The sequence below is a fragment of the Daucus carota genome, chromosome 3 (genome assembly GCF_001625215.2).
Source record: "Daucus carota subsp. sativus chromosome 3, DH1 v3.0, whole genome shotgun sequence".
NCBI classification, from domain to species: Eukaryota; Viridiplantae; Streptophyta; class Magnoliopsida; order Apiales; family Apiaceae; genus Daucus; species Daucus carota.
The window spans coordinates 12,790,280-12,862,215 of NC_030383.2; the positions used below are offsets into that span (position 1 = coordinate 12,790,280).

The 71,936-nt window shown below is 34.7% G+C and overlaps 6 protein-coding genes across 9 annotated transcripts in view; 5 read left to right on the plus strand and 1 right to left on the minus strand.

Annotated features, from left to right (window-relative positions):
- LOC108214337 (jacalin-related lectin 3) overlaps positions 1–2,023 on the plus strand; it is a 3,058-nt gene extending 1,035 nt beyond the window's left edge. Inside the window, exons 2-6 of one of the 2 annotated variants that reach the window (XM_064089291.1) lie at positions 1–123; positions 232–477; positions 579–1,121; positions 1,243–1,467; positions 1,550–2,023. The exon at positions 1–123 is cut by the window's left edge and continues 447 nt beyond it. In XM_064089291.1, coding sequence (XP_063945361.1) covers positions 1–123; positions 232–477; positions 579–1,121; positions 1,243–1,467; positions 1,550–1,849 — 1,437 coding nt within the window. In that variant the 3' untranslated portion in view covers positions 1,850–2,023. Of the gene's footprint in view, positions 124–231; positions 478–578; positions 1,122–1,227; positions 1,468–1,549 lie in introns of both variants that reach the window. The other variant, XM_017386284.2, reaches the window with a different exon arrangement.
- Positions 2,024–25,428: 23,405 nt separating this feature from the next.
- On the plus strand, positions 25,429–29,783 carry LOC108211529 (cytokinin dehydrogenase 5). 2 transcript variants are annotated; one of them, XR_010289553.1, is made up of 6 exons: positions 25,429–26,409; positions 26,499–26,626; positions 26,920–27,198; positions 28,035–28,297; positions 28,905–29,158; positions 29,381–29,496. XR_010289553.1 is itself a non-coding variant. In XM_017383156.2 (5 exons), the coding sequence occupies exons 1-5, from the start codon at positions 25,845–25,847 to the stop codon at positions 29,712–29,714; spliced, it is 1,569 nt and encodes a 522-aa protein (XP_017238645.1). In that variant the 5' UTR covers positions 25,433–25,844; the 3' UTR covers positions 29,715–29,783. The 2 variants fall into 2 exon arrangements, 1 of the variants encoding a protein (XP_017238645.1); XM_017383156.2 differs by lacking the exon at positions 28,905–29,158 and having other exon boundaries at positions 25,433–26,409; positions 29,381–29,783.
- Positions 29,784–32,259: 2,476 nt separating this feature from the next.
- LOC108211081 (probable ubiquitin-conjugating enzyme E2 18) lies at positions 32,260–37,387 on the plus strand. Its single transcript, XM_017382578.2, has 6 exons — positions 32,260–32,417; positions 32,509–32,612; positions 32,725–32,827; positions 33,553–33,616; positions 36,829–36,917; positions 37,045–37,387. The coding sequence occupies exons 1-6, from the start codon at positions 32,388–32,390 to the stop codon at positions 37,138–37,140; spliced, it is 486 nt and encodes a 161-aa protein (XP_017238067.1). The 5' UTR covers positions 32,260–32,387; the 3' UTR covers positions 37,141–37,387.
- A 1,999-nt stretch (positions 37,388–39,386) lies between these two features.
- LOC108215278 (uncharacterized) lies at positions 39,387–48,394 on the plus strand. 2 transcript variants are annotated; one of them, XM_017387703.2, is made up of 11 exons: positions 39,387–39,512; positions 45,124–45,332; positions 45,425–45,492; positions 45,773–45,869; positions 45,962–46,090; positions 46,502–46,610; positions 46,693–46,837; positions 46,989–47,031; positions 47,120–47,293; positions 47,753–47,867; positions 48,003–48,394. In XM_017387703.2, coding segments are annotated over exons 1-11 (1,098 nt in total). In that variant the 5' UTR covers positions 39,387–39,505; the 3' UTR covers positions 48,005–48,394. The 2 variants fall into 2 exon arrangements, with proteins under 2 accessions (XP_017243192.2, XP_017243193.2); XM_017387704.2 differs by lacking the exons at positions 47,753–47,867; positions 48,003–48,394 and having other exon boundaries at positions 47,139–47,287.
- Positions 48,395–49,373: 979 nt separating this feature from the next.
- LOC108211648 (uncharacterized) lies at positions 49,374–56,568 on the plus strand. Its single transcript, XM_017383303.2, has 9 exons — positions 49,374–49,552; positions 50,166–51,111; positions 51,193–51,563; positions 51,647–51,707; positions 52,228–52,668; positions 54,637–55,485; positions 55,590–55,951; positions 56,057–56,117; positions 56,216–56,568. The coding sequence occupies exons 1-9, from the start codon at positions 49,389–49,391 to the stop codon at positions 56,375–56,377; spliced, it is 3,417 nt and encodes a 1,138-aa protein (XP_017238792.2). The 5' UTR covers positions 49,374–49,388; the 3' UTR covers positions 56,378–56,568.
- Positions 56,569–58,220: 1,652 nt separating this feature from the next.
- Positions 58,221–59,517, minus strand: LOC108211740 (bZIP transcription factor 11). The gene has a single exon (XM_017383418.2). It carries the CDS (start codon positions 59,118–59,120, stop codon positions 58,626–58,628), a length of 495 nt encoding a protein of 164 aa, XP_017238907.1. The 5' UTR covers positions 59,121–59,517; the 3' UTR covers positions 58,221–58,625.
- Between the last annotated feature and the right edge of the window lie 12,419 nt (positions 59,518–71,936).

Consider the following 71,936-nt stretch of genomic DNA (forward strand, 5'->3'; position numbering starts at 1 on the left):
ACTCCAAAACCAGCAACTGATAGCAGAAATCAGTTCACCATCACGGATTATCCGACTCCAAAACCAGCAACTGATAGCAGGAAAAACCAATTTACTGTTACTGATAATCCATATCCAAAGCAGGTAATTGATACAATATATTGAGTACAAAAACATAGTTTTCTTTTTCACTATAGCTGATATTAGCTGTTCAGTAATGCTACGCGATGTGACTTGGTAATTCTTTTTCAGACTAAGGTAGTTGTTCCTCCTACTGTGCCAAGAGTTCCCTCTAAGGATGTGAAAGACGTATATACATATGGACCCTGGGGTGGTGCTGGAGGAACAGTGTTCGATGATTCAACCTATGATGGTATTAGGCAAATCAGAGTAAAACGAAATGTGGCTATTGTTTCCATTAAAGTCTGCTATGATTTCAAAGGTGAAGCAGTTTGGGGAAGTAAAAATGGAGGAAGTGGAAGTTTTAAGAAAGATTTGGTAAGCAGAAATAATTTTGTAGTCCCGCCTACTTTTTCTCTGTTTATTTTGCTTAGGTATATATGTTCATGTTCTGCTTTTCTATATCTTATAATTTGCAGATAGTGTTTGATTATCCCTCAGAAGTCTTGACACATATAACGGGATACTATGGGCCAACGATGGTCATGGGACCTAATGTTATTAAGTCTCTCACTTTCCATACCACGAAGTCATACTATGGTCCTTACGGTGAAGAACAAGGACAGCCATTTTCTAGCAACTTAAAAGAAGGAAGGATTGTAGGATTTCATGGTAGAAAGGGGTTATTTCTTGATGCAATTGGTGTCCATGTCATAGAAGGTAAAGTTTTGCCAAAATTACACTCCCCAAGTAAAGCTCTGCCTGCAGATATAGCCTCCTCAGGAAAACCTGTGCCACCAGTAAGCTCCTCAAACCAAGTTTTACACCCTAAAAATCCCCCAACCACACTTTCCATCAAACCAGCAATTAAAGTGACACTTCCGACAGATTCTCCGGCCAAAGTTTTGCCACCAGCAATATCACCAAAAAAGCCCACTAAGCAACAAAATGAATTAGCCATTAAACAGCCAGGTTCTCCGAAATGGTCGTTTATAACAGGAAGGCGAGGAGCATCTGAAGAGGTACCAAATTTTCTAATCATTCAACCTGTGTAAATCATGCAAAAAGCAAAAACGCAATTATGTATATTTCTCATTTGAATAACTTGAGGACGAAAATGAACTATAGGATCACACATATCAGGGCGTGCAACGAGTTATTAAAGATCCAGCTCCACATGGAACAGGTCCATGGGGAGGTGAAGGTGGTAAACCATGGGATGATGGAGTATTTACCGGAATCAGACAGATTATCTTGACAATGTCTCCCCATGCCATTTGTGCCATAGAAATTGAGTATGACCGAAATGGACAATCTGTCTGGTCTGTGGCCCACGGAGCAAATCGTGGCGGACAGACATCTGAAAGGGTAATGTAACTGCTACTTACACACTACTACAATAGTTTATGTCCATTCTGCGGGACAAGTTAATATTGGGTTGTGTTTGCAGGTGAAACTGGAGTTTCCACATGAAGTGCTGACTTGCATTAGTGGATATTATGGAGCTATAAGTAAAGATGAAGCGATGAAAGTAATAAAATCACTCACATTGTATACAAGCAGAAAAAAATATGGACCTTTCGGTGAAGAAAAAGGTACGTTTTTCACATCAGCAAAAACAGAAGGAAAAGTGGTTGGACTGCACGGGAGAAGCAGCATGTACTTGGATGCCATAGGAGTTCACATGCAGCATTGGCTAGGGAATCAAAAGCCAAAGCAATCATCAACAATTATGAAACTATTCTCTTGATCAGTTTCATTCCATGTACGGTCTTAAGTTGATATAAAAGGTGCTTTAAATAAGAACAAGTTACATATATCATATGTAAACTGAAGTCCAACCACAGGTTGGAAAACTGTAACTTAAAAACGTTGTTAGCGTGTGGTGTGATTTTTAATACGAATAAAAGTTGATGGTTTTACATGTGATTTTAGCCTTCTAACTATTTAGTGCTTCTTTTTTATTTACCTGCAAAATAAAGGAGAAACGCATGATCTTCAGCCACGGATCATGCCAAAGGAGAAATGCATTCTATTCAAAATCCTTTTTAATATGGCCTAAACGTCAGTCGTTTTTAGGAAGCCAAATTTCTCCCCGAGAACACCTTAATGTGACATTTGCTGTTGGAGTTGCCTCCACGAAACAATCGAGAGAAGACAAACTTTGCTGCTAACCATTTTTTTCATTTTTCAGAAATAAGGAATTATATCTGGAGAAAAAACAAGAACTAAGAGCATCTCCAACAGCGTTGGCTATAATCGTTGACTAAATTGGACCTGTAAGACATTATGTAAAATTTGCTGAACCTGTAAAACATTTTGCTTCAATGGTACTGGCTATATTGGTTGTCTATAATTTAAAAATAGTATGTTATTAATATTTTAAATTGTTAAAATAGAATATATCAGTTCAATATGGTAGTAAATGATGTATAATTTTTTTACAGATTTTCTCACAAACCTATAGAGGTTCGACAAATTTAGCCATCCATAGGAGATTGGCTAAATTTATAGACAACAGCTGAGCATGGTTGGAGTTGAGTTTTTGGAGATGTTGGCTAAATTTTTTTTATTTTAAGTATGCCAACTCACTTTTTGGCTAAAGGTTTTAGATGGTTGGAGATGCTCTAATAGGAAAGGCTTTTGATTCAATTGCTTAAAACAACGACGCATTTAAATGGAAAGTCCTTTTATATATTCCCAGCCTAGAATGACTTTCTAGTTTGAATAGGAGATACATACAACAATAATTGTTGAGAACATTTTAAAAATTTATATTATGTGCTATCCCTCCCACCCATGGGTATATATATATACTTGTTTTGCATGCGAAATTTCCGAGCATTTCGTTCAGGTAAAGATTTCCATTTTCGGTTTAGTAAATTATATAAGGTGCAGGCAATAATTATTGCTAGTTCTGTCCTACTTGCACACATAATTGGATGATAAAAGTCGCAAATTACAAGTTGATAGGTCAACGTCTTGACGACCGGTTAACCGAACTAATTTAATTAAACCAATTATTTTGGTTACATAATTGTGTACAAAATTTGTACATAATGACATGTGATGAGTTTTGTTAGGTCCAATCATACGTAGAAGGAGGGCTGAATACGTCTATATCAATTTCTTCGATTTAATTTAATTGCGGAATAAATCTGTTTCAGTCCATGTTAAATCAATCGTAAATAAACAACTCTAGCAAGTCGGGGAATATTCTTTGTATTAGAAATAATAATCCTCGGGTGCTACAAATTCCAACACAAGTGTCGGCTGCAGAGACTACAATCACTCTAGTACAAACTCTCGATAAAATCGATATTATAATTTAGCTCTCGAGAATGTGTATAGTGTGTGCACTTACAAAGTGTGTAGTTGTTTTCAAATGAAAACACAAAACTCTATTTATAGGCTTTCAAAATCTAACCATGGTTAACGAGTTCGTCCTGGACGACTTGAGCTCGTCCTGGACGAATTAAATTGTCCAGAAATAAACTAACTCCCAAGAATGCATGAAGTGGCGCCAGTTATATATACACACACATATATATATATATATATATATATATCACAAAGTTGCGCTTGGAGATATATATGTATATATATAAAAGGTCAAAGGTGGCGCCAGTCAATCCTTGCGCCTCAATACTCCTTCACTGTGTTGCCTTGTTGCTTCAGTACTTGGAGAAATTCCAAGTGAAGAAAGTTGCGCCAGTCAGACATTGCGCTTGACTCATCAGTGTATCACAGTGATAACAGACTTAGAAAATTTCTAAGTAGAGGACACTCTTGGAGGCGCAAACTTTGACTTGGTCAAAGTTTGCGCTCCAAAAGAGTTACACAGAGTTATCTACTTAGTCAATATTCCAGTGAGACGAACTTGGCGCAGGTTTTGACTTTTAGTCAAACCTTGCGCCACCCTTTGTTTACAGAGTAGATGACTTTGAAAATATCCTAAGTGTAGGAACAAGTTTTGACTTTGGTCAAAACTTGCGCCTCACAACACTGGTATGTGTTGTGACTTAGATAAATTTAAGTCCTTCCATTCCTTGCACTAATAATTAAATATATATGTATATCTATACTATACTATTAAAGCCGAAACATTAAAAGTTTGGTCGGTCGGTCGGTACTTGGGCCAAAATACGGCCTATCTATATAACCAATTATTCTGGGCCTATTTATATAAATAATTATTCTTTTTAATTTGGGCCAAAATACGGGCCTATATATATAACCAATTAATAATAATCCTTTTAAAACTGAAATATTAAAAGTTTGGTAGGTCAGTACTTGGGTCAAAATACGGGCCTATCTATATAACCAATTATTCTGGGTCTATCTATATAACCGATTATTCTTTTTAATTTGGGCCATAGTACGTGCCTATCTATATAACCAGATAATCCTTTTAATTGAAATATATTACTGATAAGCGTGCATTTTATCTTAATATTGTCCCTATATTTTAGTTATTTTGTATTTAATTGGATTTTTATTTAATAAATATTAATGTTTTATTGTAGGATGCAAGGAATTCTAATTAAATATGGATTGGAGTTTAAATAGCAAGACTTGGAGTTTAATTCGAATAAAATTCGGATTTTAAAGCTAGCTGCGCAGCATTCACTGTTTGGGCCATATCTGGAGTTCTAGAAGTCCAAATCAAGTGATTCAAGAGCCCACGCGAAGCTTAGAACAAGGCCTTTAATTCAGAAGTGGTCTTGCAATTTTATCCCAGTCTAATCAGCCCAGAATCAGAGTCAAAAAGTCAACTGCGAATTTCCTCTTTTGGAATTCTATTCTGATTCGGAAATCTCCTTGTATTTTCATTAATTCATTAAAAATACTTTTAATAGAGATATTAGGTTTTAGTATTGAGACCTAATTAGAGAGAGAGACATCGTACGAGATAGAGAGTGGAGGCTCGAGCAAGAAGAAAAAAGTAGAAGCAAGACGGAAGAGATTTCGGCCATTGAAGACATTCAGTGGATTTGTTCCTTCATCTCTTTGTTTAGAATTCTCTCCTTTACTCTTATTCTTATGAGCATGTTCTCTTCGTCTTTGGTTGATTTTGAGATTTTGAGTATGAACTAATTGTATAAAGTTGGGATTTTTATGGAACCCTAGCATGAGGATTTTGGTGTTTTGTTAAGAATATTGTATGCGATTTTGTGGTTTACTCATTCGAGTGTTTTTCATGTTAATACTTGCTATTGTCTGATCAACTCTAGTGGGTTATCGAGTTAATCATAATACTGAGAGGGTTATGATTAATTAACACAAACTTGAATGGTGCATGATTATATCTCTTGATTATAATATAGTTGCGGTATAGACATATATTGTGACCATGCATAGCTTTGTGAATTGATGCTTATTTGGATTCCGAATATTAAATTGGCATAGACATATGTTGGTTTAATTGTAGGAATTATATCATAGTGATTTCGAGAGAAACCTGTGACCATTGAATTCTAGCTAGTAAATTGTGATTTGCTGCAATATTTCGCGACTCTTTTACCGATATTCTTGTGTTAGGGGGAAGTAATTATCCTGACTTATCTTCTCATATTTGAAACTCGTTAAGCTCTTTAGTATAATTTAGTTGGTTAATTTAGTTTTAGTATAAAAATCATCACCAATTTATTGTGTGTTCGATAACCGGATTGTTAGAGATTATTTGCGATTAATACGTATAGATAGTCCTTGAGGAACGATATCTGGTATTTATTACTATATTACTTGTTTGCGATTGTGTACACTTGCACATTAGTATTTTACGCAACAATTACTTTTTTATATTTTTGACTAAAAAACTTAATCTTCTAAAATAACATTGAGAAACATGGTAATTACTTTTTTAACTAAAATATATTATCTTTTTATAAATTTTCCAACTAAAAAATTAATCTTTTACAATTAATACGGACATGGGCGACATATTTATACGTAAAGATGTGTGCCAAAAGTCTAAAAGTCAAATAATAAAAAATAGAGGGAGTATTATTATATTGGTCGGGCGGTCGGTACTTGGGCCGAAGTACGGGCCTATCTATATATATAACCAATTATTTTTTTTAACTAAAATAAATTATCTTTTATATATTTTTTAGATAAAAAAATCAATCTTCTAAAATAATATCGAGCAACATAGTAATTGTCTTTTTAATCAAAACGCTTTATCTTTTTTAGATTTTCTAACTAAAAAAATCGAGTTTTTACAATCAACACGGGTGCCATATATATAAAAATATAATATCATTAAATATAATTATTAATAAATAACATGTGATATTATTCAACCAAAATACATTAATAACATTATTTTTAAATACTCTAATGATCTCATATTAAAATAAATATTACAAATCTGTCATATACTATATATTATTACACTATTATTAAAGCCAAAAATAAAAATTCACTTGGTTGGTCAGTTAGTTGAGTTTGGTGAATCGTTTGGTATTCGACCCACGGAGCTCTTAAATTTATAAAATGTTATAGTATATTTTTTATTATCAATTAAACCAAAACATTAAATTTAGGTTAGTATGATGGGGAGGTATTTGGTTCATGCGTATGTTTTATACCATATTATTAATTATTAATAACTAAATATCAAAGGTTGATTGGTTAGTTTATATCTGAGTTTATAGGCCACCTTAAATTATAACATGTAAAAGAAAATATTTTAACATTCTCATTAAAATATATATGTTCGACCTAATTTTCAATTAGCCATTTGACGGACTTAACTATGAAGAATTTATCCAACTGTTAAGTAAAAAATTTATTAAACCATGTTATTCTATCATAATTTTATTTTTACAATAAAATTAGGTAACTTTAAAATATATATAATAAAATAACAAATATTTTTTTTTTTAAACGCCAAATATTATAACTAAACGGGGCAAAATTTGCCCTAGAGCTTACACCAACTTGCTCCAGGGCCTCCTTCAACAATCCAAACCACAGAAATATACTTAGGACATACCCTAGGGTATGAACAGGATGAAACTACCAATCAAAACACTTAAACGAACTAAACAAACACTTAAAACATACTAACTTAAACTTAATAACCTAATAGCTTATATTAATCACAGATTAAAAACCCATCCAGATTAAATGATTGGGCCTTCAAATCTGCAGCATAGCTCCTCACTGGCGTCCCCCCATCCCAGGCTGACCCACTCCATCCATAAGCATAGCGACAGCCTCTTCATCTTCATCATCAGTTATCTCAATCACCCCAGCCTCTTGGTCTTCCTCCTCCTCATCTTCCCACAACCAGTTTTCATACTCCTCCTCCGACATGGCTTCGAAATTACCTTTTGTGGTGCCTAAGCCCATGTCCAAGCTCCACAATTCCTTAACCTCCCCGAAGAGCCTCCTGATGATTACCAGCCTGGTCCTCTGGAGTGAACCCATGTGAGCGAGATATCGAGCAAGAGCATTCTGGGATGGTTCCACAGCACGAACCACCAGCGATAGATTTGGGTCAGTCTTCCTCTGGTTGAGTTGCTGGATCACATTCTCATGGTTTCGATCATAGTCCCACATCCACTCCTCCCATTCCTTAACAGCACCAGCATTATCAGACTCAAGCTCCACTTTCTCCTCTCCTTCCAGAAACGCCATCTTCAGACCAGCCAAAATGGCCCAGAGCTCATTAGCCCTCTCAGTCAAGTTCCTAATAGTACCATAAACCATAACAATGATGGTGCCCTTGTGGTCCCTTATCATTATTCTAATACATGAGTCGTTGCCATTCGGGTAGGGTTCTGGCAAGGTAAATGCATGAACATTCACCTTGACAAAACCTTTGGTAGGAAAGACCCAGGTTTTCTGCATATTGAAATGAAGAGAAAGAGTCGAGAGGGTTTAGAGATAGGAGGGATTATGAGAGATGTATTAAGAAAAATGCATGCAACTGTGAGAGGCTGGGGTTAAATAGAGGGTTTGCATGCCTCTTGAATTGCCCTGGAGTAATGATGATAGCTATACTCTACCACTATTACTCTCCCAGCCACGCTCTTCACTGCCCGAAGTGATAAGTCCCGATGAGAGCTTTCCCGTTTTTTCACACGCCACTGCTACAGGGATTTTAATTGGCCACTTAGACCTAGTGGAATATCTAGTCAGCAAAGCTTGCAGCTCTTCCAAATTCTACTCAGACCCTCTTAGAATTAAAAATAAAAATAAAAATAACAAATATGTTAACCGCCCGTGCATTGCACGGGTGATAAGCTAGTATATATATATATATATATATATATATATATATATATATATATATATATATATGATTAATTGTGTTTTAGTTAATTTCTTGAATTATTTATATCCAAGAAATTCACAATTAATATATATATATATATATATACACACATACATGTTAATTAATATCTTTTGGCAATACATTCTGGAGCAGCTCGATTGACTTGATCAATTAATTCGTTGATCGAATTCACTGAATACTTTCGTACGTTCTGACGTCCTGTGCACTGGTCTGGTTCACGAACGACTCGAACTGAAATAATTTCTTGAATTCTTTTGCTTGATAATATTCTTGATCAGTCATTCCGGGTTAGATGTTGCTTCGATAAATTTGATTATAAATAATCAAATTAAATATACTGGAACCTTCTGGTCTTTGATACTTAATCTTCAGGCAATCTTGATAACAGAAACTGATTCTGCTTTATTCTTCACTGAGGCTTGAACATGTAAATGAACTTCTTCCAGTGGACTAATGCTCGTCTCAGATATCTTGATTGTCTTTGTCTGTTCGTATCGAATCTCCAACCTGTAGATTCCTGTATTATACTTACGTATTGTTTCCTGTCTTTTGTTGTGTTGAGTTATCGTAATTACATTTACGTTACATTGTGCTTTACAGTATCCCCCTATTTGTTTGTTAGAGTTCGACAAGCAAATCCTTTAAGAGGATAACTCAACTGACACAATGAAAAAGCACACCAATTTAAACAGGAAATAATACTAAGTACAGTCTGGATTATATCTTAAAATTTCCAGAATTCAAAAGTAAATACAAGTAGGCATTGTTCCTCTAAACTGAACTAAACTTTCCTTGCTTTCTTGGCTCTTGCATTTATAAGATTCTGCTCAGCTCTTCTTTTAGCAACATCTTCTTCTTTTTTCTGAGTGAGTTTGTTTTCTATCTCTTCAATCCTGGCAGTTATAGTGCTTAGTGCCACTTGCTCCAAAGTATTCTCAGGTGGTGGTTGCTCCAGATTCTTCTTCATCTTCTCTAAGGTTTGTAGATGGACCATTTTCTTCAGTTTCTTGAATGTGATATTAAGCTCCATTCCTTCAATTTTCATGATGACCCTTGATGGATGAGCACGAACCCTTGAAGTGTTGTGAACAGTCTCTACAGCTTTCCTTATTTCCAGAAGATCAATCAGATCTTTGAGCACACTTTTGTCTTCTTTTACCACTGACCACTTAACTGCACCAACTGCACGAGCAATTCTTTTAGATGAGAATTTTCTAATATCTGCAAGTGGCATGGCAGTGGCCTCAGAATCTTTCTTCTTTTTGAATATAATGGGGGTTGGATTGTAAGTGACAACGGGTGCATTGGGATTCTCAGGAACTTCAGGGTTGAGTGGAGGCAGTGGATATGGTGGTTGACGATTGATCGCTGACAAGTCCAAGTCTCTAACAGCAGCAAAGTTCAGACGATAAGCATATAGCAATTCAGCAGTTAGTCTTCCCTTGCTGGTCCTCGAGCACTTCTCTCTCACTTGAGCTTCCAGATACTTCAGTATTCTAGGAGAGTAGGTTGATAATGCTTCATCAGTGAGTCCAATACTCTGAATCATACCATCCTTGAAATACTTGATAACTGAAGGCTTGTCGTGAATTTCAACTCCAATATCAGTGATCCATTCTTCCACCATATCTCTGAATACTTCATTATGCTTTCTGCCGGTTGAGATGATCTTGTTCCTTACCACAAACAGCTCAGTTAGAGAGAGATCTCTGAGAAACTGACTTGACACATGCTTGAGTCCATGGCCTTCTCTCTGTAGCTCAAATGATATGTTTACCATCCATCCTCTCCTGGGAAGAACAACAACAGACACAGTAGAAATGATATCATTTAACACCTCATGATAGTCATGTAGATCCTTGTAGTTGTTCCCGAAGGAGTCAAAGATATCTTTCACTTCATCATCATTGTTTTCTTGAATGACCTCTGGAAAATCAAACACTGCCCTGGCAGCATCCCATTCTTCTCCTTCCTTATGCAAGTTAGCAAGTCTCCTTTCCCGACGAATCCGTCTTTGATTTTCTAACTTCTCCCTCGCTCTCCTTTGCTCAGCAAAATCTCTAGAAACATCAGCAATGTCTTGAGGATTTGTAATTTCATACTCTTCAGGAGGGAAGATGTCATTATGATATGCAAGTTCATCAGCAAAGACTTCAGTGTCAGGGATTTCTCCTTCTTCCAGATCATCATCATCAGCACCAACCATCCTTATTACCCTGTCATCAACAAACTCAGGGATGTACTCATCATGACTGTAACTGAATTGACCTCTAAGAGCAGAGTCAATTAATTCTTCTGACACCAGTGTGATCACCTTTTTTCCTCGTGCTTTTTCTGCTGCTTCTGCTGCTCTCTCCCCCTCAGTTGAGTAATCCTCTCTGGAAGATTGAGATGCCAGCAACTTAGCCTCGAGAGCAGCCAACCTTTGCTCCATTGTAGATTTAATCTCCACTAACTCCTCCCGTAGAACAAGATTTTCAGCTTCAAGATGTTGAACTTTGAACTTCAGAGCTTCAAATTCTGTCACAGATACAGTTGGAATTGTAGATTCAATTGTAGGTTGGGTTGTTGGGTTCTCACTTGTTCGTTCTGTAGGTGTTTCTCTCGTTTCACTCATAGCTTGAACACTCAGTGGGTTAGAGGGTTTCTGTATAGCAAGTTCTGTAGGTGTTTCCCTCTCACTCAAAGAAGTGCCAGCATCCATAGAAGTTGTACCTGCAGAAGAAATCTTCTTAGCCTCTTCTAGAGAGGTCACAGAAGGTGCAATGAAGGTTCGTGAGCCTTCGTCCTCAGTTTCCTCGTCAGATGAATCTGAGTCATAGGAAATAAGTTGCCAACTACTCGAAGGTAGTGAGTCCTTAAGTGGATCCTGAGTTGGAATCTCAGAGTGGGTAGACACAGGGCTCGAAGGATGTGATCCTTGAATTGGCGAAGCGCCCTGGTTTCCCACAACTGCCTTTGACGGCGAATGACTTTGTGACAAGTCCTCTGTGACTGGCACACTTCCTGATATGAAGGGCTCAGAAACAGATTGTCGTTCACCTTCGAGAGGTGAAGAGTCCCTTAAGGGATCTGGGAATGTTCCTCCCAGGGGGGTAGACAAGGGTGGAGATTGTGGCAAATCACCCAAGTTTCCCCCAGAAGCCTGTGAAGGCACTTGATCCTGAATTGGATCAGAAACAACAGTGTCTATCCCTGACATGGACGACAAAGTGTTGGCAACCGTCAATTCTTCAAACGTGTGTGCAACCTCACTGTGCAATGAAATATCATGTGGTTGAGGTGGTGAAGAAATAGACATGTCTGCAGTTGTCTCAGGTTCTATTCTCCTTTCCAGACTAGGAGACAGAGCTGCAGTTTCAGAAACATTCTCCTTATGTGGTGCACTTAAGGCACTTTCTCCCTCGCGCTCAGAAATTACAAATGGTTGGCTGAGGGGTTGAGAAGTTTCTGCTTCAGGAATTTGTGAATTGGTGCCTTGGTTATGAATTTGTGGGATTTCAAATTCATTGGCACGTGTGAGAGGTGAAGATAATGGATTGGAATCCAGTAAATTCTGAACCCAATCCTCAGGTGCACTGAAAGACAAGTTGTCAGGATCAAAAGGGATACCTGACTGAAGCATTGGATTGTAGGTGTTGGTGAAGAGTTCATCAATATCCACCATGACATCATTATTAGGTGCAACTGCAGTGGATTGGACAGGACTATCCACTTCATCTTCAGAATCAGTGGAATTATCCTGTAGGGAATCCTCTCCTTCAGATTGAGCATTACTCTCAGAGGAGTTCTCTGCAGCATCCTCCACTATCACTTCTTCCTCTACTTGAGTAGTCTGAGCCTCAGGAATATTGACTTGTGTGATTGGCTCAGGTTCTGGCTCAGCTTGCTACACTGGAACCTCTTCAGCAACTACAGGAACAGCAACATGTTGAACATGAGGTGGAGGAAAGTTCTGGTTGTTGAGAAAATCTTGCATTGCCTCAGGAAGCACTACATGTTCAATGTTGGAGTAGTTTTGATGATTCTCCAGCATTGAGATCACCCTTGTAGTCATGAAGGAACAGATGACATTGTCTATATTTGGATAGACAGCACGTTCAGCAGGGGTCAACATCTGATTCAGCACAATCTGGAAGAATCGAGGGTATAGGAGCACATGATTGTTCTTCCTCAGAGAATCCTGAAAAGCTCCCATAATCAGATGACCCAGGTTGATCCTTGTGTTCTGAGCAATGGCAATTCCAATTTCTTGATTGAAAGTTGTAATCCCATGGAATCCACCAGTCTTGGGTGCAAACACATGAGAAATGGAATTAAAGAAGAAATTCCATTCCCGAGGCAAGTGTTTGACATATAACTTTGCTGGAAGTTCTCCGTCTGTTTCCTTTTGATAGTGGATAGCATAGAAGAAGTTAATCCTTTCTGCTCTGTCAGGTACTGCTTCAAAATCTTATGTTGGTAGTTGTAGAGCAGTATTCAGGGTGTTCTCAGTGAAAGACAATGTACGTCCCTGAATAGTGCAAGTAAGTCCAAGTACCTGTCCTGCATTTACAACAGAAACAGAAGACAAGAAATCTCGAAGAAGAGATTTGTTAAGCATAACAGACTCTGTCATAGCAAATCTGGCAAAAGAAAATTCAGACATATATCGAACCCAGCGTCGATAATTTGCTTGCGTAATTAAATTATTATTTTCAACAATTGTGAAATTTGTCTTCGGAATATCAAAATTTGCAGCCATTTTTAATTAAAATTAAAAATGATTAAAAATTTCGTTTCACGAATAATCACAAACAAATATTCACTTATGTTACAAAAATAATTAATTAATAACGCTCCGAAAAACCCTAAATCCAAGAATTTTAGATTTCGATGAAATTACTATATGTTGTTCCTCTCGAAATTCTAAGATGAATGGGATCGGTTATGCAAATTTTCGACCCTTAGATCACATTGAAAACTAGCCTAGAAGTTGAAAAGTTTCGAAAACCCCCTCCGAAAAATAACGATGGATCGTTGAAAAACTGGTATGTATAGAAAGCTTGTAATGAGGGGATCACGAAACTGGTTTCAAATCGAAAAATGGGCAAGATCTTAGGCAAGTTTTGTTTGATTAAAGGCAATGGCGATTTCGAGTTCTTGAAACAGTGGAGAGTATTTGCATGTGTATGTATATGCGTGTATAGTTAACCGAGAGAGTGGATTTTGAAAAACAACTAACTACACACAATATACACATATAGGGCACAGACAAGTTGAGGCGCAACTTGGTTAAAGACCAAGTTGCCCTCTATAGTATGTACCGGGAATATGGGTAAGCGCAAGTCTTGAAATGACAAAGATGCCCTCTATACATATGAGTATAGAGGCGCAACTTTCCGGGACTTAGAAAGAAAAACTAAGTCGAGGTATTGGTATATACACATACATGAACCAGAGGCGCAACATTTGACTGGTCAAATGTTGCGCTTGGTTTATAACAGTGTAGTGCCACTACTTAGAAAACTCTAAGTAAAAAACCTGTATTTAACATACACACAGCAGAGGGGGCGCAACATTTGACTTAAAAAGTCAAAGGTTGAGCTCGGTGATCAAAATTCACTTAGAATTGATCAAGTAAAAATTTAAATAGAATAAGCTTTAATGTTTAACTAATAGTTATCAGTTAAATATAATTAGAATAATTGTGCTGCAAATATTTTAATTAAGATTTAATTAATGAACAACTTAAAATAATTTGAATTGCTTCAAAACCATTAATCAAATATAATTAAAATATGAATCAAATAAACACTTAATATTCATTAATTGAATATAAGCACTTAAATAATTCAAGAAAATTAATTCTAAATATCTAGCACTTAGCAAATAATCACATAATCACATAAAATCATGCAAATCATATAGATCATGGCAAATAATTAAAACCAATTATCAGATAAATATGTAAAATACTGGATGCTCTTTGTAAATTCACAAGTCCTGAAAATATGTGCATTTTAAAACTTGTGAACTTACGAACAAATTGCAGTTATTTATTGTCTAATTAATTAGACATATTTAACATCCCAAGTTCACCAACCAGTCTAGAGAAAGTGGATTCGTCTAGTGGTTTAGTGAAGATGTCTGCAATTTGTTGATCAGTAGGTACGAAGTGTAACTCTACTGTTCCATTCATGACATGCTCGCGAAGGAAATGATACCTGATATCAATGTGCTTTGTCCTGGTGTGTTGAACAGGATTGTTGGCAATGGCAATGGCACTCGTGTTACCACACAGAATCGGAATTTTATCCAACATGAGTCCATAATCTTGTAGTTGATTCCTCATCCACAAGATTTGAGCGCAGCAACTTCCAGCAGCTATGTATTCAGCTTCCGCTGTAGACGTAGATACGGAGTGTTGCTTCTTGCTATACCATGACACCAACCTTCGTCCAAGAAACTGACAGCTTCCTGAAGTACTTTTCCTATCAATCTTACATCTTGCAAAGTCAGAATCTGTATAGCCAATCAGATTAAAACCTGTATCTTTAGGGTACCAAATCCCTAGATTGGGGGTTCCCTTTAGATACCTAAAAATACGCTTAACAGCTATAAGATGAGACTCTTTAGGATCAGCCTGAAATCTAGCACATAAAGTTGCGAACATGAAATCTGGCCTACTAGCAGTTAAGTACAAGAGAGAGTCAATCATACCTCGATACTTCGTGATGTCAACTGACTTACCAGATTTGTCCTGATCAAGTTTGACAGCAGTTGGCATAGGGGTTTTGGCAGGAGATGCTTCCTCCATTCCATATTTCTTCAGAAGATCCTTGATGTATTTAGATTGGCAGATAAAAATATCGTTAGGCTTCTGAATAACTTGAAGTCCTAGGAAGAAGGACAATTCTCCCATCATGCTCATCTCATACTTGCTCTGCATCAGCTTAGCAAATCTTTCGCACAAAATATCATTAGTAGAACCAAATATAATGTCGTCGACATATACTTGTACAAGAATTATATCATCCTTATGCTTTTTATGGAAAAGAGTTTTATCGATGATACCTCTGGTGAAACCATTAGAAACTTCGAAAGAGTGTCATACCAGGTTCGAGGGGCTTGCTTCAGGCCATAAAGTGCTTTGAAGAGAAAGTATACGAAGTCTTCAAATTCCTTGTCTTCAAACCCAGGGGGTTGTTCAACATAGACTTCCTCTTCCAGATCACCATTCAGGAATGCACTTTTCACATCCATCTGATATACTTTGAAGTTGGAGTGTGCAGCAAATGCTAAGAACATCCTGATTGCTTCAAGCCTGGCAACTGGAGCATAGGTTTCATCATAATCGATTCCTTCTTCTTGCGAATAATTCTTTGCAACCAGTCTTGCCTTATTCCTCGTAACAATACCATCTTCATCCAGTTTGTTTCTAAAAACCCATCCAGTGCCAGTTATAGATTTTCCTTTAGGTCTTGGCACCAGCTTCCAAACTTTCTGCCTTTCGAATTGATTGAGTTCTTCTTGCATTGCAGATACCCAATCTGGATCACTTAGAGCCTCTTCAACTTTCTTTGGTTCTGTCTGAGACAAGAATCCAGCAAAGTTGCATTCATTCTGAGTTGCTCTTCTAGTCTGCACTCCTGTGTCTGGATCACCAATGATTTGTTCAACAGGATGGGCTCTACTCCATACCCTTTGTCTTGGCAGATTCAATCTTAATGATTCACCATAATCATAGTTGTGTTGAGTGTGATGACTAGTAGATCCATTTTGACTTGCTCCCCCTGAGCTGATGCTAGTTCTATTTGATGATCCTCCACTTTGACCACTGTGACCATGATGATCATTTGTATTGTTGCCAATACTTCCTCCAGATGGTTCAGGATCAGCAGTTCCTTCATTTGCATTAGGTTCCCTAGTATCAGCTTCAGGTTCATCTTCTCCTTTATAGATGTCTTCTAAATTCTCAAATTCCAGAGAATCAGATTCATTTTCCTTTTGAAGACTTGGGAGCTTGGTTTCATCAAATCTTACATTGATGCTTTTAATCAGCTTGTCGTCATTGATCAGATACACCCTGTAGGCCTTAGACTCCAAAGAATAACCCAGAAAAATGCCTTCTTCAGCTTTGGCATCAAACTTTCCTAAATGCTCTTCTTTTAACACAAAGCATTTTGCACCAAACACATGAAAGTAACTCAGTGATGGTTTTCTGTTGGCCATTACTTCATAAGGAGTCTTATCCAAATCCTTGTTTATCAGGGTACGATTTTGAGTATAGCAAGCAGTACTCACAGCTTCAGCCCAGAAATAGATTGGAAGTCTTGATTGACTAATCATTGTCCTTGCTGCTTCAATCAAGGTTCTGTTCATCCTTTCTACGACACCATTTTGTTGTGGAGTCCTTGGAGCTGAATACTGACGAGAGATGCCCTTATCAGTACAGAACTCATTAAGAACAGCATTACGAAATTCTGTTCCATTATCTGATCTGATTGCCCTTACTGGCAAATCTGCTTCCTTTTCAATCTTTTTGATATGATCAATGATGACTTGTGCTGCTTCATCCTTTGAATGTAAGAATAATACCCATGTGTATTTTGAGTAGTCATCGACGATCACAAGAGCATATCTTTTTCTTGATATAGAAGGAATGTTGACTGGTCCAAACAGATCCATATGAATCAGTTGAAGGGGTGAACCAATGTCAGTCATGCCTTTGCTCCTGTGTGATGCTTTCTTTGACTTCCCTTTTTCACATGCATCACAGAGTCCTTCTTGACAGAATTCTTTCTGTGGCAGACCTCTCACAAGTTCTCTTTTGACTAAAGAATTCATAGTCTTAAAGTTCAAGTGTGAGAGCTTCCGATGCCATAACCAACTATCATCAGCAGAGGCCTTGCTGTAGAAACACTTGACCTCCCCCTTACTTGCTGAATCTATGTCGGCTATAAACAAACTTGATTTTCTTACACCACGGAGTGTAAGATCCTTGTTCTTCCGGTTCTGGATTAAGCAAACTTCCTTCTGAAAGATTACGTCGTATCCTTTGTCACAGAACTGACTGATACTCAGTAAATTGTGCTTGAGTCCTTCTACCAGAGAGATATCTTCAATGATGACATTTCCAACTTTCAGCTTACCATATCCCGTTGTAAATCCTTTGCTGTCATCTCTAAAGATTACAATTGGGCCGGTTCTCATCACCACATCTATGAGCAGGGACTTTTCTCCAGTCATGTGTCTTGAACAACCACTATCAAGAACCCACACAACTTTGCTTTTCTTTCCTGTGCCCTGCATTCACAAATGGATTAAACTTTCTTTGGTACCCAGACCCTCTTGGGTCCAGGTGGTTTAGTTGAAAAAGGAGTATCAACAGAATCTGTTTTAACATGTGCTTGTTCAGGGGTGACTGGACTCTTCTCCTTTTTAGTCTTAGCAGATGTGCTTTTAGACTTGGAGTTTGGAGTTTCCTTCTTCTTAGAAGGACTAGCAGTCTTTGCCACAGGAGCAATAGAAGGTGCAGGCAAATTCATATTTATTGCAGGTGATGCAGAAAAAGATGCATTTAACATGGTAAAACATGCAGACATCATATTCATAGCACATTGCATGCAACCTACTTTAACACATGGCAAATGAACAACATTCATGTTAACAGTATTAGGCATGCTAGTGACAGGAGTATCTATTTTAATCATTTTACAAGCATGAGTAAGATGATTGGTAGAAATGCAATTGTTACAAACCTTTCTAGCACTGGGAGTCCTTGAGTTGGTTTTCTTAGCATCTAGCTTACCATTCCTGTTGTTCTTCTTTTTGTTGGAACTAGTACTTCCTAATCCAGTTTTATCAGAATCTTCTCTAACTTGGGGATTAGAAGGTACGTCTTGTGTTTCCTGTTTTATTTGAGGCTTAACAACTTCCTCATTTTTCAACTCTTCCTTGATGACAAGGTCTTCTTCTATCAGAGGTTCTGTTTGTGCCTTTCTAAAGATAGGGGTCTTGGCGTTCTTTTAGAATTTTAGGTACATTTGTTCCTTTAGGAGCATTCTCAGTTCTTGCTGAAACAAATATGCCTTCATTTTCTTTTCTCTTCTTTCTTTTAGAACTTTCTAAAGAACTATAGTCAAGGCGAATAGCAACCTTCTTATCGACCCTTTGACTATCCAAGATCTCTTTCTGTAGAAAATCAGATGTCTGATAGGCCTTAAGCTTAGTTTCTAGGTCAGCTATCTGGGACCTAAGGGATTCTTCAATTTCTGCATTACACTTCTCCTTATTCTCTAGATATTCAATTCTATCTTTAAGGTTAGTGTTCATGAGTTTCTCTAAAGCTAATTCGTCTATGCGTTCTTCAAGTTTAGCTATCTTTAGAGAAAGACTACAGTTATCTGATTCTGAAGCTAATAAACTAGTGTGCAAGTTGTACATCTCTTGACCTAGTTCATTTATAGTCTTTTTATAATCAGCAGTAGTCATGTCATCAACAGAAATTTCAGGAGATACCTGAGATGGAGATTCCTCGACAGTGTCAGCCATTAATGCAAATGCATAATTGCTCTGAACAAGTTCATCATCAGAATCCGTGTCATCCCAGCTTTTTCCCTCAGCAATGTAAGCCCTTCCTTTATGCTTGGCTACCATTGCTTCCAACTTAGCTTTCAGCTTTTCATTCTCTTTCTTCAGATCCTCATAAGAATTTTTCTTATCATATGAGTTGCTTCTTTCTTTGACAGGAGCCGCCTTGGGTTTCCTGCACTCTGTTGCAAAGTGACCTAAGTCATTGCAGTTGTAGCATCTGACCTTACTCTTGTCGTACATGTTTGGTTTGTAACTGCCAGTACTTCTAGACCCTGACCTTGAGTATCCTCCTTTACTTTGAAACTTGTTTCCTGAAGTTTTCTTGTACCGGGGGTTCATCCTAAACTTGATGTGCTTGAACCTTGCAGCCATATAAGCCATGGACTTATCTTCCAGCTGCTCCAGCTCTTCCTGAGTATAGAACTCATCCTCCGGTTCACTAGAAACTTCATCAATTTCAGCTTCTACAATCTCAGACTTGGTAGAAGGATAATCAGCTTTGTCAGATGAACAATCACTCTGAGCAACAGTGTGATCATTAATACCATATTCAACTACTTGCTGATAACCAAAGTACGGTTGATCAGCAATAAGTGCAGTGGTCTTTTGTAAGGCCATACTCTTGGCTTCAGATGATCCACTACCATATATAATCTTTCTTTGTTCGAGTTCCATCTCAAACGTCTTCAGTTTCCCAAACAGCTTTTCCAAAGTCATAGTTCTGAAGTTGCTTCTTTCACGGATGGTCTCAGTCTTCACAACTAGATGGGGTGGCATCACAAATGAGAACTTTCTGTTAATCTCTTTCTGTGGATAAGTCTTTCCATGCAGGGTAAGTTCATTCAACAGCAACATGAACCTTTCGTAGATTTGAGAAATGTTCTCTTCAGGTATTGCCTGAAATGCTTCATATCTGGCAATTAGCATATCGTATCTGTTTTTCCTGACTTCTTCAGATCCCTCCATCAATGCCTCTATAGTATCCCACATCTGCTTTGAAGTGGATGTGTCATAGTCTTGGTCATTGATTCAACAATTATGAGTTGCAGATTATGATCATGTGCGATATATTCCTTGTCAGTCTCAGTGTATTCGCTTTTCTCTTTAGGAACAGACTTCTGTGGAATGCGAACACCATTTTCAACAGATTCAGGAATAATCTTCATAGGCACAAACGGACCATTTTCCAGAATCCCAATGTACATGGGATTAACAACTCTGATGTACAGCAACATCTTCATTTTCCAGTTGTTGTAGTCATTCTTGTCAAATGGAGGTACTTTGATTCCTAACTTGTGTGTCGACATTGTTATCAGATAAAATTACGATTGTACGGACATCTAGCTTTTCAGATTGGTAACGGATCTCAGATATGTATATCGATCAACGTAGCTCTGATACCAATTGTTAGGTCTAATCAGACGTAGAGGGGGGGGTTGAATACGTCTATACCAATTTCTTCGATTTAATTTAATTGCGGAATAATTCTGTTTTTTAATTAGAATGAGTCTCCCGTATTCACATCAACAACCCCAATTAAAACCTTCACATCAATTGTCATGTCATTATGTATAAATTTTTTGTATACAATTATGTGCAACTATCACTACTGATTTTAACGTTTGTTCGTCACTTGTATATTATGCTCTCTCTCTCTCTGTTTTTTAAGATCTCTATCTGCGTATGTATCGTCTGGATCTGACGTTTGAGAGGGGGAATCTGACAAACAGGAAAGGGAGAGTTGAGGAGGACATGCTCAGAGGAACATGACTCTGAATTGTTTCATGCTCTTCTAGGTGGGCTAGGCCAATTTGGGATAATCAGCGGAACTAGAATTGCACTTGATCAGCCCCACAAAGGGTAAGTTTGTTATGCAGTTGCGTGCGTTACTGCGTTTAATTTACTTTAATGAGTTTTGAGTTAACATGTTTTATGAGTACCATTTAAAAAGTAAAGCTTTCTAGCAAATGTGCATTTAATTACCTTAAACATAAGATTGGGTCCATCGGGTAGGCTTTTTTACCTCATGATACAAACGGCTCCTCAAAAGCTGGCATTAATACTGACACAACTTCTACGCATATAATGTATAAGGTCCCATTCTCTATCTCTAATGGTCTTTTTGGTTTTTGTTATTTTATATAGGTAAGGTGGATCCGGCTACTGTATTCAAACTTTTCTAGATTTACACATGACCAAGAGTACCTGATTTCACTACATATGCAAGGAGGACTTCTTGTAGAGTCCAGGTGAAGTCTTTTGATATCAAATCCACCAACACATGCCTCAACTTGCTAAGAATGTACTTCCATCGCTGCTCAAATGCTGGCGGAGAGCAGATTAAAGTCCTATATAAAAAAAAAGGAACAAATTTGAGAATATATGTTTACAAAAACAGAACTGATTACTACGAAAACTCAAATATACAAAAAGAATTATTACGAAACAATTATAAAAATAATAGTCGAAGAATAATTGGAGTGGAGAATTATATGTCATCGCATTAATACCCCACCCAGGGACGTATGCACACTGGGGCAGTGGGGGTACTTACCCCCGGTGAGCTGCATAGTATTTAGTAATTTATAGTATACATATTTCACAAATCGAGGACTTGCCCCCATGGTTCGAGCAGGGGACTTTGGTGGAATCAACCATAGTTCGACTCTGGCTGCGGCAGTTTCTTTGAAATCCTGGATACGTCCCTGCGGCCCCACCCCTCTTGTTGTTTACTTGTTTCTGGAGGAACAACTACAACACAAGTTAACATGTGTTCAGGAATAATTAGAATGACCCTCCCTGTTGTTAAAAGTTTATGTAAGTTTTCTGATTTTGGTCCAGTTGCCTACATAATTGGTTCCATATTTGTGATCTTGATATGTTATTTTTTAAGTGCAGTCTATTCAGCTGATTCCAATAAAAATTAGGGACCAAGTTTATATCAGTCTAAGGAAATACTAGTAGCAAGTAACAAATGAGATTGGTATTGATTTGATGTACGTTACAAAATGATGATGTGATGATGTTTATATTGGAGTGTGCAAGTAGAGCTGTAAATTCGTTTGTACTGTATATTTTCGTGTCAGTGCACTTAAAAATCAAACCGACACTACATCTCAGTCATGTACTTCGTATATTTATTATAAATATACATATTTATAATTAAATATTAATATTTAATTATAAACTTATATTTATTTCGTGTACATCGTGTCGTGTCGTGTAACTAAGGGTAAACACAAAACCGACACTACATCTCAGTCATGTACTTCGTGTTCATGTATTTTTTGTGTTGTGTACTAAAAATACAAACACAAACACTAAATTTTCATATCGTTTTTGTGCTGTGTTTTCGTGTCGAATGAAAAATTGTCTGAGTGCATGTGTAGGTGGTTATGAGTATGAGATAATTCATCAGAAGTGGTGTGGTGGGATTGTTTAAAATATACTCTATTCGATGAACCCTGTAAAGTTTTTTTAATCAGTTTATTAATTATATTTTTATTTGTAAATCCTCTTTTTGATAAACTCCTGATAAATCATGTTTCGTTGAAGATCTCTGTATTAAAGCAAAAAAATTTGGAATGATGGCACGCATCATGCATGTGATATGCATACACATAAAATCTTTTTCTGCGTATATGTAACATGATGATCAGAGCTGGTTGAGCCAATGCATGCTTCTCTTGGTCGGTAATAATATATTCCGTCCCACTTAATTGATTACATCTGAAAGACGGAGCTCAACACATATTTTAATATTTTCATAAAATTTAATCTAATATATTGTTTTAGTTTTTTTCTTTTTGAATAAAAATTTTATGCTTAAAATTTTATTCAAAAACAAAACTTTTTTAAGAATTAATTATGAAATTATATTTTATAAACGTCTTAAAAATGTGTGTTAAGTAATATTAAAAAATTGCAAAAAGATGAGAGGATCATGGGAGTATATTTTGCTGGTTCTTGTTTTCTGAGTGTAGTTTTATTTACAGATAACAGAATCAAATAATCGAAAGATGACTTGACTGTTTCCTGCATTACATACTGGCCTACTCGGTGAGCTGTGATCTTGTAGCTGGGTGAGTCTTGATAAATTTGCATATTGGGAAATCCTCTTTTTTTTTTTAATTGGATATCTACGTCCACAGCATATACTCTATAACGGTAGTGTTGGGTTAAATTTAAAGTTATTTATTACTTAACGTAAAAAATAGATTATATATGATATTTTTTTATATTATTTAAAATAGAAATTAAATTATAAGTGATGTAATTTAGGATTTATAAGTTACTAATTATTATATAATATGAATTATAAATTATTGATGTGGTTCAATAATTTTAAAATATTAATTAATTTAGAGAAGAGGAGTGTTACTAGAAAGAAAATAAAGAAAAATGTTAAAAAAAAGACTATCTTTTCTAATTTCCATCTCACTCTAAGAGTTCTTAAAAACAAGGGATAAAAAAGCAGAATTCCGGTTCCCTACCGATGTTTTAATTAGATTTATTATAGTAGTAGGGATATTTATTCTTAGTTTAGACTTTAGACTAGTGGCAGGGCAGTAATTTAAAGATGGTCAGGGGTAGGCACCACATGAATGTTAATCTACAGTATTCTGCACGAGTCCCTACACAGATCCTCCGTATCACATTGTTTTGCTTTTAGTGTAAGGGATTTTCTATGGGGCTAAAGGGCACACAATATTCCCTAACTGTTAACTCCAATAAAAATAATTTTTTTTGATTGGTGGATGAATAATAAATGAAAATGGACTTCCTGCATTCACATCAACTCCACCAATCAAGATAGGCCATTTTTATAGAATTTAGTGATTATTGTGTGCCAACCCTAAACACATTAGAAAGACCGTTAATGTAAAAGGGTTTGTCTGCTGTCGAAATTTAGTATGTTTAGAAAATTTTGATTGGTGTGATGGTTTTCCCTAAGAGAGCCAACAAAACTGAGACAAACTACGGATTTTCTAGGGCACATATTAACAATGATTTTTTGAGTTAGATGATTTTTATGGGTCAAAATCTCATTAATAATCATGGCACGAGTATGTGCATAAAAACCCGTTGTTTTTGTTTACACTGCCTGCAACATGTACTGCCCCAATCAGTCTTGAACAATGAACCCTACTCTCTGCGCTCTATATTTTATTATTTTTACTCCCTCCTTCTAAATTTATAGGTCCATTTTAGAAAAAAAAATTATCTCAAAATATTTGTCCCTCTATTCTTTCAATACAAATTTATCTCTATATTAATTATGAATTTTTTAAAACTCAACATTATTCTCATTTCTCAATGCACTAAATCTCTATATTTATTGTGATTTTTTTGAAAATCAACTCTTTCTTCCTTATCAATGTACAAATTAATAATATATGAGATAAAATTATATCCAACCAACTATTTTTTTAATGCGCGTGTTTATTCTAAAAAGGACTTATAAATTGAGACGCAGAGAGGGAGTATATGTTAACGACTTAACCTAGTTTAATCTTTTCATCTTTCGTGCAAAATTGGTTATCATACTCATACCGACGACCTTCTGAATGAGTTTAAAGTTTAATTTATAATTTAACATAATTTAAGATGATAAATTTAAAATTTAAATATCTTTTTTAGAAAATTTTAATTTATTAACGATTTATGAATTATTAAAAATATAAAAATAAATTTGTGAGTAATTTTTGACTTATGATAATGTTTATCAAAAATTATAAAAATTTATAATGTCTTCGTCACTGTCCTAGTACTTGATAGCATATATCAAATCTAAGTATCTAACCCAACTTTAACGTACTCCAACGAGAATGCTCTTCCCGTCTCTCAAATACTCCTGTTACATTCCTCGATAATAACCTCTCATTTTAATTGTCTCATTTCTATTTTTGTTGATCAAATTAATTAATTTTTGACCAAAAATTATAAGTCATTTTTTCATTACTTTAAAAAACTGAAAATCACATCTTAGAGTAGATTAAAAATTATTTTCGTTGACATATTTTTCTATTTTTTTTCACTTGATAAAATATTAATAAATTTCAGTCAAACTTCAGTCAATTTAACTGGCACAAACCCAAAGGTGATAACTAAAATGGGACGAAGGGAGTATTACAACATACTCCCTCTGTCCCTCTAATTTGTTTACAGTTTTTTTAAACTGCTTGACACGCATTTTAACGCGCATATAAAACATAGTTTTATAATGTATTTTTAATTATTTTTTATAAAAATATAAATATCAAATTTTTATTCAAAAGAAATAAAAATTCAAAATAATTTATCAAATTATGTTCTACGAGAGCATTAAAATACGTGCCGAGCATCTTGGACGGAGGGAGTAACACACTGATCTGTAATACCCCAATGGTGAATTAGTGGCCGACTGCTTACTAAGCCTGTCACGTGAATCTCTTAAATCTTAATCTCACTCTTGTAGTCTTGTGTAGAGAACTTTTCTCTATGAATTGACTCCATCCCATCCTATCCCAGCCTTGTCCTATAAATTCAGAACCTCTTTCTTGTATGCCACACATTATCCCAGCAATTCTTTAAAATCAAAGGCCTCGAAGAAGACTCAGTGTCCTCACAGACCACACAATCTCTTTTCTTCCTTGCCATCTCACTCAACGTCAGCTAAATCTGTGCTGTGCATGTTTGTGCAGTAAGTGAATCTCCAGGGCATAATCCGGCTTACGTTAGCAAAATCCTCTCGATCCCCACGCCCCTGCCACCAGATCTTAACCGGCTGCTGCTGCGCACATTTACTTATCCTTCACCTCTTAAATTTCCCCTTCTGTACAATATTTTTAACGTAGCAAACATTTCAGTTCTTGATATTATGGCTACAAAGTTTGTGTTAACTCTAGCCCTATGTCGTTTAATAGTCACCGTGGGATTGATGAGCTTGGACCCGAGAGAGCTCATCGGCATCAACGACCACCGCTTCAGCCTCGACCCGGCCCAACTCGAATCGGCGTCACGCGATTTTGGAGGCCAAAATCAAGCCGAGCCTCTAGCTATTTTTCACCCCACATCAGCTGATGATATTAGAGGTTTGGTTCAAGCGGCTTACGAATCGGGTCACGGGTGGGCCGTCTCGGCTCGAGGCCACGGGCATTCGATAAATGGACAGGCTCACGCTAAGAACGGTGTTGTGATTGAAATGAGTGGGTCGAAGCAGCTGCCGAGAGTTGATGAGTCGTTAAAATACGTAGATGTGTGGGGTGGAGAATTATGGATTGATGTGCTCAACTACACGCTAAGGTATGGAGTGGCACCGAAATCATGGACGGATTATTTGTACCTTTCCGTGGGGGGTACTTTGTCCAATGCTGGGATTAGTGGACAGGCTTTTAATCATGGTCCTCAGATTAGTAACGTCTACGAGCTTGACGTTGTTACAGGTACGTTCTCTCTGCAATCTCTCTCTCTCTCTCTCTCTCTCTGTGTATCCAATGGATCTGACATTTGAGAGGGTTAATTTGACAAACAGGAAAGGGAGAGCTGAGGACATGCTCAGAAGAACAGGACTCGGAATTGTTCCACGCTGTTCTGGGTGGGCTAGGCCAGTTTGGGATAATCACCAGAGCTAGAATTGCACTTGAATCAGCCCCACAAAGGGTAAGTTTGTTATGCAGTTGCGTGCGTATAATTTACTTTAATGAGTTCTGAGTTCAACATGTTTTATCAGTAGACAGTAATTGTACTTTAAAAAGTTAAGCTTTGTAGCAAATGTGCATTTAATTACCTAAGACATAGGATTGGGTCCATCGGGTAGGCTTTTTTACCTCATCATACAAACGGCTCCTCAAAAGCTGGCATTAATATTGACACAACTTCTACGCATATAATGTAAATGGTCCCATTCTCTATCTCTAATTGTCTTTTTGGTTTTTGTTATTTTATATATATAGGTAAGGTGGATCCGGCTACTGTATTCGAACTTTTCGAGATTTACACATGACCAAGAGTACCTGATTTCACTACATATGCTACCAGCTGCCCAGAAATTCGATTATGTTGAGGGTTTTGTTATAGTTGATGAAGGTCTCATTAACAACTGGAGATCATCATTCTTCTCACCCAGTAATCCTGTCAAGATATCTTCTGTCGTTGGTGCCAATGGAGGTGTCTTGTATTGCTTGGAAATTACCAAAAATTACGACCAATCAAGTGCCCATACCATCGATCAGGTATATATTGCACACGCATACATATGTATAAGTAGCAGCGATGCATGCAGAAAATTGAGTACAAAATTGAGGAGAAAATAATAAAGTGATTGAGATGCAATATTTTAATTAGTGCTATTAATGTAAATAGAGGGAGGGTCCATATCCAAATATAACTCCGTCATTTTGTGAAAAAATTTATATCCAATTTTACATGCAAATGTTTTACATGAGTATATACTATATATTTAATACTCTAACATGCATGCAGAAACCCATATCTTTAATTTCATTATTTAAAGTGTGAAATGACTCCGGCATCTATAGCTTTTTCTTTTAATTCACAAACTCAACTAACAATAATTCATTATAATATATAAATAAATAGGGTTCAAACATTCTACTGGCATCGCTGTCGAGCCTTGTTTTGTATACTCCATATATATAAATATAATACTAATAAATAGGGTTGCCATTCATGATACTGTTGTTACTCCTAGATTCTGTGACAGTGTTGGGTCTATAAATACAAATATTTTATGGCGGTATTAGCTATAATATTCATATACAGCATCAAAAGAAGAATACAAGATCTTCTGAAATCTATCAACTTAACTTTATCATATTCTCAGAGTGTTATATTTGTATAAACAATATCGCCGTCCAGTAGCAGTGGCCACCCTAATTATGCTAACTTAATAATTCAGTTTTGCTCTACTTATTCAATTATATATGTTTAAATAAAGAGCTTACTGACAGAAAGTCCTGTTTTTTAGTGTTTTTTTAATACCATGAGAATGTGTGTTGAGTAAAAAGGAAGATATGTAAGATCCTTGTACTTGGCAATGAACATGCAGGAAGTAGGGGAGTTGTTAAAGGAATTGCAGTATATACCAGCAACAGAGTTCACAACAGACCTTCCATATGTAAATTTCTTGAACCGGGTTCACAAGGCAGAGGTGAAACTCCGGTCCAAGGGTTTGTGGGAGGTGCCGCATCCTTGGCTTAATTTATTTATACCCAAATCAAGAATAGATGAGTTCGATAAAGGAGTGTTCAGGGGCATTCTGGGAAACAAAACCAGTGGGCCTATTCTCATCTACCCTATGAACAAAAACAAGTGAGTCCTTACTCTTTGAAGTTTTAAGTTCTTTTTCTTTTTTTCTCTTTGAAACAGTTTCTTAGGTTTCAACATATGCATAGCACAAGTATTTACCATAGGAAAAAACAGTCAACACGTACGGGTCCACATACGATAATTTTAAGGACAAATAAGTCAGAATGTAGTCCACTCGGTGAAACAACATAGTGGGGCAAGTATGTAGTTGACGTGGTCGGACATGTGGCACACATGCACAGTAAACGACAATTAATAATTCATTCCCCCGGTCCACCTAGGATAACACTAGGAATATAATTAGATATTTAAAAAGGGGTCATGTTCTGTGACAACCGTGTGTCAGGAGAGGTTATCTAACAGTGTACGAGGGCCATTAGATCAATATTTTTAAGAGTTCAGATTCGATTTTTTTTAATGGATTCACGGATATTACCGCCGAACAGCGAACTCCCATTCTGCGAATATTATCTGCGAAAAAGCGAACTTCCGTTCCGCGGATATTTATAGAGGATCCACTAAAAGAAAATTTGAATCTGAACCATTAAAATATAGATTTAACGGCTCACGTATAGTGTGTTAGATAACACTCCCGACATATGGTTGTCAGGAAACAGGACCCTCGAGAAAGAATTGCTATGAAGGATAAACAGATTTTTAATCACAGAAATTTCAAAAGCAAAAAGTTGAGTGAAAGCAACCGGGAGAATAGTACTCCAGTAGTAGGAAGAGATGGTCCAAACGGGAAGATTCTCATGTCAGGAGAGATCTTGGAGATGGGACCCTAGAATGTCTTCTTGTTAAAAAAAGTACCGCAATGCTTCCGATACAGATTGCCCTTACAACCCATCATCATCTTTCTGGGTAAATATTGATTCTCTGTTTCTGAATTCTGCCATCATATCCTAACTACCATTCATGCAAAACAATGCAACGTGTGATAGATCGAGAATTTTAGTTAAAGTAAAATTAATAAAATTGTAAAATAGTTCATAAAATTTAATTACGTATTAATCAGAATTTACTTAATAAATCGGGAATCTTCGAACAACAGTCTCATTATTAAATATATTTGTGTTTATATAGGTGGGATGAAAGAAGTTCAGTAGTGACCCCAGATGAAGAAGTGTTCTACTTGGTGGCTCTGCTTAGGTCCGCACTGGATGGTGGTGAGGAAACACAAACTTTGAAATATCTAAGCGATCAGAACCGTCAGATCTTGAGATTTTGTGACGATGCTGGGATCAAGATCAAGCAATACCTGCCTCATTACAACACTCAGAAACAATGGATGGATCATTTTGGAGATAAGTGGCCCACCATTTATCAACGCAAGATGGAATTCGACCCTAAACATATTTTAGCAACGGGCCAGCGTATATTTCAGCCCAATTTCAGAACTTATACGGGTTCACTGTAATATGGGCCAACAACACATGCTAACCCAATTGAGTTATGTACATATTCATGGAAATCCTTTTCTTATTAACATGTCAGTGAAATCTACTAGGTAGAATTGCCGTATATACATTATCTACTAGTTTCTTCTGAATTGTATGATTTTATCTTCAATAGTAAAAAAACATCTAATAGACATTTTTACATAAAACCAATGTTCTAAAAGTCGACGATTAATCGCTGTTCGGTCGGCCACCGTCTCGATTAAGCATTAATCGGTTCTTCCTAGAATATCGATCAAAGACAGGATTAATCGGTCAAAAGACGGTAAAATCGGCAAAAATCGGTAAAATTAAAAAAAATTAAAAATCATAGTAAAGAAATTTAAAATTTAAAAATTAATTTAAAGACACATTTTACTATAGTCTTATGAATTGGCCTAAATATTTAGAAAATAGATATTTTGTAGATAAGATCATTGATTTTTTTTAATTTATAGAATTATATGATTATAAATCTATTGTAAATATAAATATAAATATAAATATATTTATATTTTTCTTTAAATTGATTCCGATTAATCACTCCGATTAATCCCCGATTATCCGATTAATCGCTAGACGGTGCCTTTGCCGACTAAGTCTGATTCCCGTTTTTTACAACACTGCATAAAACTGGATGACCTAAATCAAAATTTCAGGAATGTCGGTGGCGATGGGAAAAATCATTTTATTGTCAAGAATATTTATATTTTGTTTGTTAAGCAATTTGAAAATAAAATGACAAATTATTTATTTCATTTTTATTTTCCAATTAGATTGTGTTGTCGATTCGGAGATTTGTCTTCACTGTGTTTTAGTGTTTTAATGAATACATTTTGTCAGAAAAAATATCAAAATTTTCAATTGATAGATGTAATGATGGAAACTTATCTGTTTTTATATTAATTAAATAATAATAAAACAATACTTTAAACATTTTTCATCATATATATATATATACCTGAATTTTGACGCTTTACAATTACTTGGCGGAAGACATATACGCCATGTGACGGAGTTTAAAATAACGACTTATGATTTAACATGATTTAATGATAAATTGATAATTTAAAATATCTGTTTAGTTAATTCCAATTTATTAATGATTTATGAATTATTAATAAAAATAATAAATAAAAATAATTTACGAATGACTTATCATTTGAGGATTTTTTTCATCAAGAACAAGAATTTTAAATAATTAAGACAAAACGATGAATTTTACTCTCACTATTTTTTTTTAAATATGAGATAATATATATTATTATCTTTTTCTTATATTATCTTCAAATTTTTCCAAAACACTTATTTATTTTATTACAGACTACTCATTTTTGTTTTAAAATTCATCTTGTCTAAATTCTTTTTCCACTAACTACGTCTTTAGCTTAAACCCTGCTCCCGAGTTATAACTAGGGAGGGAAATAAGTGAAAAAAGAAGTAAAGTTATGTAACTTTCACTTCTGTTTATTTGTGCTTCAGAGTTTTTTTAAAGGAGGAAAACAAGTGAAAGTGGAAATATATCATACTCACACTCGAAAAGTGGGACGAAATGCTTTCACGTTCATTCATTTGTTTTCCCTCCCACAAAGACCCAGGAGCAGGGCCTTGTCTTAATTCCAATAAAACTCTCACAGACTCTTTATCGATTTACCTATTAATTTATCTTTATCTTTTTTTTCTTTTCCTAGTTCATATATCAATATAATATAATATAAATGACAAAGACTAGTGAGTACAAAGACTAGTTTGGGGTTGACATTCTTAAAAATATACTCCCTCCGTCCCTCTGATTTTTATACACTTTTCTTCTCTGGATGTCTCACTCAATTCTATACATTACAAAACTTTCTCAAAATGGTAACTTTTTATAATATAAAAATCCCAACCATCCACTATTTTCATCCACTTTTACAAATCTATCAGTTATATATTGATGGGTCCCACCACTTTACTCACTTTTCCTTCTTTTTCCTCTCACTTTATATTACTTTATACATTTTTGAGAGTACTAATTTTCAAAATATCTCATTTATTTTATGTTATATTTATTAACTGAAAGTTTCCTCTAAAGATGTTTTAAGAAGATTTGAATAGATAGGACTTGGAATACTATGATATACGAATTTTATCGAGAAAGGTAGAATGTTCGGGGATAGTTGTAGAATAGACTTTGGGGAGGATGAGAACGGTGGGCAGTGCTTTACCAAATTATTCTACACTTTTTGCTGAGGATCTGATCCCGCACTCAGAAATTCTTAAAATAAAACAAATGGGATGGAGTATTGATAAAAATAAATAAAAGAACGGTTTTTTATGGTGTGTCCATGGACACATAACAAACATAAAATTTGATATTTTTTCATATTTTAATTAGCTTACATTCTTTTAATCCATACCAATAAAAACACATCAAATTTATGAGTTTTCGTACTTAGCATGTACTCATATACAATTCACATCAAGCACACCAATAAAAACACATCAAATTTAAGTTTTCGTACTTAGCATGTAGTAATATACAATGCCATAAAAGAAATGAACAAATCAGTCTAACAGTTGCAACAAAACCAAGGGACCAAGACCTCTTCCCTGCGCTGTATATTTAAACACATCTGTCTGTATCTCTATATGTACCTGTATATCAAAAAGCCATGACCAGCCCTTCAGCTTCTACTCCCAAGGTTTTCAATCATTCTCACTTATTACTTGCTACCTTTACTTTTCTGATTCCCTGATTCTATACTCATACACATATTGTTTGATTATCTTCAGGCTTTGAGCAAGATCGCTTGCAATCGTTTACAGAAGGAGCTAGTTGAATGGCAAGTTAATCCGCCTGTTGGCTTTAAGCACAAAGTTACTGATGATCTTCAAAGGTTCTTTCTTTCTTTATTTCATCTTATATTTTTCGATTATTTTGTTTACTTTTGTTCACTTGATTATTGTTTTGATGAATTTAATATTATTATACTGTGTTATGGAGTAAAGATGGGTAATTGAAGTGAATGGTGCACCTGGGACTTTGTATGCTAATGAAACCTTCCAGCTTCAAGTTGATTTTCCTGAGCATTATCCCATGGAAGCTCCACAGGTTGATTTTTTCTTTCTTTGAGTTTTATTAGTTTTCGTGTTTTGTTTGTGCTCTGCTATTATATGACCACTATGGAATTTAGCAGGGGTTGGAAAAGGCTCGAAGTTTAGTGTTTCATTTACGTTTGATCTATCTACGGTGTCTAAATAATAGTCTAGATTGTTTATAGTGTTGCTATTCCGTGTAAATTGAATTACTTGAGGTCTTTTTCCTACTAGATGAACTTGTAAGAAGTTATTCTGAATTAGATTTGGGTATTTGCAATAAAAGCACTATATATTTTGAGCTTGAAGATTTTGACAATTTTGTCGTTACATGGATTACATCTCTGTCTGTTATCACATAACTAGAGGAATCAAGATAGATACCATAGCTTCACTAATGATGACTTAAACAGTACTTTAGGCTTGAACTAGAACATCAATTCTCTCGCTTAATCGTTGACTTATGAATCGTGTCAAATTTGATAATGTTCATGGTGAAGAAAAATATTTGTATATGGACATTAGTTTACTTATATTGGGGCAACCAGACAGAGAACCCTGGACAAGTCATAGAATTCTAGAATTGACAAATTTAATAATTTTTCTAGCTCAGTTAAATTACAATTTCATTAGAATTGCATTAGTTTGCAATCTAGCATGTTAATATAAGCCATCCTATTTTCCATTTTCTAGAGTTAGTAAGGCGTTATGTAATGGATCTTTAATGTTAAATTTGGACAGGTTGTTTTTATCCCTCCGGCTCCACTTCATCCTCACATATATAGCAATGGTCACATCTGTTTAGGTTCGTTTCTCCACTGTTTTGAGTAACATAATTTTATTACTTTGGTTATATATGCAAATTATGTTGGCCAAGTAAGTTTGTGGTTGATTTAATATTCTTTGCTTGCTGTGTATACTGAGCACCTTAAGTATTATAATGACTTGGTGAAGTGCAGACACACATACACAATTAACTTATTTTGTGGGATTATGCTTTTCCATATGTTTCAAATTAAATAGCATTGCCAGCATGATACATCAGTCTTTATGGTGTGTGTTATATACTTCATGTCTTGTGGGCCTGTGACACCATAAAATGAGGAAGACAAAATGGCAGAGTTCCAGAGGGCTTAGATCCAAGGGCCATTTGAAGTTTATAACCACATTCCATATTTACATATTACTATTCGGGCTTGAACCCATTCTTCCTTCTAAGTTATGACCTGAGCCCAATCTACTTGTGTTCTACCATTAAGGCTAACTTCATTTCATGGTCCACCCAAATGGGCCTAATCATGTTTGTCACGATGTTTGACTAGTTTAGGTATTACGTCGACCGGGAGAAAACCCATATTTCGGGTGACTAGACTGACTGGTCGACTGGACCCAAACTCGTTTAAAACTTGGTCAAAACAAAAAAAAAACAATCACCCAGCCGTAATTTCCAGATAGAGCAACATGTAAGAAGAGAAACGGTTACGAGTTCATCAGTTAAGGCTTCTTCAACGATTCCAGATCTTCTTCTGCCGAACTGCTCCTCTGTTTTCTTCATAGTTCATGACATCCTGCTATGTTTTTACTTGACATCCGGCTATGTTCTTACACATTAAACTTGCTATCTCTTTTTTTTTTTTGCTAATAAAATTGCATAAATTATGTTCATAAATTCAAGTTACTTTGTTAATTACTTGTTGGTTGTCACATAATTAAAAAAATACAAGATTTTAGTAGATGTTGGAAACTTGGATTAGAAGCCTAAATTATATAATATGTGTGTGTGTGTGTGTGTGTATTAATATTATATTTAATTATAACTATATTTTTTGTCAACCAGTCTAGGACTAGTCAACTAGCCAGAGGTTCATCGACTCGCCTCGACTTAGTGCTGTGACAACCATGGCCCTAGACGGACCTCAGCCTTCACTTCTCCTTGAGCCCCATTAAGAAACTGGCCCAAGGACAATTCCTCAGATACGTTGTCTAAGACAATCTCTAATCATATAGAGTCCTTAGCTTAAAGTAGTTAAAAGATACTATAAATAAAAATATAGAAATCGTGTAAAAAAATTCAACTCCAGTGAGATATTTCCTTTATCTATAAATTTTAAGTTAACCTCTGAATGTTGTTGGCTATATTTGTCGAACCTCTAGACACTTGTAAGAAGAATCCACATCATCTATTGCCATATTAAAATGATATATTCTATTTATAACAACTTAAATAATATTACAAACTATTTTAAAATATTGCTAATCAATATAGCCAGTACCGTCGAAGCATAACGCTTTTCAATTTTTTTTATATAATCAGTATTTAATATTATTTTAGCGAATTATGTTAGCCAACCCTAATGGAAATGCTCTAATTGAGCTAATGAATCATTAAATTTCTACTGATATTCCGAAACTCTCCCCTCCTGACTATGGTCTAGCCACTGTTCTTGCAAAGTACTAGCGGCGTACGATATGAATTGCTTTTGGGGAAGTGATTTTACCTGATCCCCACATTCAATCGCCGGCGTCGATGCTCCCCACATTCATCAATTGAGGGCTCTGATGCCATATTTGCAATGGATTGAAATAAAACACAATATAAAGACAACTGATTTAACACATTTGAGAATTTTAAAGTATTTGGGAAAATAAAAGTGAACTGTATTTGAAAGATAAGAACAAAATATGACTCCTCTTGATGCACAACCAACGGTAAACACCAATGTGTTTTAGCCAATATTTTGAGAGAATTGCACTCTCCCACAAGACAGTTACCAAAAAGCATGCCCTCCTGAATCCATTTTTGTCAATGTATATCTACTTTGCTTTGTTTCTATTTTTCTTGTTAATTAGCTCTTTTTCCCATGGTTTTGCTTTATATTCCCTTGCCTCGTCCTTATACCCCCTCCTAGAAAATGTGGACAGCACAGGTGGCTTCTGTGCGGGTCCCTGCACACTTGTCCTAGCATCTGTGCTGAGAGTGGCAGGGTGTTTTTCCTATTGCTAATAGTGTTGAAATGACTTGTCATTTATGTTGAGTAGTGCTGGTGTATGGTATATGCTTCATGGCTTGTGGGCCTGTGACCCCATAAAATGTGGAGAAGACAAACATAGTTGAGTTCCATAGGGCTTAGATCGAAGGACCAAGGTCAAGTTTAAAGCCACATTCAGTGTTTATATGTGTGGTCCAATTTCTATAATGTTTTTAAATAACTAATAGTAAGAGCAACTCCAACATTGCCCTAGCAAATGCATTATAAATATAATAAAATATAATGTTGTAGTGATTTAGGATAATATATACATGCATCAACTCCAACAACATGCCAGATCCTCATGTCCTATTATTAAAAAAATAATATATATGAATTACAAGAAGGGAAAGAAGTGTAAAAGGAGGAAAAGGAAGTGTAAAGAGGAGGGAATGAATTTTTTATTGATAGAAAGTGGTGCATTAAAAATAAGCCATGTGATGGTTGTCCTAGTTTTTTAAGGCCCCAATAGGACATTGTTGGAGCATTCATTTTCTCTAAAGCCCTAATTTTTACCTAAAGGACGTCATTTAGAGGCATTGTTGGAGTTGCTCTAAGCAACAGTTGGAATACTGCAAAACCATCATACATCATTCAATTGTTTGTGCTTCAGGTTTTCTATATTTGTCGAAAGATATGTAGGGATTCATAGATCTGTCTCTGTATTTGAGTACTCAAAATATGATTACTTTCATATGTTAACAGCCTTGACATAATTTCTATGAATAGTCCTAGATGTTACTTGTCCTATTGGCTTAAATTTTTATTCTTGAGCTTGTATATTTTACTGAAGTATTAGATTTCTATCTAAGACCTATGATGCGCCTCTATGAACTGATATCTTTTACTTTGTCTAATTGCTAGAATTCATGGTGTAAAAGGGAGTACTCCTTTTTAATTTGCAGATGTAGTCCTTTAGTAACTTACTAGCCAAGTGCCTAAATTGTACCTAAATAATGCTGCCACTTGACTAATGTTTTTCATACAGATATATTGTATGATTCATGGTCTCCAGCGATGACAGTAAGTTCTGTCTGCATCAGCATTCTCTCCATGTTGTCAAGCTCCACAGAGAAGGTTTGGTTCAAAATTAATCAGATTTCATTTATTTGCCTCCCCTAATATCTTTTAGCAAATACTGGACTCGTGTGTACTGTGTAGTATAAAAAATATACTAACGTGTATTCTCTTTGTTAATGTGCAGCAACGGCCAGCTGACAACGATCGTTATGTGAAAAAATGTAGGAACGGTAGATCTCCAAAAGAAACAAGGTGGTGGTTTCATGATGATAAAGTGTGATTGGGTTCAAACCTTCCTAACAACTCATTCCTGTGCAATATATTAAAAAAAAAAAAAAAGAGGGTATTAAAGGAAGTAGTTGAAGTAGAAGAAACTTTATTGCTTCAATTCTCCTGTTTTCTCAGATTCAATTACATTAAGCTTGATATGTGCTCACATTTCTTGTAAATTAAGAAGCTGCCTCTGTGGCTTTTCTGGTCAACCAGTATGGAATTGTTTCGAGTAAGAGCATGGCCGTTGGATGTTATATCCTGTGCTATTATGCTATACCTATACTATAGAACAAACTAAAATACATTGTTATGTGCGCTAAGCCCCGTGCAAGCATGGCCAATCGGGTCTTATATCTTGTGCTAATATGCTATACCTGTATTATAGAGTACAACATAAAATATAAACTTCAAACTAAAAGACCAAACTTAAAAAAACGGCAGTATGACCAGTTGGGTACTTGGGTGTTATATCTTATATCTTCTGCTATACATATGAATATATGATATGAAACTAAAACACACAGTCTGAAGTATTTTTTAGTTACTAATTTATAATCCTAAACTATAGTAGTAGTTCCAATTATTTATTTATTTTGCTAAATAACTCAGGTTTATTTTAACATTAATGGTCTTGTTATATTATTCTTTTTGTTTCGAAAAGTGTAATTATCGGTCGTGATCTATTATTTTTATTGTTACGACATATTGAGTTATGTGTCATATCTTGTCATGAATGAAAGTAACAAAAATAAAAATTAAATAGAAATTAATAGAGGCATCTTTTATAAGACATCATTCGCTAGGGCTGTAAATGAGTTGATACGCTCGATAACCGCTCGGTGTTCGGTTCGAAAAAAGCTCGGTTCGACCTCGGTTCGATCATAAACGAGTCGATCTTGAGCACAATTTTAAGGTTCGTTTTAGAAACGAGCTGAACTTGAGCACAGTAGAGTTCGACTCGATAGTTCGCGAACAAGTTCGAATTATGAGTTCGTGAACTTGGCTCGTGAACATGGCTCGTGGATGTGGGAGTTTTATTAATGGATGATTTATTATGAATTTATGATTCCTAAGAGCATAAATTAATATATTGTTAGAATTTTAATTTTTTTAAATTGAATTAAATAACAAACAAGCTCGTAAATAAATTTATGAGTATAAACTAGCTCGTTTGCAAAGTTTATTAAACAAGCTCGTGAACAAAATTAATGAGTGGTTGGTGAGCAAAAATTTGTGAGACACATTCGTGAGCGTAACTTAATTAGCGGTTCGTGAGCAAAAACTCGTGAGACACCTCGTGAGACATGTTCGTGAGCGGTTCACGAGCCGTTCGTGAATAGAGTAATTCCTTAATGAGTCGATACTCAAACAGTATTTTTGGCTCGATCCAAGCTCGAGCTCGAGTTCGAATTCGCTAATTTTTTAACAAACGATACACGAGCACTCTAGAGTTCCGCTCGGCTCATTTACACCCCTATCATTCGCCTTGTTCATGGCAATATCTTGTCCAAATTTACTTAGAGATCAACTAACAGGACGTCAAATGTTTCGGATATGAGTTTTGATTTTATATACACGAAGATAAACGATATAGATATAAAATATATTTTTTGATATAATACACACACATATATTACATAATATAAATCTACAAATTCTACATATGATTATGTTAATATTAAATTTCAACATATATATATACACATATAAAATACTACATAAAAATATAAGTTTAGAATATATATTAGTTAGATTTTATTAATATATTTATATTATACACACACGAAAGTGACATAAAAAATATTCGACATATTTTAAAACCGATATAAATTAAATTACACATACAAATTTTGAGATTTAAAGAATTGAACATGACTTCCATGTTCAATACATAAAATACAAATCCACACAACAAAATATTATTGACAAATCTCCTCACTGAGTTTTCATATGAAACTCGTGTAATTTTTAGTTTATTAAAAACTGAATTATTTATAGAGTTATTAATCTCAAATATCACTATTTTGTAGGAAAAGATTTTTCTTTAATCATTTTCTAAATAATGTTATTTCAAATACAATTTGTATGTTGTGTTTATAATATCGGACAAAAATATAATTTAAATTATAATTTCAGGTGAAAATACAACTTCAAATCATATTTTTTCTCAAAAAAAATTAAATACTAACACCAAATTACGTTTTGAAATAACTATTGAGACTATTTTCCTGAAAATGACATTGACACGCCTGGGCCTTTTCTCTTTTCAGGGTACATTAGTTTTTTTTTTTTTTACAAACAAAATAAAAAGAAGAAACATGAAGGTCACCTGGAGGTTGGATAGATGTTAGCTACACAGCCCGTTTAGTTGAATGGCATGTAAGCAGTCAAGATCTACTTCTAGGCAATTGCCATTTACGGAAGAAGAATAAGATGAGAAATAAGAGAGAAGAAGAGAAGGAGAAGACAACAATAATAAAACAACTGATATCAATATTCATGCTTTTTCCCTTCCACTTCATGGTACATATACCAGCGTACCAGCTGCAGGACCACTGCCAGCTGTCCCAATTAGTACTCAGCATAACGGTAATATAAACCAGAATATAAAATAAACCAAACTACTCAAAACGACAGTGTTCCACTAATTCTACTACTTATCTATCCAGCCATATGTGACAATACCCTTTCCTTGAAAAAAAACCTTGACCTCAAGGTTTAAAGTCTGGGAATTTCTTGATCAGTTTTTCATACTCTTCCCAAGTAGAGTCTTCAGGCAATGAATCTGTCCACTTGACCAGTACCAATGCAGCAGGTCTGTTATTTTTCTTAATCAACCGCCTTTCCAAAATTGCTTCTGGCTTCCTGTCCCTTTTCTCTTCTTCAGCTCCTGGGGGTTTAGTTTGAAGGAAGTTCCCAGTCCCCAGCTTCTTCTTCAATTGTGATACATGGAAAGTATCGTGTATCCTTGCTGTACTAGGCAGGTTTAACTTATAAGCTACTTTCCCCACCTTTTTGGTGATCGTATAAGGTCCATAGAATCTCGCTGCCAGCTTTTCAACTCTGGAATCTTTGAGGGAGTGCTGTTTGTATGGTTGCAACTTCAGAAATACCTCCTCTCCTTCATTGAATTCTCTTTCACTTCTCTTCTTATCGGCATAGTGCTTCATACGCTCTTGAGCTTTAACAAGATTTCGCTTCAACAAAGTCTGTAATTCTGCCCTGTTCCTCATGAATTCATCTATGCTCGCAATAGAAGACTTCTGTGCTTGATGATAGTTCATACTAGGAGGATCTTTACCATACAGAGCCTTATATGGGGACATTTGGATTGCTGAATGGTGTGAAGTGTTGTACCACCATTCAGCCATGCTGAGCCACTTATGCCACTGATTGGGTTTCTGATTTGCCAAGCACCTTAAGTACATTTCAACACACTGATTAAGTCTTTCACTTTGCCCATCTGTTTGGGGGTGATAGGCTGTAGAATAATTAGAACTTGTACCCATCTTATTGAATAGTTCGGCCCAAAATCTGCTTGTAAATATTTTGTCCCGATCAGTGATTATGCTTTTAGGAGGTCCATACAATTTAATGACAACATCCAGTAATTTCTGGGCTACCTGAGTGGCTGAAAAAGGGTGTTGGAAAGATAGTAGGTGGCAATACTTAGTGAACTTATCGATGACCACCATAATAGTGTCCCTGTTTTCTGATCTTGGCAACCCCTCTATGAAGTCCATGGTTATAACCTCCCATGCTTGGTTCGGAATAGGAATAGGCTGCAACAATCCTGGAGATTTAACATGTTCAGATTTGAACCTTTGACAAATTTCACACTCTTGCACCCACTTTACAACGTCCTGGCTCATCTTTGGCCACCAAAACAAATTAGCGATCCTTTTGTGGGTCGCATTTACTCCTGAGTGTCCTCCTTCTCCAGTATCATGCAAGTTCTGGATAATTTCTCTCCTCACCCCATTGCTAGCTCCTACATAAAGCTTCCCTCTTTTTCTTAAGTCACCATCCACCATAGTGAATTCTGGCTCAGCTGAGGGGTCTATAGCCAATGTTGTCAAAATCTGTTGGACCTCTTCATCATTCTCTAGGGATTTCACAATATCCTCCTTCCATTTAGGTACCACCAAACTGATTCCAGCAAGTGCCCCTTGTTTTTCTTCCCCCGTCACTGTTTGTTGACCATGCAACCTAGACAAAGGGTCTGCAACAACATTGTCTTTCCCCTTGTTGTAGACTATGCTGTAATCAAATCCAAGTAGCCTGGAGAGCCATTTTTGTTGGGCAACAGTACTGATTTTTTGGTTTAGAAAGTACTTAATGGATTGTTGATCTGTTTTAATGACAAAATGCCTGCCCATTAAGTATCCTCTCCATTTTTGCACTGCCAAAACTACCGCCATGAGTTCTTTCTCATAGGTTGATAAACCTATGTTCTTAGGTGACAAAGCCTGACTAAGGAAGGCTATAGGTCTTCCTTCCTGCATTAGCACAGCACCAATACCAGATTTACTTGCGTCTGTCTCCACTACAAAGGTTTTTGTGAAATCTGGCATCCGGAGAACTGGGGTTTCACTCATGATCTGTTTAAGATGATTAAAAGCTCTGTCAGCCTCCTCATTCCATTGAAAAGCCCCCTTTTTAAGTAGATCTGTGAGTGGTTTACTCAGCATTCCATACCCTCTCACAAATCGCCTATAATACCCTGTGAGTCCGAGAAATCCTCTCAGGGATTTGATATTTTGCGGTACTGGCCAGCTTCTCATAGCTTCCACTTTTTGAGTATCAGCTGCCACTCCTTGGCCACTAATGATGTGACCAAGGTACTCAACTTGTTCTTGTGCAAAGGCACACTTGCTTTTCTTTACAAAAAGATGGTTTTGCTTAAGAATTTCAAACACTTTTCGCAAGTGCTCCATATGTGACTTCATATCAGGGCTGTAAACTAGAATATCATCAAAGAAAACAAGGACAAACTGCCGTAAATGCTTGGAAAATACCTCATTCATCACACACTGAAATGTGGCAGGAGCATTGGTGAGGCCGAAAGGCATAACTAAGAATTCATAATGCCCGAAGTGGGTTTTGAATGCAGTTTTGTGTACGTCTTTGTCCTGCACTCTGATCTGATGGTAACCGCTTCGAAGATCTAACTTGGTAAAATACTTGCTGCCATGCAATTCATCCAAGAGCTCCTCTATTATGGGTATAGGGAATCGATTTTTGATCGTGATAGCATTTAGGGCTCTATAATCGACACAGAACCTCCAGGTGTTGTCCTTCTTACGTACAAGCAATACTGGTGAGGCATAAGGAGAGCTGCTATGCTGGATGATGCCGTGCTCTAACATTTCCCTTACTAAACGTTCTATTTCAGTTTTCTGCAGATATGGGCATCTGTAAGGGTTGGCATTGACAGGTTTGCTACCCTCTATTATGGGGATGAAGTGATCCTGTGCCCTGAGGGGAGGAAGCCCTTTCGGAGTGTCAAAAATCTGCTCAAACTCTTGTATTAGCCCTTGAACTTCTGTTGGAATTTCACCTGATTTTTGTTCCGTATTGGCGTCAACATTGGTAAGTTGCACCAAAAAATATGATTCCTCTTTCTTGAGCCACCTGCCATCATCCTCTAATTGTACCCTGACTTCCTTCGGGGGTGTTAGATTTTGCTTGAGCTGCACCATCTTACCCTTCCATTTTATTTGGACCTCCCTTTTATCAAAATCAAACCATACAGGGCTGACTTGTCTTAGCCACTGCACCCCCAGCACCAAATCATAACCTCCCAAGGGTATAGCATGAAAATTTGAAGTGAAGTCAACTCCTCCCATAGTCCACTTCATGTTAATAATTTTCCGTCCACAATTACGAGTGGTTCCATCAGCCAAAGTGACTTTCATATCGCTACAAATTTCAGTATTCAGATTCATGTTCTTAGCGAGATTTTGTGATACAAAATTGTGAGTGGATCCAGTGTCTAGTAATATCTCCACCTTTCTACCCTTCATCGTCCCTTGAAATTTTAATGTATGTAATCCATGAGTGCCACTAAGAGCATGTATGGATACCCCACAGTCATCTTCACCATCTTTACAACCATCATCTTCGGAGGATGACAGAACATGTTCTTCATCAGGTGTGTTTCCTCCTTCATTGTCTGTGTTCTCATCTCCCACCACATAAAACAACTGCTGCTTGACACACTTGTGACCTGGTACAAAAGCTTCATCACAATTATAACATAGTCCCTTCTCCCTTCTAATTGCCATCTCAGCTGGAGTTATTCTTTTTATTGATGGGTATTTGGTAGAAGAGGATTTGCTTTTTTGAGTATATTGGGAGCCGCCAACTGGTTTATGGCCAGAATAAGTACCCTTTCCCATAATCAGGGAGTTCCCACCCTTGTAACCAGATTTTTGTGTGCTTTCCACTCTTTTTTCTAATAAAGCAACCAAAAGTTCCTGCTCTTTGGCCTTGTCCATAGCATCTTGTAAAGTAGGAGGCTTATATACATATAACGCCTGCTGAATGTCTTTTCGCAGCCCACTCAAGAAACTCGATAAATAGAATTCCTCCGTATGAAATCGGTTTCGTGAAATCATATAACCTCTCAGATCTTCAAACTCAGCTATGTAGTCATCAACACTACCCTTCTGAGTGAGCTTATTAAACTGGCCAATCAAGTTCTCTTGGCTACCTGTCGAAAACCTCTGCAAAAGAAGAGCTACAAAATTGTCCCAAGAAATGTAAGGATGTATTTCCTGGACCGTTTGATACCACCTGTCAGCTTCACCTTCTAAATAGAGAGCAGCGTAAACCACCTTTGTGTGTGGTTCCATGAGAGGGTTCAACATGAAGAATTTCTCAGCTTTCTTGACCCAACTCCTCACCTCTTTGCCATTAAAAGGCGGGAAGTCCATTTTTGGGAATTTATAATGTGGTTGGAGGGTGGTTTGGGGTCTGAAGGTGGTGTGGTCTGAATATGGGGGTCGAAGAGGCTGAGTGACAGAGTGAGGCACTGTATAATGAGTGGACATGGAGTGTGGGAGTGGCGGAGTAGGATAAGTATAAGACTGGGGTATCGTAGTGAGGGGAACAGAGTGGTCGGAGAGACGAAACCCTGGGAGCAAAGGGGTGACGATGTTTTGGGTGGTGTTGGTGAAGAGTTGATGGCCATCGTTGGGTCGAGGATTGTGGGTGGAAGCTATAGTATGTGGAATTGACCCAAAGGACAGAGCTCCAAGCTCATGTGTAATATCATGGAGGGGTTGAGAGACATTATTCCCAAACTGAATGTAAGAGTGAGCACTAGGTGGGTGTGTGACAGTTTGGGGTGTAGACAAGAGGGGAAGAGATTGTGTACCTGGAGGGCCATAGTTATTCAAAGATCTGGTTGAGGTTTCATGTAGCTGATTTTTGAGGACACCCATTAACTCCGAAAACTTCAGGGAGATATCTTGATTTGCGGACTGAATCTGAGTTGTGAGAGTAGACATGTGGTCTCCCATCAGATTAAGTCTTTCATTAATTTGAGAGATCTGCAACTGAGTTTCTTCTTGATTCTCTGTAAGGTTTTGATGAATCTCATCCACAGTAGTCGCTAACGTACGTAACTCTTTATCAACTTGTTGTATCGTCGGCCCAGTCATGGCTCTGATGCCACTGTAAGCAGTCAAGATCTACTTCTAGGCAATTGCCATTTACGGAAGAAGAATAAGATGAGAAATAAGAGAGAAGAAGAGAAGGAGAAGACAACAATAATAAAACAACTGATATCAATATTCATGCTTTTTCCCTTCCACTTCATGGTACATATACCAGCGTACCAGCTGCAGGACCACTGCCAGCTGTCCCAATTAGTACTCAGCATAACGGTAATATAAACCAGAATATAAAATAAACCAAACTACTCAAAACGACAGTGTTCCACTAATTCTACTACTTATCTATCCAGCCATATGTGACATGGCAGCTTCAGCAGTTATGTCGAGTAAAGCCCTTGTGCTTATGCGTTCTTCTTCTTGTATTGCCCCTCGAAATTTCATCTTCCTCATCCCAAAACTAAAGCCAACTCCCACCCTTTATCATATCAATACTCTCTCATTTTTCTGTTCCACTCCTCAAAACCCTAAAGAACACCCTCACCTTACTGCCCAAGAACAACAATCCCCATCTAAAAAGGTGAACATTTCATAACCCTCTTTTTATTGTTATAATTATAATGGTTTTAGCATAATTTGTTGTTTTTGTGATATGGGTCGTTCATTTTATAGGGAATTTTGAAGCCTGGTTTGTATCTTGTAGGCACCCCTATTGGCAATCTTGAAGATATTACTCTTCGGTTAGTGCCAAATACTACCTCTTTACTTTAAAAATTAATTTCTTTTATGCTTGCCTGCAAACTCGTAAATGTAGTACTAGGGTGTCCTGGTGCCAATTTCGAGTTTCGGGTTGTGATGGTTTAATAATGCTTATTGCAATGTGATTAAAATCAATGTTCTTTAAGGGATAAATCTTTAGTGACCGAGTACTAGTAATTGGATTAATCGATTAATGTCGTGTTGCATTTGCATTTGGTGGGGTCATTAATTGATATGATTTAATGGTTGTATTTTTGCTAGTGCTCTGAGGGTCTTAAAATCAGCAGATGTAATACTTTCTGAAGATACAAGGCATTCAGGGAAGTTGCTTCAACACTATGATATCAAAACCCCCCTTGTATGTCCTATTTGCTTCCTTGTGTAAAATGTTGTAGTAGAATTGTATTATTTGTTTAACTGTATATTTAATCGTAAGCTTTAGAATTTCAGCTGAGTTATCACAAATTTAATGAGTCTCAAAGGGAACAAGTGGTGTTGAAGAGGTTGCAAGAAGGTGAGATTGTCGCTTTGATCAGTGATGCTGGAACACCTGGCATTAGTGATCCTGGAATGGATTTGGTAAGAAAGCTTATCTTTACTGAACTGATGGTTTTCCTTTCCTTTTTTTATCACATGAAAATTAACTTGGTATCTCTAGTCTCTACGGCTCTGACCAAAACTAGAATATTCTTATATAACTTGGTATCTCTAGTCTCTACGGCTCTGACCGAAACTAGAACTATTCTTTTTCGTAATATAATTCCTTTGGTTTAGGTCTCATGACAACCCAAAATATGTTATAAATTCATTTCTTGTATATAGGTGTGCATACTTTCTGTTAGCATCAGTCTTTATGCTTAGTATAACTCTTCATGTTTAGCAAATAGTCTTGCTTTAATAAACTCATCATAGCTAAATGGAGTAGGCTTTTGTACCTTCTGCTGCATCCATTCACAAGCCTTCTTTTACATCTTTTTAATCTTGATGCAGGCCAAGTTATGTACGGATAATAATATACTCGTTACACCCATTCCTGGTCCGTCTGCTTTAGTAGCTGCTGTTTCAGCCTCTGGATTGCCGACTAATGAGTTCACATTTGGTAATTTTCTTACACATTCAGTGCACTTTTACTAGCGTAAAAAGCTTTGAGTTGTTATTGCTAAGATTCAGCATGTATGCAGTTGGATTTCTTCCTAAGCATGCGGGAACAAGGAAAGAGAGGTTGTCAGTTTCTGCAAATGAAGCAACTACCCAGATATTTTTTGTTCCTCCACACAAGCTTTGCCAGTTTCTTGAAGAGACTTCTTTAGTATTTGGAGACTCTAGGTAAAAATCTGTATCAGATTCATTACGACAGTAATTATTTAAAACCTGGTGTAATTGCACAAAGTGTAAAAATTCTTTGAAAAATTTATTTTAAAGAATATTCTTCTCATGACAAATAGTACAATCATGATTAAATCTGGATTTGCTTTAGGAGATGTGTCATGGCTAGGGAGCTTACTAAGATACACGAAGAGGTGAATTTCAATATTTAATCTAAACGTACATGTTACTAATGATAATTGTGTCACTTGATTTACTAATCAAATGATAACTTCTCATTAGTTCTGGCGTGGAACCCTAGGTGATGCAAAAATAGTGTTCTCAACTCGCATGCCAAAGGGGGAGATAACATTCTTGATTGAAGGAAAGGCGGTATGCATTGCTGAAACTCCATCTGAATCTCAGTTAGAAAATGAACTTGGAGAATTGATATCCAACGGCCATAGTCTTTCGGAGGTATAATTTGCTTCTTTCTGCCGTTCATTGTTCTAATCTGTAAATATATGAATGCCTCGGATTATACTTTGTAGATGCTTGATACATGGTGTGCGTGTAGTTTATAGATCTTCGATAATAAATTGTCAGAGTTTGGAGGTTGAATGATATATGTGATAATATTGTATTTTGTTACCAATTTTAGTATCCTACCATCATTCATTGAGTTTTAGTTCTATATCTTGGTTTGATTATTCTAGATCTAATTATTACATGCTATCTACAATTTGTTGCACATTGCAATGAAAATATCTTACAAAGTGATAATTTAGTCCATAATGAAAGCTGTATTTTTACTTTTAGAGTTAAACATTTTCTCTGGAAAGTAGATCCATCTATGTGCTAATCCTTCTCGATAGATAATACTATAGAGTATAAACCCTGCTTCCAGTTGATTGTGTGTTGTTGCTGTTTAATCAGGCCGTCAAAGTTGTGGCTGCCGGAACATCTACAAGACGAAAAACAATATATTCACTTGCACTTAGAAAGTTTGGGAAGCAAGTTGAGGCAGAAGACGATGTTCTGAGGACTCTCTGTAAGTGGCTAAATGCTGTCGATGGTTTGTTATAGACTAAGCATCTTCTACTCATGTTATGTTTTTTCTTGTGCTTCTCTCTGCTTGATCAGGAATTCACCTAAATCGTCTTCTTGCTTATTTGTTTCTGTTTAGGAATCACATAACCAGACATGTCACATCTGGGACTGGGACAACAACTTTACTACTTGATGATTGTGCACACCCCTTTGAGCTCTGGACCTTCTGTCCACAAGACCATGCAGACATATTCAACTCTGTGAAAGAGGAGTTAAGCATTCTCCGTAGGCTGACTGAAATTGATTTCAACTTATAGTTCCTAGTTCCTACAGAGGAAAACTCTGCATATTTAGGTAAAATATTGTGCGTAATATAAGGGTTGATGTATCTTCTGTTTCTAGATCAAAATGCAGCCCTGTAATTATGAAAATAGTCATTAGTCGAATCTTTGAAACCTTGTGCTGAAAGTGGATTGTAGTTGATTTTTTTATTTTTTTTTGGGTAATAGAGTTTTATCCTTTCTCTAATCCTGAGTAAACTTTATTGAGTGTTCCGGGATGGGTAATACTCCTGTCCGAGCAGATTTTTTACATTATTTTTGGCACGCATTTTGAAGCTCTTATCAAGTGTAGTTCCATAATATTTTTTTTTTAAAATTTTTTTCCCTGAATAAAAGTTTGATGTTTAAACTTTTATTCGAAAAAAGAAAAAAATTAAAAAATGTTATGGAACTATACTTTGTAGGAGTCTTAAAATACGTGCATGTTTTCAAACAAGTGTTGGTCATTTAAGCTATTTTAGTTTCTAAAGGACAGATATACTCTTTCATGCAAAGAAAAGGTGTAACAAACATAATAAGTTACATATTTAAATGCAAAGGAAAGGTGTAACAAACAAAAAAACATGAAAAAGAAGTTTATGTGCGTTCAAAGTATAATCTTTACTTTAAGGCGATAGCAAAAGACTCGAGAGTTGCCGCCAATGGAATAAGTTTGGCAGCAATTAAAAAAATATCAAGGCCACGTCTGTAACGTACCAATTTGCCACTCCTTCACCAACTCCTTCCAAAATCCAAACATAAAATTTATTTCATTGTTGAAAAAACAGACAAAGCTTTAGGTAGCTTGCTTTGTTTTTGTGATATCATCCTATTATACTATTCTTTTATACAACTATACACACAACTACAAGTATGCTTTAGATGAAGGTTTAAGGTGTACCAACTGGTGGTTACTGGTCTCAAAACCTCCCTCACCCTTGAAGCAAACACTATTAACATCAACAGTAATACCAACTACAATATTTCTTATTTTATATGATAATTGTGAAATTCATATCATTGCAAGTTCTTGAAATAGCCTTGTGGCCAAGTTTATGCTTCTTCTTTTGTCCCCACCTCAGAAAGGTAGGATCTTTGACATATTACAAACCTTTTTTATTCAAGAATTTCAAGTTTTTGGGCAATCATGTTTTTTTTAATAATTTTGCATATTATATTGTTTTTATCATTGTCATTGTTGAATGATAAGTAGGGTTGTTTATTTGAATTTCTTGGCCATTTCTCTTGTCTCCCTGTTAGGAAGAATTGGTTTACTAAGGCCATTGTGTTCTTTCAGGACCTTCTCAATTCATTATCTACAGGCACAAACTCTGCAGCTCCTCTCTCAGTTTCTTGTAAATATCAGGTATCCTCAGTTCTTTACCTTTTCAAGTTTCATCACTCGTCGAAAAATTCAGTATTTATTAATAGGTTTATAATCTGTGTATTGAATTGTAGTGCAATTTTGCAGTCTGCAATTGTGTCGACTTCATTTCTTCGTGATTTCGTGTTCTGTTAATTTGTTATTTGTTGCATGTTGTATCATCAATAACCTCCAGTGTTGTCTACAATTGGCATATCACAATTTCAGATTATATCCAAACTACACAAGGTCTCGTGTTTATCTTGTTGTGTATTGTTTTTTCCTTGAAGCTTTATGTTTTCTTAGCATAGTTCCATCTAATATCATGTTCTCCGGAACAGAAACTCACTTCCAACTGATTAAGATTTAATATCTACTAATCATCCACAGGCTACTCAGGTGGTGCTTCTTCAGTAAAACATATGTCCTTGCAATCATGTAACGATAGTGTATATGTTACTTGATCTTGATCAATCATGCAGGGGCAACTGAAACTCGAAATTGAACTTAAAGCTCCTTATACGAGCTTGTTGTTTATCACCCCTTTTTTAAACAATTATTATTAGTAAGAGGATAAAAAGTGCTGTTCTTAACTTTTTTTCCTGCATATTTACAGGTTCCGGGAAAGTATGGATACATATTATCCTAATTCAAGCAACCAAGAAAGCCATGTCTTGAGAGCTCCCTATGTGCCCATCCAAAAGCTTGATTCTTATAATGAATTATCTCGCTTACCTGATAACATGTTCTACTTGAACCAAACATCTGCTGATGATTCCTACCCAGAGCTGAAGTCTGGAAGTTCTCTATCTCCAAAAAGTTGTGATGGAGTTCCTTATGTTGGGGGCACTGATAGGGGTGTGTTTGTTCCGTTTATGAGCGACTGTGTGAGTCCATTATTACCTCAGCAGGTAAATATGGCGGAGAGGGTACAAAATAACAGGCTTAGTAAGCAGCATATTCTGTCAAGAACATCAAGAGAATGCGAAGATTTACATGAGCAAAGATTATCTCTTAGCCTCGGTGCAGAATTAACGTCTTCCAGGCAGTTACCTTCGATTCAGTACCAGTTTGGCAACTCAGATCCCTTGCAACTAATTAATTTCCTTACTAAAGATTCAGGGAAGGTTGGCTCTCAGAATGAAGAATCAAACACTGGCGAGTTTTTATCATTTGGTTTAAATGGAAACGCTGAAGATGTAACCAACTTCCGGGATTTTAACAACTCTGATAGCTCTAGACAAATGCAGTATGCTTATTCATTTGAAGGATCACAATATTCATTTGAAAACTCTAACTATCTCAAGGGGGCCCAACAATTACTTGATGAAGTGGTAAATGTTTATGATGCTCTTAAGAAACCGAAGTTCAAATGTATTGGTCAGGTTGATAAATGTGAAGGGAGTAACTCGTATATCAAGTCTGACCCCGGGCTTCGATTAGATAGTGGAAAATTTTCTGGACTTGAAGAGTCTGCAATGAATTCCTCCGTTGCACTTCCGAATGCAGAACGGCTGGATCAAGAAAGCAAGCTGACGAAACTATTGTCCTTGTTAAAGGAGGTAATTTTTTTTCCTCAGCGACAAATATCTGTTTATCTACATTTTTTTCTGAATTATGTTTCATGATGTTTTTGTTTGTAGGTTGATACAAGATATAAACAGTATTACCATCAGATGAGGATTGTAGAAACATCATTTGAAAAGATTGCGGGATGTGGGGCTGCTAAACGATACACATCACTTGCACTCCAAACAATTTCTTGTCAATTTCGATGCTTGCGTGATGCAATTAACAGGCAGATCCAAGTCTGCCGTCAAAGCTTAGGGGAGCAAGATGATGAACCAAATAGTTCATTATTGCCTCGCCTTAGCTATGTCGATAAGCATATTAGGCAACAAAGAACCCTCCAGCAGCTTGGTGTCATGCGACATTCATGGAGGCCACAAAAAGGATTGCCGGAAAGCTCTGTTTCTGTCCTCCGTGCTTGGTTGTTTGAGCATTTTCTGAATCCGTATGTTTCCTGAAGCTACTTTTCATATGTATATTCTGATACTTTATATGTATGGTCTGATTATATTTTTTGGCGTCAATCAGTTATCCAAAAGATTCAGAGAAATCTATGCTTGCGAGGAAGGCAGGTCTCACTAGAAGCCAGGTATATCATCTGATTTTGAATTCACTTGCCTGCACAGTGAGCAATTTGTTATCAAGACTTCACTTGATTAGGCATTACTAGAGTTATCGCATATTTGTAACTTAGAGTTCAAGTGTCGCATTGTTTAGGACTGCAACCAGACACAGATACATGAAATTCTGGTTTTCTCATACAGCAGACATGCAAGGGTAACAAGAGTTTCTTGCACAGTGAGCAATTTATAATCAAGATTTCACGTAACCAGGAATTACTAGAGTAATGACATATTTATAACTTATAGTTCAAGCGTCACGTTGTTTAGGACAGATGCACCAGACACTTATATATGAAATTCTGGTTTTGTCATACTGAAGACATGCAAGGGGAAAAAGAGTTCTTTTAATCACCAGTACTTGCTAATTACTAGTTAATATCATTTCTGTTTCGGGGAGGCTGAAAGCTAATTTATGAAGTAAAATAGTTCTTTTAATCACTAGTACTTGCTAATTACTCCTAAGTATCAGTTTATGTTTGGGGGCAGGTTGCAAACTGGTTTATAAATGCCCGAGTGCGTCTCTGGAAACCTATGGTTGAAGATATGTACAAAGAGGAGTTCGGAGATTTAGAGTCAGACAAGAAGGAAGAGGTGAAGGAAAGTGTAATGTCCGGAGCTACTTATGATGACCATTTGAGGCAATTCAGTGGCCCAGGGGCTGATCCCAGATATGATCTAAATATGAAAGAGTCAACAAGACCAGATTACAAGAATCTCTCTCAGGGAGATGGTGCCATTGATGGTGAGGTGATAAGTTTGCATGGTGACAATTGGTCAGGTGTAGATGAGCATTACATATGTCCGCAAAAGTTTATCACCTCCAATCAAACAGACGGGAGTCTAAATGCAATTGCCTCACCGTATGATCTCTCTTCTTTCGGTGATTTCACAATCAACAGTCAAGTGTCAAATTTTGTATTGCAGTGCTAATACTAAAGATCAGCTCGACTTGGGCATCAAGCCATGACTAATACATGGCTAAAATGTTCCAGTTTGCTATCCCCCAAATGTTGCTCCTGGCATTTGACAAGATAAACCATGGTTTTATTTCCATATGTTTGGTTGTGTATATTAGAAGGGGGATATATGAAGAATAAGAGCAATGTTGCGTACATCAGGACCTTATGAGGAATAAGGGTAAGGTTGTGTATATCGAGACCTTCACAAATAGTGTGAGAGCCTTGTGCACCGGATAACATGCACCTGCGTAGTGATAAATTTAAGAGACAGGTACGGATTTTGCAGTGTAGCCAATAATGAAAATGAAGTTTAGCTTGCCGCATGTAAAGATGTAAAATAAATATTTTTTGTGGCATCTCTGGAACAGTTGTACAAATTCTGTAGAAATGTGACGCTGATGTATCAAGTCTTTTGTAATTAGAAGAGTTATTTTGGTGGTACATTGATTCCCTTTGTAAAAAGAAACAAATCTTTTTTCAATTATTAAAGCGTCTCTACAGCAATTCCTGGATGTAAGACATATTTTAACAATCATGTACTATCTACTTTTGCTTCTTGTGATATGTGCTCAAGCAACCAATGGTTCTCAGAACGCTAGTTTGCAGGTCATAGACTTCATTGAATATGTACTATATATCCGTATTTATCTCTACCCAAGTATAACTCCATAAGGTATATTTTGGATTTAGTAATGTGAATAGTGAATGGAGAGAGGAGAAGAATATAGGTGAAATTGATATAGGGTACAGGTAAAACAGAGACATTGATATGGTACAGATTTGTAGCAGTCAGTTTGTGCAGCAACTTTAATCACAAGAAAAGTTTTGAGTTATTGTATAAATTACAAACCAGTCTCAGGGATGACAATTGTGTTGGGTGTTTCCGGCATCTTCTGACCGCTACATTATAAAAATTATAGTTGCGTCATCTCCAAGAAGTAGCTGATTTTCGTATAGTGGTTAGTTTTTGGATCCTAAAAAGTGTTATCAGAGCAGCAGGTCTCGATTAAAACCATAATTCACTAAAATCATATATTACATTCTCATGAAAACCAACAATAAAATCATATAAGTATTATTGTTAATTGTGTTGGTATAAATTTTTGGAAGAGAAAGTTTAGTAGAGTGTCCTATCAACATCCTTTAATTATGTGATGGCAACATGTAAGAGGTAAAGTTAAGATATTCCTCTATGATTACAGATTCACAAGCAGCAGACAATCTTAAAACTGGGAGTGTGTGTGCAAAAGACAGCCCACTTTCTTTCGTTCTTTTGCATTCGGACGACAGAATCCCAATCAGCAGAACAATCTAGTTTTGGGTTCTTTCTTTGGTCACAAGGCCATATAAATATACACAAACACCCGTATGCATACAGAGAGAGGAGACGAGGCTGAGGACTCTGCTGAGACAACTTTTTTAGTGTTCCAACGAAATGTAAGAATAGGCATTAAAGTTGAAAGCTTGGTGATTTTGGCTGTAGTTTTTTGTAGTCAGGAAAGATAGGACCACCTCTTTGTCATTTTCAACATTTTCACTTGGCTGTTTGTTTTCTTTTCTTTTGCTTTGTAGATTTTGCAGGGGTCTATGTCTCTAGGTTTACAGCTCCAGCTGCTCCCTAATACATGTAGCTAGGTCGACCTTATCTGCTACCTTTCCTCACTTCTGAGTGTGTAAAATATATAATGCTGGAGGGAGAGAGAGTTAGGAGGGAGGTAGAGAGACAGAGAGAGAAAGAGGGAGGGAGGGAGAGAATCTTTGCTTTGTTCTGCAAATGAACAAATAACAAGCGTAGGGATCAGTGTGTGCACTCGAAGACACTTATATCACTTAAAATTGGGTACTCAAATCTTGATAGTTGCTTGTCTTTATCTGCTTAAGGACTCAAAAATCTTATTGTATCCATGGATTTCTTTACAGACTTCCACTTTGTTGATTGCTTTGTCTTTCACTCTTTGAAACTCACCAAATCATACAGTACATAGTAGTAATAGATTTGCTGCCACTTCATAATTTTCACTTTCCAAGCCTATATATAATATATCAACAACATTCTCTCCCACAGTCCCACACTACTATAGTCATGGCTGATCAAGATTCACCCCCAACATCAAACACCCTTCACCAGTTCCTTAATCTAGACTACATTTCAAACCAAACCCAATATGCAAACCAAAGTTTAAACGCTTTTGCAGCTGATTTAAGAGGCAATGCATATCATCACTCTCTTCCTACCATTCAAGAGAGAATGTCTAGATCAACTAACCTTCTTCAAGTTCATTCAAAAGCCAATGAGGCCGACTCAAACCAAGGCAAACACTTGCCAAATCTTGTTGAAACATCGAATGAACCCGGTGCTCCCACGCAGAAATTATCGCTTTCTCTAGGCTCTTGGATGCAAAGACCCTTAACTTCAAATCTCATGAATCCCATTTACTCATGTAATCCTGAGTATGCGATATCGGATAGCTGTTTCCCTTCCTCTTCAGCATCACAATATCAATTATCTTCCAATTTCTTTGGAACAGAGTCTTATATGATTGCTATCGGGGAATCAAAATATCTAAAACCAGCTCAGGCCCTTCTTGAAGAAGCAGTTAGTGTTGGTGAAAAAGCAGTCTACTTGAACAATGAAAAAAATATCAGAAAATTATCTCCCACTGATAAGAAAGGATCTATAGGACTCTGCTCAGAGCTAAGATCAGAATTGTTCAACAGTGTTTTATCCTTGGAGAAACAGGAACTTGAAGCTCAACTATCAAAGCTCATTTCTCTGTTAGAGGAGGTGTGTAATAATGTAATAAAACAGTAAGATAAGTATTCGAGAAAATATTTCATATAAGTTTGTTTGTTTTAAGTTGTTTTTTTTTTTCTTAATTTTTTTTTCAGGTTGAGAGAAGATTCGAGCAATATTATCACCATCTGGAAGAGGTGGTTTCTTCGTTTGAGCTCATAGCTGGTGCAGAAGCAGGCAAGTCTTACACGGCTCTTGCACTTCAAGCTATGTCAAGACATTTTTGCAGCTTAAAAGATGCCATCATACATCAAATATGTGTTGCAAGAAGAAAACATATGCCAAGAATCAACATGGGTTTGTCGCAACTTAGCTTGATTGATCAAGAAAATCGCGTGTCGCTTCAGCAGCTAGGAATGATTCATAACACACGCCAAACATGGAGGCCTATTAGAGGATTGCCTGAGAACTCAGTTACAATCCTCCGTTCGTGGCTTTTCGAACACTTTCTGCATCCGTAAGTTATTTTCACTTTTATTCTACTGAAAATCCCAGGTGATTAAGGGTTTATTCTCTGTTGTCCCGATACTCAATATTATTACTATTTATTTTCTTTTTGAAGATATCCGAATGACTCTGAAAAGCTTGTACTGGCATCACAAACAGGCTTGTCTAAGAACCAAGTAATTCAATTTTTCACCTTCATTTTCTGTATAGATTTTCGCTTAAACTGAATATTGACATGTACACGATTTTATTTTAATTTTGTCAACATTTGAAGGTTTCGAATTGGTTTATAAATGCGCGAGTCCGACTATGGAAACCAATGATCGAAGAAATGTACAAAGAAGAGTTCGGAGATGATTCGGTGGATCCAGCACTGGATAGCAACTCTATTTCGAATGAAAGAATCACAGATGATGTAGATGAACCAAGTGTGTAAATGTATCTGGTTAACCGGTGCTGGATTTCTATCTAAAGTTGTGTAGGAGTATTTAAATAGCTTGGTTATTTAGTCAAGTTAACTGATGTAGTTCTAAATTAGCTGCTTGCTGTGAATTGAAATGTTTGTAGCTCATGTTGTCAGATGCTGAAAGTAAATTTGTCAATTATGTTAAATTATCATTTTTTTAAGCGATAGGCTCTGATCCATAAGCCATAATTACAAATTCTCCTCCTCTTGGGGATCGAACCCGTAACCAAGAGAATACAAAATTCTCTCTTTAATCAGCTGCTCTCTTCATTTTTTATTTTTCTTATCAATAAAGATTACTTCACAATCTTATGTAGAAATGTTTCGATAGTTGGTAACTTAAAGGGTTACATGCTGAACTAAAAAAATATAAATATTTTTTTTGAACAAAAAAAAAATGAATCTAGAAATAGAAGATAAATATTCTACTATATGTTTTTTTAAAACAAAATTATATATTTTTAAACAAAATCGAGATTTGCTCTTGCCTAACTTTCGGCACATAGATCCTCCTGCCTCATTTTGTTGATCGATATTACCTGAGGCCTGAGGGAGCCAGCAAACAAATTAGAAGCGCCAACTTTTAAAAAAAAAAAGTAATTTAAAGATGGAAATGCATACTCCATTTCAGGTGTTATAAAAAACGTGTGGAATGTGGATGCATCGACTTTGTATAAAATCCAAAAAGCTAGACCTCTTCTCTCTCAGTCAATTTTATACCGTTTCTTTTTTGGAATATCTCATCATTTCTGTACATTCCCAAAATAGCAATTTTTTATAATATAAAACACTATTACACCCACTATTTTCTTTCACTATCTTCATTCTATAATAATATAAACACTATTACACCCACTAATTTTTTCCACTATCTCAAATCTATTATTAAAAATAAATGAATCCCATCATTTAACATCTTACATTTTTATTGGTCTCCGTGTCCAATTCCAATATATAGTATTCATCGGGATGGAGGGAGTAATATTTAAAAAACTATAAGAAATATCAGCATACATTAGATGTAATATATATTAGTATTTGAGAAGACTGAAAGCATTAACAATTTTTTATGCAAACACAAATGAAGATAAGGATACTTTCGAGGGAGGTCTTGGAGGACCCCGTGCCCCCGTCTAAATTCCTTTATGATGTTACAGTTGAATTTATATTATTATTAAAAAGGTTGGCAGAAGACAATTCGAACTTTTTCTTGCCAAGAAGACAATTCGAACTTGAATTCGTATGAAACATCTGAATAAAGCGGACAAATGTAAAATTTTCGGTGACCCAAAAGCAATTTTTGGTGAATGAGTATAATTTTAAGTGGGCCTACTGGCCCAACGATGCCGAATCCAAGAAGAAAATCAGGTTGGTGAGCGCAATATTATAATTTCCAGCTAAATCAAGCATTAAAACAATAAAACGCATATAACCTTTATATGAAAAAACGAATACTCCCTCCGTTATTTTTAATTGTCACATTTGGTTTTGTGTCGATCAAATTGATCAAAGTTTAACTGAAGTTTGTTAAAATTTTATCAATTGATAAAATAAAAAATACATCGAAAATAACTTTTAATCTATTTTAGAATGTAATTTTTAGTTTTGTTAAATAATGAAAAGATGACTTATAATCTTTAGTCAAAGATTAGTCAATTTGATCAATATAAATAGAAATGTGATAACTAAAAAAGGACAGAGGGAGTATTATCTGAGTTCTATGATAAAATATAATCTTTTTCGAAAAATGAAATTATGGATCATATTTATTCTATTACAATATATATTTTCGACATCCATGATCCATAAATCATAAACTTACTATAAATAAGTGGAATAATATTCGAAAGAAATAATAAATTATAACAACGTCAATTAAATCACCATCATAAGTTTATTGGAAAAATTCATCATCCCTATTTTCTGTAATCCTTATCAAAATTCACCGCAAGACACTGCAACAAACACACTAAAGAAACTACTATTGTAAAATGAAACTCGACAGATCAATAATGCAAGGCTAATAATACAGTTCTAATATATGAAAGCACAGAGGGCAGAGGCCACTTGCATATACAGCCATACATACATTCCAACAGATCGGCCCCCACAACTTGTTTATTCACTAATTATGTTATGCCTGAACAGACAACTCAACCTCATTGCTTCAACCTTAATCAACCTAATGAAACATGAAACTAATCCTTAACACAACTTCTTAATGATGAAACATATCTACCGAAGCCATGATCGGTTGTTGATTAAGGTACCACGGGTTCATAAAACTTTCAGTCCCAAACACATTGTCACACTCCAACATCTCACCGCTATTATTATAAGCATTATTGTTATTAATATTTGTGTTCACAATGTTCATGTTCATGTTCATGTATTTGACTATATCATTAAGTGATTCAAGCCTTTGGCTCAGCTCATCCATCTGGGCCCTCAAGATGAGATTCTCAGATTCAAGATTCATGAAGTGTTGTGTGGTGATGTTGGCTTTTGTAAGAATCCGTTCATTTTCTTTCTTCAGTTGACTCACTTGCCCACTCAGCTCATCTAGAAGTTGCTGTTTTCTCAGCCGGGATCGCCGGGCCGACTCGCGATTTGATTGCATTCTCTTTCTCTTCCTCTCATCCATCTTGTCTCCTTCAGAACCTGAGTTCTGAATCTGGGTTGACCCGGACGAGTTTCCACTCAAAGAAGCCATGCAATATATATTTATAAGATGTAAATTTAGATATGTAGATATAGATGTAGTTTTCGATGGTATTTATTTATGAGAAATCATAGAACCAGTAGAGAAAACAGACGGAGAAAGATTGAACAAGATGTCGCAGATATGTATTTATCATAAACCCGATACAGAGGATTTCACTGATAACAGGTGACATATATCGTAAACATCAAGTTCCAAATCTGCAGCATCAGTACAGATCTATAGCAAAAAGATTATATTCTAAAATTTACAAATTTAAAAAATATAAAAAAGATGGGTAGCAAGAAAATAGAGAGATCAAAATTAAAGAGAGACTAGAGAGGAGAGGAGGAAGAGATTTTTGAGGTCGAGAAAGGGTTGATTTATAGAACAAGGGAAGGCCGGGAAGAAAGGGAAATGATGTTAAAATAATACTAATATTAATGAAAAAGAGGAATAAAGTGAAATAATTTGGAATATCCTAGCCCAAGCAGAAAGAGTTAGGTACCGGGTACAAAATTTCGCAAAATTATAAAAATAAAAATAAAAGTATCCAGCTGTTTAACAGAAAAGACAGCACAACCAATTATTGTACTACTGAAATCAATGCATCTTATTTTTGTCTCCTCTGATTTCGTTTCTTTTACTCCCACCGTCCCACCTAATTTTTTACATTAGATTTGATCACGAAGATCAAGAAATATGTATAAAGTAGTTGAAAAGAGAAAGAAAATTAAGTGAACTGATGGGTTTAATTGATTTTTAATATATAAAATAGAGATAATGGAGTAAAAGTAATGTGAAAATGAAGAAAAAGTAGGAAAGTGGTGGAATCCATTAACTATTTTAAGAAAATTTTGTAATGTAAAGAAATGAGTGAGACGACTTAAAAAGAAAACTGTAAAAAATCTACCCGACGGAAGGAGTAACAATCTTGTTTTCACCACCGTCAGTCCGTCACCATTCACTATAACTGTAAACGGGACTTGTCAACGTAATTTTAGTATTTGTATTCCTCGTAAATTTCATAAGTATTCCGATTTCATAAGTAGTTGATCATTTGTTATACTTCTTATCTTAAATTAGATGATCTTTTAAAACAAAATTATTTACTTTCTCTTTTCGATGCACAATTATCAACAATCTTACATTTTTATCTTTTTATATTTATCATTTCCAATGTATGAAATACTATAAAAAGTCAATACAATAAATATGGGTATAGATGAAAAAAGAACAGACATTTAATATTTTTTACTCCCTCTGTCTCAATTTATAAGTTCTTTTTGAAAACATTATTTGTCCCAAAATACTTGTCCCCCACCTTTTTAAAATAATATTTTAATGGTTTTTCTTGAAATACTCTTGAAACACAATTTCCAATATTTGACTAGTAGACTTATACTCACAACACATTTTAATTCGATGCAACTATTAAGGATTGACAAGAAAAATTAAATGCTCAGCTTACATTTTCTTAAGATGTGTAATTTTTTCAAAAGAGACTTATAAATTGAGACGGAGGGAGTAATATGTTTAAAATGAGCAAAAGATTTATCTAAATTGGGATGGAGAGAGAGAGTATTTATTTAGCACGTATATGCATCATTAGCTATCGTATAAATTAATTACTTCAAAGGAACTTCATCAAAAATCATTAACTCAAAAACAAGTTGGCATGTCAAAATTAAATAAATATAATAATTTCGTGAAAAAATATCACACTCCAATCATACTATATCCTTATCTATTACTCCCTCCTTCCCATTTTAATTGTCTACTTTGCAAAGAAAAAATTTCCCATATTATTTGTCCTACTTCTTTGTCCAATACAATTTTATACAAGTTTCAATGTTAACATTTATTAGCATGTACAATTTTCATGATTTACAATGCAAACTATGTTGACTTTTAATAAAATGAATGAAAATTTAGTAGTGTTTTTGTATAATTAATGCATAACAATGATAACAACATATCATATTTAATTTTTCTTAATATGTGTGATTTGAGCAAAGTGGACAATTAAAATGGGAAGGAGGGAGTATTTTAGTTAAACTTTTATGAATGACTATATTTTCCAAATAAACAGATCTGTAGCACATGCCACGTCATCAATTATCATATTAAAATAATATATTTTATTTATAATAATTTGAAATAATAATATGCTATATTTAAAATATATCCAATCAATATAATCATTATCATCAAAACGAAATTGTGTTATAGATACATCAAATTTTACATAATGTCTTAAAAGAGCAACTCCAATCATGAAAAACTTTTAGCTAAAAAGTGAGTTGACATATCAAAAATAAAAATATACCGATTTATTGAAAACATCCCACTCCAACCATCCACACTCTTGTCTATAATTTTAGTCAAACTCCTATCGATGACTATATTTGTCGAACTTCTATAGGCCTGTAAGAATTATGTAGAAAGATTACATATCATTTATTACCATATTGAAGTGATATATTCTATTTATAACAATATAAATATTAATAGCATATTTTATTCAAATTATAACTGATCAATACAGTCAATATCATCAGAGTTCAATGTGTGTTACAGGTTCAACAAATTTTACCTAATATCTTATAGGTCCAATTTAGCCAACTTTTCTCAAATTATGTTTCGAACTTAACAACGACTTGGACATGCGTTGAAGGTTAAGAATATAAGATTTGGAGAAATTTGACACGTTGATTATATATGTCAGATTTCTTTTTGTAAAGTTAATTATTTGTAATTGTTGGGCCGCGCAACACCCATTAACTCTACATTAGATATTGTCCGTTTTGGGCCGTTGTCAAACTCATAAAGACTAGTTGAGAAACCGCGCGTTGCGGCGCCCTATAAAAATTGTGTTAATAATTTAAAATTAATATTTGTAAGATAAAATAATTATGTGGCAGTCCATAAAAATTATATTAATGATTCAAAATTAATAATTGTAGAATAAAATAAAATTTTATATTATAAACATCTCTATGCAATACCAATATTAATATGTAAAATTACAAAATTGGACTACTTCTTGTCATTAACTTTCAAACACTACTTCTTAGACGTATACACCATGCCCTACATGTGAAAAGCATACGGCTCTTTAACAGAACTGATTGATAACATCTAGCCATATACATTGATTGACCAATAAAACAGACAATAAGCTTGCAAGAACATAAGTGCGTAAAAATAAAAAAGCTATTGAGAAGTAAATCCGAAACCATCCCCAGTTTTAATAAGGATAAACATTATGTTCTAGTTATACGAACATTAATGATGTCGGGACATATGAATTCCAATCCATGCAGCTGTATATTAGTGACTCCCAATTTTTTTGGATTGGTTGTCCGCGTAAACATCAATTTGAATTTACGAGATATCAGTCTACTCCTACATCCAACAAACTCCTACTCTTGTCAATGAATCATCTCTATCGCCATTCAATACATCTATCATAATGTAACTCATCATTGTATTAGATGGAGAAGATAAATAGACAAAGAAAAATTGTTTATAAAACGTATTTTCCCCCTCACCGTATATGTAAAACGATAACTTTTCAGGATAAAACGGGTTATGATATCGTTGCATAAGAACGGCACCACCTGCGAGTAGGGTTGTGGTATTGAGTAGGGGTGTACCCGGATCCGTGAAACCGACCGAACCAACCCAAACCGATCATATTTCACCCGAACCAATCCGAACTTTTTTGACCCGATTGATAATTGGATTAAAAAATGAGTAACCCGATTTAATTGGGTTGGACATGGGTTTCGGTTTTTTTTAACCGATCCAACCCAACCCGATTAAAAAATATTAAATTACATATAAAAATCATTCACCCCACCCTAGTAACCCATAATATGTTAGCATAGTCCATTTAACTGATCTATTGATTTGTTATACTTTGCTAATTGTTGATTTGTTGTGCTTTACTAATTGTTTCTGTTCAACTTAATTTTTAAATTTATTGCTATAATTTTGAAACTTCTGGTATCGAGCTTAACATCGTATCGAGCTTTAATTGTTTTGATAAGTAGTGCACGTTTTTTAAGATGTTATAGTGCTTAACTCATTTTGTATACACTGGGTATTTCACCTTGCTATAGTACATTCAGTTAAAGTTTTATCTTTTGATGTGTCGAAATTTGGTTTTGCTAGATCATGGAAACGAAATTATTTTATATTTCATAACCCGATCAAACCGATCCGAACCGATCCGAACCGAAGTAATACAAATTGGTTTGGGTTATGAATATAATTTTTATGGTTTGGGTTGACAATTTAAAAACCCGATTTAATTGGGTTGGGTCGTTAAATTTCTTCAAACCGCCCAACCCGAACCGTGTACACCCCTAGTATTGAGAGAGAGAGAGTATGTTGTGTTTAGATGATCCAAAACCCTACAACCTATAAGGGTAGTTATAAGTGTAGAGAGACTTGTGTGCTACTCTTTTCCATAATTAAATAATCTGAAACAGAATCAGATTTAAAACCTTGCAAGTTATTATATTCCATAAATAATTTGAAACAGAATCAGATTAATTTATGCCAAGATATATACCATATCAATTAATCTGTAACAAAAAAGATAGTTTTTATTTTTAATATTTTTCATTGCAAGCTACTATATTTCATAAATAATTTGAAACAGAATCAGATTAATTTATACCAAGATATATACCATATCAAATAGAACGGAGCTATTTGAGAGCGCCACCTACACGCCTCTCGCTTCTCCTTTATATAAGTATACTAGTTGAGAAGCCGCGCGTTGCGGCGGCCTATAAAAATTATATTAATGATTCAATATTAATATTTGCAGAATAAAATAATTTTATGACTGTCTATGAAAAGTATATTAATATTTCAAAGTTAATATTTGTAGGATAAAATAAATTTATATTATTAAAATCTTGATGTAATACCAATACTAATATATAAAATTGCAAAATTAGACTATAATTCATGGTGAAAAAATGAAAATAAATTTATACACGTAATTAACAATTTAAACCATGGCGAATCTTAATTTTATTTATTTTTTTATTTTTGAAAAGTAATAATGTTCTTACATTATCATCTTCCTCCAATTTTTTTTGGATTGATTGTGCACAAAAAATCTAACTTAAATATAACTACCCTCTTAAAAATTTATTTTTGAAAAGTAATCATGTTCTTACATTGTCATCTTCCTCCAATTTTTTTGAATTGATTGTGCACAAAAAATCTAACTTAAATATAACTACCCTCTTAAAAATTGCTTGAACGGAGCAAACAGATAATGCATGAATAATTTTTTCATGTATACAAAGTAAATAATATAAAAATTAACAACAACAAACATGTCCGATGAACAAAACAAATACTATAAAAGAATAACCAACAAACATACATCACTAATAGTTAATTTATTGACATCAACCATCAACATCATGTCAAGACTATATTCTTTTCCCATGTTTGGATTTGTCGACTCCAATATAATGGTCTATAACTACATTTGCTTGCAACAACCTTTACTGTATATAAACAGCCTTCATTTATCGTTGTAGAAGAACGACACCTCCGAGTTAGAAATCGAGCAAGAGAAAGGTATATCTAATTTTTAATATTTTTCATCCAAAAATTTTAAAAAATTAGAAAAATAGAACGGAGCGATGTGAGAGGCGACACCCACACGCCTGTCGCTTCTCCTTTAAAAATTGAGTAATAGAACTATCAGGTAGGTTTGTGGTATTGAGAGAGGAGGTTGTGTTTAGATGATCTAAAACCTTACGATCAATACGGGTATTTATAGGTGCAGAGAGACTTGTTTGCCACTCTTTCCCATAATTAAATAATCTGAACAAAATCAGATTAAAATTTTCAAGCTACTATATTCCATAAATAATCTGTCTTTCCCATAATTAAATAATCTGAAACAAAATCAGATTAAAACTTTCAAGCTACTATATTCCATAAATAATTTGAAACAAAATCAGATTCTGAAACTTGCTTTTTATATACCCGAAATTAAAAAAGGTAGTTCTAATTTTTGATATTTTTCATCCAAAAATTCCATAAAATTATAAAAATAGAATGGAGCGATGTGAGAGACGCCACCTACACGCCCCTCGTTTCTCCTTTATATAAGTATATTGATATTGATTGAATATTGATTTGTTTTTGAGCTCCTCCCAGAATGCCTAGATATTGTCCGTTCTGAGCCGTCGTCAAACGCATAAAGATTTGTTTTTGAGCTCCTCCCAGAATGCCTCATAAATTTTTCTTTGAAAGTAAAAGATGCAGTGACCTATTTAGCAAAAAAAAAAAAAAAAAAAAAGAAGATGCAGTGACCCGGAAAATCTGCTCTAGAATAGCTAATGTAAAATTTATTATACTCGACTATTTTCTATTAAAAAATTTATTTAACTCGTTAAAAAAAAAACATAGTGGGTGTTTGGCAACCTCAACTTATGGCTTATTTATATAAAAAAAGAGGGCTTCAGCTTTTTTCATGGTGTTTGGGTAACTTATAAAAGCACTTTAAATGGTGCTTGAGAAGCCAAGAAAAAAAGTTAAGAAACCTAGCTTTTTTTCTGATTTGAAGCTTATTTGTGACTTATAAGTCAGGGGTATCCAAACACTTTCAATAACTTATAAGTTTAAACCAACTTTTTACTTATAATTCACTTCTTCACTTTAAGCAATAAGTTATTTCTTTTAAGTCCAGCCAAACGGCCCCATAATTGAAAAGAAAATTAAGAAGTCGTCACATGTTTGTAATCTCTTATGCGGTTTTGATCATTATTGTCTTAAAATAACTGTAGTGCTGGATTAAAGGTTCCAGTGAATATGACAATTGGAGGTCATAAGTCATATATGTACGCTGCTAGTTGGTATTGTTCTCAGGTTTTCGTCGTTCACTCACTTTAGTTTCCGGTTTTTGTTATAGCATGTTTTGGTTGGGGTTGACAGCCAAGTTGGTGGCTTGGGTTTGGAGCCTTGGGCCTTTCATATAAGCAAGTATATATAATTTTCTAGTCTTGCTGTGATGGATTGGCCAGTGATGGTAAGCTACCAGGCTGGCTTATAGCCCACATCTAATATGCAAGATTTGCAAAATTTTCTTTAAAAATAAAATAAAAAGTCAACGATTTAAATTAAAATTTGTTAATTAAGCACAAATCAATTTAGATTCTGATGAGACTGATGCACATATTTTACATCGTCCACACACACATCATCTCTTTGTAATAATATATATTTTATATATAATCTTAAACAAAGAAGTATAGAGAGTGTAACTAAAAGCATATAATATTATATATATTGTTAATCCGTGATTGGTAGATGAAAAATAACAATAAAAAAAAATGAAAATACAAATCAGTAGAAATCAGCCTGCATTAACATTATCCATTCCATAGAAGACATTACGTGTTCCCTACATAACATCGATCACCCACCTAACATAGTAACACCCCCATCACGCAGTCCATCCCAAACCTACTACAGACTCACAAAGACTATGAACATGCCTTGAACAAGTTTCAAACAGTGTAAGTGTCAACACTTTATCTTGCTTTTATAAGGCCACCCTGACACTTCTAGCCCCATCTAGGCATAATCTGAGTTCATCCACATATATATATATATATGAGTTGCACTCTACACAGAACACTTTAAAAACACTGTCATAACACTTCATTTTTCACAAATAATTATTTATTAAGGTTATAACTACATAGCTAAACACTAATTAAACTTAATATATGAAATCTAACATCTAAACTCATCCAAATTATTGATATGAAATATTATAGAATCCAGAACAGAACCCATAATAGAATCCAGAATAGAATCATATAAATATATTTTTTGCATGATTATTTTACATAGAATCGTGTTATTTTTAATAAATATTTATCATTAAACATGGTGGATACTATTATCGTTCATAATAAAACGTTATTCAGCTTAAAATTTGAATTTAATTCAAGTTTTAGGTGAGATTCTATATTTGATTCTAAAGTGTTTTGTGTTGTTCTTTTTTTAACAGTGTTCTATTTTGAGCAATGGCATATATATATATATATATATATATATATATATATATATATATATATATATATATATATTGCGTAGGATCTTACTCCAATACAAACCTCTTACAATACAAACTACAATATATAATAATAATAATAAAAAGGGTAAATCACATTTTGCACCACTATCTTTGGATCGTTTTGCGATTTGGTCTCATTATTTAAAATTTTGCAGGTTGCACTCATAAGTTTTTAATCTGTAACGCTTTGCACCCACTTAACACTTTCCATCCAAACCACCGTTAAGTCTAAAAGAAGGGAGGGGCAGTTTGGGAAAAATCTGCATGTGATTTAATTAAATGCAGGTTTAACGAAAAAAGTCTATTTTAACGAAAAATATATAAAACAAATAGTAAAACATATTTTATAAAATAAAAAGTAAATATTATAAATCACTACCAAGGATTATAAGAATTTTATAAAATATATTTTAATATTTATTTTATTTTACATATAGAGATATGTATTCTTACATATCCCTATATTTAAAATCTATTAAATACATATATTTAACAAAAATATATAAAAGCAAACAAATTTATTAAATGTTCAAAGTCTATTTTAACGAAAAAAACACATATTATTCTTACATATCTCTATATTCAAAATAAAATAAATATTAAAATATATTTTATAAAATTTTAAAACGTGGCACAAGTTGCATTCGTTGTAAGGGAATTGCAGCAAATGAAGAGGTGCTTTCAAATGAAGCAGCAGGCTTTAGAGCATCAGTAACGAACAATGCACACCGGTTTTCAGTTCGAGCTTAGAAACATTAGCACTAATAGAAGCCCCAAATATAACTTTAAATGTGGTTTCTGGAAAACTCGTATTGAATTATGAAAAAACACATATTTTTTTTACATATTTCTATATTCAAAATTCAAAATAAAATAAATATTAAAATATATTTTATAAATTTCTTATAATCCTTGGCAGTGATTTATAATATTTATTTGTTATTTTATAAAATATATTTTACTATTTATGTTATTTTTCGTTAAAATAGACTTTTTTCATTAAACCCGCATTTAATTAAACCCCATGCGGATTTTTCCCAAACTGCCCCTCCCTTCCGTTAGACTTAACTAGGGGTGAACAAAACCGAACCGAAACCGAAAAACCGAACCGAACCGTACAATTTCGATTCGGTTCGATTTCATTTTTTCCAAAATTTCGGTTAATTCGGTTTTTCGATTTGAACCGAAGTTAATATCGGTTCGGTTCGATTTTAGATATAAAATTTCGGTTCAAACCAAAATAACCGAACTTTTATTAAATATAAAAAAATATATATATATTATATACATTCACCTTATGTCCAGCAGCAATAAGCCTAAGTCACTAACCTTAGAGCAAGTCCAACAGCTGCCTCAAATGATGTCCTAAGTCATAATTTGAGGCATTTGATTGAAAACATTGCTCCAACAGTGTTCTAGTGATGCCTTAAATCACTAGGACAACTTACTTCAGCCCTATTTTTAGGGCTCACCTACTTGAGACTCATTTCACTTTTAATAATAAAATATTATCATTCTCTCTCTCCCCACTACTTTTCCCTCTACTTTTTCATTCAAAATATTAATATTTTAATAATAGGGCTTGTGGATAAGGCTTTTTGTTGGAGTGAATTTATAAAAGTGATGTCCTAAACTACTAGGACATTATATTTTATTATTTATATAGGGCATCCTCTAAGACACTCTTGGACTTGCTCTTAAAGGCCTAAATACTCAAACAGCTAACCAGTACCACGCATCACGACCAGGCAATTACGAATTACCGACTCTATCGATTACACGAATTCATTTAGTTGATTCAGTTTATCAAAACTCCTCTTCCTCTCCGGTCTCCACTGTCCAGGTCTGTATTTAATTTATTTACTTTACTCTTCCATGTTTTGACTGATTTTAGATAGCTGCTTTAGGATTAACTAGTGTATGAAGCCGCGCTTCGCGTCGGCGTTATAAATTTTGATACGAATTAATATTATAATAGCATAACAATTATTTGCGGCAGCGTTATAAATTTTGATACGAATTAATATTATAATAACATAAAATTTTGAGTCATCTTCCCATTAAACATATCACTAATAAAAAAAAATATTATAATTAGTATAGAAATTTGTTTAAGTGGTCATCTTGTCAAACACAATACTAATAATAAAATTAGTTCGAACCGCCCTCCCTCATCGACAATGTTAATCCATAATTATTATTTTTATGATAAGATTAAATATTATAATTTAGACCAAAATTAGTTTGAGCCGCTCCCTTGTCAAACACAATACTGATAACAAAATATTATAATTTAGATATTAGTTTAAGTCGCCTTACTGTCAAACACAATAGTAATAAAAATTATTCCAATTATGATAAAATTAAAGATTATAATTGGATAAAAGTTATTTTGAATCGTGGTCGTTTTAACAAAAAAATATATTATAAAATAGATAACAAAATTATTTTAGCCACTTTTCCGTCAAACATAACACTGATAGAAAAATTATTATTATTTAGATAAAAATTAGTTTGGGCCGCCTCCCGTGCCCATCAAACACAATACTAATCTACATTATCATAAAATCAATATATGATTCCTATTTTATATATCCTATTTTATTTGTTAATTATTTTTATTTTATGATTCCTATATATTAGTTAAAATTATTATTCTTTTATGGTTCTAATTTTTTTTCTATTAGTTTTTTTAATGATTAATAATTTTACAATCCTTTATTTTCAGTTCGAAATTTAAGAAAATTATAGGACTAAATCGAAAATAAAAATTGTACGTATTACCTTACAAATCTTAAATATAAATTTTATTTTATCTATGATTGTTAGTTTAAATAAATATAATCATATTTTTTTTAGGATTCCTAAATAAGAAAATAATTGTACTACTTTTAGAATCCAAAAAGAAAAGAATTGTATTAACTTTTGGAATCCTTGAACCTGATTTTGTAAATTATAATTATATTTTTTATCTGAATTTAAGAAAATTATAGGAAAAGAACTTTATTATTTTCAGAATCCAATAAAAAAGAATTGTATTACCTTTAAGATCCTTGGACATGATTTTTGAATTATAATTTTATTTTCTATTCGAAATTTAAAAAAATTATAAGACTGAATCGAACTATTATCAAGATCGGTTGTAAATTCATGCATATTATTTGAATGAGGTTGCGAAGATCTCAAAGATGTTTCCTGATAGAGATGCTATTTTCTTGATCATTATGGAATGACCTGATCGTTTAGCGCTACGAACTTGTTTAAATAATTTGAGATTCCGGAAGATGCTGATTTATTTTTTTAGATATATAATTTGAAAAACTAATAAAATAAGATTATAAATTATAACAAAAAAATATATTATAACATAAATAAAAATTTATTTTAGCCACTTTCCCGTCAAATATAATACTAATAGAAAAATTATTATTATTTAGATAAAAATTAGTTTGAGCCGCTTCCCGTGCCCGTCAAACACAATACTAATCAAGAATCATTTACATTATCATAAAATCAATATATTTACATTATCATAAAATCAATATATGATTCATATTTTATATATCTTATTTTATTTATTAATTATTTTTATTTTACGATTCCTATTTATTAGTTAAAAATTATTATTCTTTTATGGTTCTAATTTTTTTCTATTATTTTTTTATTGATTATTATCTTTACAATCGTCTATTTTCTATTCGAAATTTAAGAAAATTATCTGAATCGAAAATAAAAATTGTACGTATTACCTTACAATTCTTAAATATAATTGTATTTTACCTATGATTGTTAGTTTAAATAAATATATTTATATTCCTTTTAGGATTCCTAAATAAAAAAAGAATTGTATTACCTTTAGAATTCAAAAAGAAAAAAATTGTATTAATTTTTGGAATCTTTGAACCTGATTTTTAAAATTATAATTATATTTTCTATCTGAATTTAAGAAAATTATAAGAAAAGAATTTTATTATTTTTAGAATCCAATAAAAAAGAATTGTATTACTTTTAAGATCCTTGAACTTGATTTTTGAATTATAATTTTATTTTATATTTGACATTCAAGAAATTATAAGACTGAATCGAACTATTATGGAGATCGGTTGTAAGTTCATGTATACTGTTTGAATGAGGTTGCGAAGATCTCAAAGATGTTTTCATGACAGCGCATCATTATGGAACGACGTGAGTTTAGCGATACGAACTTGTTTAGACAATTTGAAATTCCGAAAAATGCTGGTTTTTATTTTTTTAGATATAAAATTTTCAAAAAAACTAATAAAGTAAGATTTTAAATTTTATAACTTTTGAAAATAAGAATTGTATTTTTTAATTATATTTGTTCTATAATTGTTATTTTGAATAAATAGAATCCTACTCTTTTATGATTTCTAAATAAGTAAAAGAATTGTACTATCTTTCAATCCTTTTATTACCTGAACTTGGTTTTTAGATTATAATTTTATTTTTTATCTGTAATTTAAAAAATTTATAAGATTAAATCTAACAATTCTAGAGACGCCGGATCATTGGAGGATTCTCAACATGCATGTAAATAATAAACGTAAATAACTTGTTAGGAGGGGCGGAGAATGTCCGATCATAATTGGCCAATGTGTTGTTCTGTTGATTAAAATCAAAATTAATTCATGACGACGCAGAATTTCCGGTCTATGCAGGCTCGACGGTATCAAAATTCT

What these genes read in the sequence shown, in the direction of transcription:
- LOC108211529 (XM_017383156.2), top strand. Translation starts at nt 25,845, where the DNA reads ATGGCTACAAAGTTTGTGTTAACTCTAGCCCTATGTCGTTTAATAGTC. An exon ending in CGAGCTTGACGTTGTTACAG is followed by an intron (nt 26,410 to 26,498) that starts GTACGTTCTCTC and finishes TTTGACAAACAG; the next exon opens with GAAAGGGAGAGCTGAGGACA. An exon ending in GTGCCCATACCATCGATCAG is followed by an intron (nt 27,199 to 28,034) that starts GTATATATTGCA and finishes ATGAACATGCAG; the next exon opens with GAAGTAGGGGAGTTGTTAAA.
- LOC108211081 (XM_017382578.2), top strand. Translation starts at nt 32,388, where the DNA reads ATGACCAGCCCTTCAGCTTCTACTCCCAAG. An exon ending in CTTCAGCTTCTACTCCCAAG is followed by an intron (nt 32,418 to 32,508) that starts GTTTTCAATCAT and finishes GATTATCTTCAG; the next exon opens with GCTTTGAGCAAGATCGCTTG. An exon ending in CAATGGTCACATCTGTTTAG is followed by an intron (nt 33,617 to 36,828) that starts GTTCGTTTCTCC and finishes TTTTTCATACAG; the next exon opens with ATATATTGTATGATTCATGG.
- LOC108215278 (XM_017387703.2), top strand. An exon ending in ATGATATCAAAACCCCCCTT is followed by an intron (nt 45,870 to 45,961) that starts GTATGTCCTATT and finishes TTAGAATTTCAG; the next exon opens with CTGAGTTATCACAAATTTAA. An exon ending in GTGATCCTGGAATGGATTTG is followed by an intron (nt 46,091 to 46,501) that starts GTAAGAAAGCTT and finishes ATCTTGATGCAG; the next exon opens with GCCAAGTTATGTACGGATAA.
- LOC108211648 (XM_017383303.2), top strand. Translation starts at nt 49,389, where the DNA reads ATGATAAGTAGGGTTGTTTATTTGAATTTCTTGGCCATTTCTCTTGTC. An exon ending in TATTGTCCTTGTTAAAGGAG is followed by an intron (nt 51,112 to 51,192) that starts GTAATTTTTTTT and finishes TTTTGTTTGTAG; the next exon opens with GTTGATACAAGATATAAACA. An exon ending in TCATTTCTCTGTTAGAGGAG is followed by an intron (nt 55,486 to 55,589) that starts GTGTGTAATAAT and finishes TTTTTTTTTCAG; the next exon opens with GTTGAGAGAAGATTCGAGCA.
- LOC108211740 (XM_017383418.2), bottom strand. Translation starts at nt 59,120, where the DNA reads ATGGCTTCTTTGAGTGGAAACTCGTCCGGGTCAACCCAGATTCAGAAC.